At 41.6% G+C, this 72,089-nt stretch overlaps 1 protein-coding gene across 1 annotated transcript; it reads right to left on the minus strand.

Annotated features, from left to right (window-relative positions):
- Positions 1-4,473: 4,473 nt before the first annotated feature.
- On the minus strand, positions 4,474-51,234 carry ralyl (RALY RNA binding protein like; the record flags this gene model as incomplete). Its single annotated transcript, XM_079181490.1, has 7 exons — positions 50,967-51,234; positions 14,891-14,966; positions 13,895-13,942; positions 12,099-12,277; positions 7,725-7,841; positions 5,869-6,038; positions 4,474-4,506 (listed from the first exon to the last, which is right to left on the minus strand). The coding sequence occupies exons 1-7, from the start codon at positions 51,220-51,222 to the stop codon at positions 4,474-4,476; spliced, it is 879 nt and encodes a 292-aa protein (XP_079037616.1). The 5' UTR covers positions 51,223-51,234.
- Between the last annotated feature and the right edge of the window lie 20,855 nt (positions 51,235-72,089).

Here is a 72,089-nt window from a genome sequence, read left to right on the forward strand (position 1 = left end):
TAATTAAGAAATCCAATAACCAAAAAGAAAAACATGTTGGCATTGCACGTTTCATCAAACCACGGATGTCGACATTTCTGAACCAAAATTAAGTTTCATATCAGCCGTTATCACGCTTACAGAAAAGCAACAAGGACAAGCTGTTAAATGATTGGAATGGTTTAGGCAACAGAACTACTTACGTTTAGAAAAAGCATCTTCAAACAACAACTTAACAGAGTAAATCAATAACAACCGACCTTAGTGGAGTGTCTTACGTAACAAACGTTAACTTATGAAAGTCCTGTTTGTTTCCACCACTCCGACTCGCCTTTTGTGGACTTTCACGCTTTTAATACTCGTTATTATACCACGAAACTTCCACTAACACTTGATCTGCCTGAATGCAAAAAGTCCACATTCACAGTATCGCTTGTTTACAGGAATGTCCAATGCCAACATTTCTGACTGGACTGAATTGTGCAAGAAAAGAAACACTGCGGTTGAATTCTTCAAATGCCATTTTTAATGCTTCAAGCACCACAAATCAAATCTATTTGACCTTAATTACACCAGAGTCTCCACGGCCCACATCTCAAAACATGTACGAATAAAATTGTTCAACTAGACACCCAATAGCCTTTGCTTTTATTTTTTTGCATTTTGGGTGAAACAACTCCTTAATTAAAGTAACAACAGCGCTGAATGACATGAACTGATCAACTTTAACATCAATTCAGGACTTCTACCGATAATCGGTAAGTATTTTGTCCAATGACAGGAGGCCTGTCTGCTCTCCGTCTTTAAAAACACGCCTTAATGCTTCTGAGCACAAATTGAAAGAAGAAGAAAACATTTCGGTTTTACAAGCAGCAGAGGAGCAGAGACAATATCGGGTTGCAGTGAGTGCAAGGACACAGGCAGCGGTTAATGACAGCAGAGTGTTTGAGAAGAAGCTGCTTCATTGACAGCTGTGATGAATGTCGCTGGCCCACCAGCATCTCTAGATCCTGCCATTTATGCTGACAGCCTCATCTCCAGCTAATATATATAGCAGGTGTGCCAGCTGATACGCATCATCACCTTAATTGTTGCTGCTGACCGTCAGCTGGCACACCTGGCCCACGTTAGCTGTAGATCCAACCACCTGCCTCCTTCTGAGGCTTTCTACCAAGAAAAAGCTTGAGACTACAAACAGGCCTCTGTCATTGTTTGGAGGAAATTTATTTATTAAATTTTACATATTGGGGGGAATTGGTGACGTGATTCACTTTGCAGCTATATATTTATAGTCGGGTTCATTGAAATCGCTCAGCTGAAGCTGCATTTGAAGTGTTTGCACAATGTAACACATATGAACCAGTAGAAATCATGTACAACATCATCATGTTAGTAAAATGCACCAAAATCATCCAACTCTGGCCAGTTCAGATCTTTCCACAGTCTGTACTTTACTTTATTATTTACATTTAGGGGCATTCTATTAAAAGAGGGTTTTTTCATTTTCTCACCACTTATTTATGGTTGTTTTAAGGCTGCGCAAGCCATTGTGTCATGTTAAATTATTAGCGATCTGAATCACAGATCACATCGATAATATCGAGGCATCTCAACTCAAAAAAACCTTGGCTCGCTCTCTTGCCTACATGAGACGGAATCAATGCAGAATGCAGAGGGCGGTAGCAGTGGAAGGGGAAAGGGCGTTGGCTCCCGAGCAGCAGCGGTCCATGTCGGGATGCACAGGCTGAGCGGGGAGGAGCACATTGAGACGTCAGGGCCCTGCTCCCCGGCAGGAGGCCTGTGCCAGTGTTGGCTCTGGACCACAGGAAGCCCTTTCTGCTTCTGGAACTTGGCAGGAGTTGGAATACATGATGGAACAGTTTGTGTGACAAATGGATAAAGCTGGGTAAAGTTATGCTCGCAGATATTGGCTTCTGAGTCAAATCCGAAAACCACCATTCGTTTTTTTTTTTTTTTTGTGAATATCATTCTGCGGTCGCAGATTGTTCTGACTGTTCCTTTATTCATTTGATTTTTGAACATAAAATTCATAGGAAAAAAAAACGGAGAAATTACACTGCAAACACATTTCATCAAAGCAGCAACGGTGGATCAATGTCATGTTCCCCTCTTCCCACGTAATTTAATTTATAAATCAGAATAAATGCCTTTATTTCATTCCCTTCTGTTTTATTTTTTTCACAAACAGGATTAGCACATGATACTGTCAGCCTCTTGCAATGAAATATAAGTTGCACAGAATACCCATGAGGCCGATGCATTAAAATGGGTCTTGAATACATTTTCTTTAGAGAGCACATCACGTTCGTTTTGTGCTGCACACAGTTGGGGCGTCTAAATGTGATTCAGCATCTCTTGAACGCAACTTACAGTCCTGAATGAGAGTCTTGATCCTTCAGAGATCCTTTTCTGTCTCTTGAAGGTGATGATGAATTCTAATACCACTGACCGGGGGTGTCTGCTGCCTCCTCCTGAAGGGATGAAGGAGAAAACACATTATAGGGCCGCCTGCTCCTCAAACATCGGTGGCTATTTATAATGCTGTAAATCTGATGAGGATTAGGCAGACTTTTAAAGCTTGTCCACTTTGAATGGCCTCAGAAATATCTTGGGAAGTACAGAAATATTTTGTGGTCGCCCCAGAAGCTGCCTCTCTAATCCCTCTGGACACGACTTATTGAGGTTCTTCTCACTGGGATTTTCTATCCTCGCTATAGGCAAGCGAGCAAAACATTCACATATTCTCCGAGTGGGATTTTCAGGTCGTTCGATGTATGTGCTGTAAGGATGAAATGTGGAGAGGAAATGGAAAAACTGAAGTGTAACATCTTAAGATGTGGATAGAACTGGGACACCAAACGTTTGGACAGGCAGATGGGGAAAAAGGAAGCTGTGGACATTTTTGCTTATGTACACAAAAAAAAAAACTTTAGAGCAGCTGGCAGTTCTTTGAAGGTAAAAAGATTTATGGAATAAATTCATCCATAATCCCACTAGAAATGAAAAAGAAGCGGCAACTCAACAGCTTGGATATGAAAAGATCCAAGGCAGCGTGCAAACTTTTAGAAAAAGATAAGCTTACAGGGGCTGTAAATGTAATGTTAATACTTTCAGCTGGTCTTTGGTGTTTACAGGTTATTGATACGTGCTGTCAACCATCTAAATCTTCTTTTTGTTCACTGCAGTTATATAGCATTTCATCTTGAAGGAACAGTTCGACATTTTTGAGAAATACACTTATTGGCTTTCTGTCAGAGACGAGACATAGATTCATCTTGTTCCAAATAAAATCAAAGCTTTAATGTTGTGTTCACACCAACCTGTAGCCATCTGTGGTCACTCAGAGCTCCACGACAGCATGTGATATCTGTAAACTGTGTATAAATGTATGAGTATAAACCATAGACCGTCTATGTTACAAACAATAATGACGGTGTCGTACTTTTTGCCTAGATGACGTTATTTTGAGTGTTGATGGAGCTGCTACAACGTTAGCATACCTAGCACTGATAGATCTGAACCTCATTCAGAAAGAAAGCATTTTAAAAGTTTGTCGTCTTGCTGACAGACCAAACAAAGCTTGAATTCAGACTTTTAATAACAGCAAATCTGTTTATGTTGGGTTCATACCGCTGTAAGAAAACAGCCGAGGTGTGGCTTGATAGCTACAGTGAAGACAGACCTCTGGATGATGTTATGGTACCAGACAGTATCTGGGACTTCCGCATTTATAAAGCAGCAATAGTTGATATTTTCTACCATAGTTAGTGAAACGTTGTTAGTATCTACGTCTTCCCACGACCCCACGGTCAAACTCGCTAATGCGACACGTTCAAATACGCTTTTGGTTTGTTTTTACGCAAATGCGAATGCCAATTTAAACTGCAGGAAGCATGAAACAGGTCTAACAGTATAATGACAAATCTGATATACATTTTTGTCAAAAGACTCAAATCAAAATGGTGGCAAAATGATCACTGCCACTTTCTGGATTTTCCTTTGCTCGCCCAGCAGCAAAAGAAGACATCTTAACCCAACGTTAACATCAACAGCGTGCGACTCATAAACACAGCTGAGCACCGAGGATGTGACTGCATCATTACCCCGCTCTCTGGCAGCAAACTCTTTACCTTAGGCCTCCACATTCATACCCCCTTCCACACAATTCAATTAGATGAATATTGTTTATGGGCAGTTCTGGCCCATTGGAATGCCATCATTGCTCCTTCTGTTGGATTTGGCATTAGACGCACTTCAGTGGAGCTGGTCCTCTAAATGTCATAGAGCTTGTGATTTAGGAGATGACTAACGAATGTTTAGAGATGCTCAAGACACAGCTGGGCGGATAAGGCGTTTAATGAGGACTGGGTGTAAGGCCTTAAATGGAGACTAGCTGCAAGAGCCTCCAGGACCTTTAGCAGTCTTTTTACAATAAGATCACACATGCTGGAATGGATTCATCCTTACCTGATCTCAGTTGTCGATATCCGATACATGGTTCTCTATCTGGAAAGGAGAGAGAGAGAGGGTTGAAATCATGGGTAGGATTCGGCGTTTTTAAAACTGAGCACACAGGTTGTATTTAATCTTTTCCAAAGGTCAGCGCTGATGAACGCTCAACAGGAGCAGCCGTGCCAGCCGCCTTTTGTGGTGCGTTATCACGACCTGTGATCAATGTGACCTTCCGGAAACAAATAAATCACCTCCGCCATGTCTCCGGAAAATAATGTGTTCCATTAGCAGAGGGGCACCGAGCTTTCATCGAGGAACGCACGGCCATGCTCGCCTGTTTAACAGACGGCGTAATGGAGAAAGCATGTTCTAAAGCACGGCCACGCCGCACAACCCAACCCAGATGAGGCCGAGGACGATTACTTTGATCTCGGTGCTTGAACTTGAAAAGCTGTGCGGTGTTGAAATGAAACGGAGCGGCCGCAAGGTTTACTTTTGAAAAAAACATTATGTTATTATTAAAATTATGTTTTAACTGCTGTATAATACGGAGCCTTCAGCGTGCAGATATCTTTTCATGAAGCTAAAACATTATTTAATAAAGTTGAAAGGGCAGACAACACAACGGTGTAAAGACGAGAGTGATTAGCTCTTTTGGTTGAGATGCTTCAGCGGCATTCATATTCAATGTTTTGGGGATTATCAAAGTTAATTGCAGCCTTGGATGAAATATCAAATCATCTCAAAATAAATTGTCACATTTTTTTTAAGGTGACTACCCAAAAGTCCACGTTTTTTTTTTTTAAGCCACAAATATTGGGCAAAAAACAACAACAATCCAGAACAGTATGAATGATTTTAGTGTCGTCACACCAAGCATGGTGGCAAGAATTAGTCTACGAACAAATATTAGATCACATTAATGATAATAGATTACAGTATTCGACTGTTACTTCTCCTGGTTCCATCGTACTATTTAGCAGACGGCTCTTTTTATTTAATGATGTTTCGTAGGTTAGATCATTCTCTATTATACGGGCTGTACCTTCTCAGGGAAACCTTTTACATACTGTTCTACTTCTATTCACAGCAGTCCATGCAGGTCTGGTCTTAAACGCTCGTCTTAGCATATTGAGCCCTCTGCTAATTAATTATAGCCTGTACGTATGTGTGTGTGTGTGTGTGTGAAGAGCCTTGCTTCCACTGTTTGAGCCGGGGTCGACAGGGAGAAACTGTCAGTCCGGGCGCTCTCACCATTCACTCATGTGAAGCTCCCCGCTCCCTCAGATCTGTGGCCATGAATAATTCTCGAAAATTAACTTTCAGAGGGGAAGACTGTCTGCCCACTTGAGATCTCCCAAAGTGCATTGCTCTCTCCCTCCCTGTCAGGCCTGTCAGGCCGTTTTTTTCTCTTACCAGATGGTGGTTTCCCTCCTCGTCGTAGTCGTCCTCGCCCCCGTCGGTCATCTCTCCCGCCTCCACGTCCAGCGCCCCGTCGCCCGCGTCCTCCCCAGAGTTTTCCGCCGTCTCTGACACGGACTCCTCATGCAGGGAGTCACAGTTGTCCTCGTACTTTCTCTGAGCTTCTGAGTGAGGAAGAAGGGCACAGAGAATTGTTTTTCTTTGCTTCACATGGCAGTAAAAAGGTTTGGTTGGCTGTTTACCAAAATCTGTGCAGAAACAAAGCAAAGTGTTGTCCCCACTAGTGAACAGTAGAGTCTGTGCTGCTCCATACGTTCAGCTGGACAGACGTGGTTTAACCTCAACGAGTGACCAAATGACATACACACCGTCAACAACTAATTCATTCTAGTTCTACACATAACAGTACAGACGAGCATAACTGTAAGCCAATGCATCTATTTTTTAACCCAAATAAGTATATGATTGAATAAAGTGTAGACAGAAGGCCTTTCCTCATGTCTTAGTCCCGCCCACAGGAGAAGGAGGCGAGGACGAGACACAAGGAGAGAACTGTCGAGGGAACAGCTTTTTAACCGAAAAAGACATCCTTTGCCTCGGAGCAGTCATTTTTAAAGTAACGTCAATTAAATATGACGTGGGGCACAGCTGCATCAGCTGTATACGTCACGGCTGCAGAAAAAAGATTTCCGTGAATGATGCATGGTGTATCCGGGCTTGTGACTGCTCCGGAGAAGCGAGGAGAGACGTGGAGGTAAACTAAAAACTGTAGTTGCTGGTGCTGAATCGAATCGTATCGACAGCTTATATTAATTTGCTCCAAACAGCCAATGCACCAACTGTATGTTAGCTGTAAGCGAGCTAGCAACTGACACACCAAGCGTGTCTTTAGGAGTGTTTCTGTGAGTTCAGAGCTCAGCAGAAACTCATGTTCTCAACGTTTATCACACATATTATTCTTTTGTAACTGAAACATTTTTGCACATCTGGTTCTCTGTGGGAATTTGTGCCATTTTGAGCTGCCACAGGCACATTTCAATCTTTCCACTTACTTCATATGCAGGAGCCTCAACAGTTGGCTTCACTAGCCGTGTTTTCATTTGTTTGTCAGGTGAATTTAAAGCGAACATCTAAAATGTCGCAAAAAGAAATGCAAATTAGGCGAATAGACTCGGCCAGTTTGGCCAGAAGTTAGCGCTATAAGCTACGCATGGCTCCAAATCACATTCACTTTTCTATCCCGTTTACAGCACATTCAATACTTTACGGAACCAACATTTTTTAAGGGTAAATTACTGTGACAATAATTGCTAAAAGGATCAGTTGACATTTTAAATATGCGTACCTCTCGCTGCTAGTTGTTCGATACAAACAATCTCTTTCCAACCAGAAAACCTTTGATTGGTTTGTTCTAGTTTCTAGAGAAGCTTTATTTCTCTCTTCGAACAAATCCCACAACAGTTTGCCTGGAAGATGACCAATACATGATTTATCTGGTGTTCAACTATCACGGAGTTAAAGAGAAAAAGCGACAGAGTTTGAATAAACCAGAGCAACCGGCTGAAATATTGTAAAATGCACAACATGAAGTCTAAGTGACCTTCACAGAGAACTGCTCTCAGACGGTCCCGCGGTGCAGGTCATCTACAAAGCCCTCCCATATAAACAGAGTCAGCGTGAAGTTGACACCTGTCGGCTGTTATGATGGAGAGCTCCATTGCTCTTATCTCCCACAATGTCACAAAGACTTATGGCCGGCGTGTGCTCTTAATTTCCCTGCCTCAGTGGTGGGTGTCCTTTTCCCCCTTTCTCTCCTCCTCCTAGCTCTGATTCGTCGGTCGGCTTCTTACCGGACTCGGCTCTCTGCTGCTTCTCGATCTTCTCCAGGCGTCCCAGCAAAGAGTCGATCTTCAGCTTGATCTGAGTGAGCTCCCGTTTGATGGTCTGCAGCTGGTCCGTCTTCACCGCTGAGGGACAGAAATACAGACACGGATTCAGAGCCACTTTGAGTTTGTCCTAATTTCATCCGTGCACTCACTCTAATGACGCTGCGTCACACAGTCATCCGTTAATGCTCTTAGTTTTGGATATCGTATCATCACTCTGATTCCCACTTTCCTCGGGGAAGTACATCTCAATCTGGCCAACTGCGAAGTTATGCTGCTGAAAATGTGGACCTGCTGCTTTCAATTTGAAGATTAGTGCACAGCTTACGCCCACCATGCTGTGCAGTGCTGCTCAAGTTTCGCTCAATGATGCCAATATCTGAACAAACTGTATGCCATCTTTCAGTCTGCGTTAGATTGTTTACACTTTAGGATAGCATCTGCTTTATTGGTGCTTATGTTTAATGTCTTTCATCTCGAAGTTAAAGTCCTTAAGATTTTCTTTTTATGTATTTATTTGATAGTATAGTCTCCATTTTTTTCAGCAGCAGCCATTGAATGCATTTACATTGTGTTATTACTTCTCTATATAGAGGATTTCCTTCACTTGCAGGAGGGATTCACAGGAAATGGTGCAGTGTGTAGTCACAGGAATGTACTGTTAGTACCAGTTGGTCTTCTGACTTAAATGAACTCACTACAACTATCTGAGAATATGATCTCTGTTATACCAAATGACATACTTCTTTCCAAGACATTAGTAAACCATTATGGGAACCCATAAAATAAACCATTACCAAACAGCATATTCAAATGTAACACTTGGAGCACAGTAAACGGACTGAAACTCTGAACATTTGACGGAGGAATCCTAAACGATTTAAAGGAGAGTAAAAGCATCTCATTGACTATTTGAAATACCCACATATTTTAGTTTTGCTTTGCAAAAAGGTTGTTTTATTGTAGAAAAGGAAACAACAAGCATGTATTGTAACATTATGCAAAGCAGCGCTTTTTAGACTGAATCTAATTTTGATGCTCGACACTTGTGTTCAGGACACTAAACTGGATTAAAAAACAATCATATCATATGTTTTTATTGCATTTTTTTTAATTCATACACTCACTGCAACGATAACTGATCATTGCCTCACTAACGGTACGGCATGAGAAACAGGAGGCACAGTTTGCCCTCCCACTGCTTCTGTTTACTGCCTTATGAATAATTCCTCTCCTCTTCCTGCGCTGCTGTGGGTCTCGCACTCCGTGTGCGCGCCACAATACATATCTGAGCTTTAGGTAAATGAGGCGTAACTGTATCATGCCAAGAGTTTGAGTTTTACCCTTTATGTGTCATATGCAAATATGGAATAGTGAAAATAAAAATGGATCTGTAGGATGTCACCATTAATTCAATCTGGCCCGTCTCACGGCTGCTGAAACGAGGGTGTGCTCCTTAGCAGCTTGAACCGAGCAGATTAAAGAATTTAGACCATTAAAGTAGTAAGATAATCTCATTCGTAAACCCCTCGGCAGCTGAAACGTGTCATTTTTGGAGCGGACGGAGAAAAAAACACCAGAAGTTGAGGGGAAAACATAAAATTCTCTTTGACACCTATCAGAGTCTGTCGGGGCTGGGAAGAGGACGGATGAGCGCTCGGTAAACAAACCCACGAGTTCCTGTAAAGCTGCAGCCGGAAAATCAGGACGCAGGAGGCATGCAGAGAATCAACACATTGCTTGTCTGCTATCATGTCTACATGCGGCTCTTTAAGTTGGGTTTCTTTGATGTATGTTTACACCCACACCACATCACAATGCAGATTCCCTCCCATGTCCGTATGTATGAGCTGAACCAATGCATCAAACATAAACGGTTAGAGAAAATGTATGATTTAAAAAAAAAAACCAATCCGACATATTAGCTCGCTCTAATCTAGCTTCTTTCACAAGAATTCATGCTGAAAAACAACACAACCCAGGTGAGATCCAATGCATGCACCCTGCACGGTATTTGCCAATATAATACATCTTTAAAACGCAGCAGGATGATTAATGTGTGCGAGAGAGAGAGAGACAGAGAGGGACAAAAGGGAGGCATATAATGCCACGCCGAAGGCAACACATAGTTCATATGTGTGCGTGGAAATCACAAGAATGAGTCTTGTGTTGTTTTGTAAAGCAGCCGTCGACCCCAAAGCTACATGCAAACAGAAAATCAAGCTTTCTGGAAGCGCCAAAAAAAAAGGAGAAACCAGTTGATGCACAATGATATCTCGGTGGCGGGCGACACTGAAGTGTCTCTATCGCCTTCTCAGTATCGCACAAGCCGACATCCACGAATGCACGCACATGTACCCCCACTTCCTTATTCCAACATTATCCGAGCTCGCTCAGGGCAGCTTACTTTGATGATAAGAAAGTGTGGAACAGTTTTTAATTTATCGGCGCCTCCAGGCGTTTTCTCCTTTTGTGCTATCAGTCACATAAGCTGCAGAGAGACAACGTACACATCCTAATCCAGCGCCATCTCATCAACACGCCATCTTTAAATAGCTTGTGTTAAAGGAAAAGGGGGGAAATGTCATTGCTATTCAACAAGCGTTATTAGATTAGATTTAGGGAATGAGTAATGTATCTAATTTTAGGACCTCACGATGAACCGCAACGTTTTTTTATCTTAGGGATAGTGCGGCTCTCTTGAATCACTGGCCTGGGATAATTAATCCGGACAAAGAGTTTTGGGGCTGGTGCTGATACAACACAGGCTCTAAATGAGGAGGATTCTGTGAGGCCGATTTTAAAGACATAATGCAGCGAAACATGATTTTTAAAGCATCTTTATGACATGCATAATATTCAAAAGACATCTGTGCATTATGTATTTGTGTTTCATATCAATATTTGAATAATAGTAGGGGGGTTGTTACATGATTTAAGATTGTACTTTGACAAACTTTAAATCATCTCAAAGGACAAAGACGCCTCATTCCTCGTATCGCTGCAGCAAGACTTTTTAAACAAGATTTCATATAAAACAGAAGAAAAGGTGAGAAAGAGGTCATCATATTGTGAAAACATGTCCAAAAGAGGTTCCTAGTGCCCTTGGTGATGCTTTCAAATGTCTTGAATTTTCCGATCAATTGTCCAAAACCCAAACATAGTTAATTAAGTATAATTTTTTTGTCTGTTTATCAGCTAATTGGTTATTGTTGTAGCTCTAGTTCAGTATCACTTAACACCACTGTGAAACTCTGAAAAGTTGCCTTTTAGAGCGGATCATAATCATGACCTAATTTAAAAGATCTTAAGCAATACAGAATTGAATACATGTGTGTCCCATTCCCAATGCAGCCCGTGACTTTACACAGTACAGCAAAACAAGTCTTTCCTTAATAGACACAAATAAATCACGCTTTCATAAACTGACAATCGACATTGAGCATCAAAGAGGGTTTAATGTGCAGAACACTTCTGTCTATCCATCCTCGTGATCCATGCACGCGACTGCCGTCCCCCCCCCTCCTAAAGTGAATTATTCCTCGTACAGCCCAAGTGGCACCAACCCGCCCACTCTATCTAGGCCAAAGTCAATACAAACTGTGATTTCTCACAGCACTGGCAGGGGCAAATTAGTCTCCCAAACATACAGCAGCACTGCTTAGACAGAGCAGAGAATTCATTGACTCCGTCCAAAAAGAGACGGGCTTTTTTTTCTCCTCCCCATCCCCGTCTCTATAATACCAGCTGCAACTGGGTCCTCCTCACAGATGCTACCAAGCTGCTCGCGCTGATAACACCGGCCTAGACAGGCAACAATGGAATAAACACTGTAGCCAATTACACGAGCTACGGATAGAGTCTAACGTTTAGGTAAACACAGCTGACCACAGCTCCACAGAGATGGGCCACAATCTGACGTTAATTACATTTAGGACGCTATAATGCATCAACGGTTAATCAAAGGAGCGGGATGAGATCCAGATGGATCCTGGGTGACAGGAATAGCACTGTTTGCTGAATGGGTGCCGCACGCAAAAGCTCGGATTATATTTGTGTTCGTGATTTAGTTTTTGCTCTATATTGCGGTGTGGCTTGTTGTGAGCTGCTGGAGTGAATTAAATAGCTTTTTTGTAGTGGTGTGGCGTAAGTAGCACAGCAGAATCATGGATTTGAGATCTGCAATAAGCCATCAGTGTCTTTTTTGTTATTTCTGACAAGGACAGAATGCCATTAGCGTAATTAGAGGGTGCTCTGTTGAAAAAATGAATTAATGTAAAATCTGAATAGCAGCGTGTGAACACAAGACAAGTAAAAAAGCACCTTATTTGTACGTACGTTTGAGCCCGGAGGCGGATGATGTGGGAGGTCTGGAGGATGAAGAGGAGGAAGAGGAGGTTGTTTTGATGGGGAAGGAGGTCTTCCCGCGGCGGGAGGAGGGAGCGAGCACCCTGGAGCGTTTGACTGGGATCACGGCTCTCGGTGGGGGGGCCACTCTGCCGTGGTAGTCAAAAAGCCTCAAGAAAAAAGAAATATATAGAATATTACACTTTACTTCTTACACTTTTATTTGACTGTTTTTCACAAGAGGCCCTGAAGCATTCAGAAAGAGTCCATCGAGAGCTTAACGGTTTATTTCACCAGCACCTCTTTCTAAAGCTTATTATCTCTTCCCAGTATGGTATTTCATGGTAGATTTTTTTTTTTTTATGTATTTCTCTTGGGTTCTTTCCCTCAAACGGCACACATTAAACAAAAGGCAGACATTACAGTTGAAATCTACCACTATCCCTCTTTTTCGGTGCGACTGCATGCAAATAACCCCGTCGCCAAACCTTCTAGAAGTGAAGAGGATGAAAGGAAGAGGGTGCTAAATGTCAAATGAAGGTGTCAGCTTTGACTGTGCTCGGCCACAGTAGTCGTTTGTCACGGCTCTCAACAAGTTTGACATTTAGAAAATGTCTGCACAGATAAGCAGTCAGATCACTGGCGGGATACATGACAGAGAAAACAAGTGTTCCTTCATTCAATTTGCATGCTTGATCTATTCAGCCATTTTGAAGTTGACTATTTGAAGCAGTCTCTGTGGGAAGGTTTAGTGAATTACAGCTTACAAGGGAGACATTTAATAAAGGAAGAGTCAAGAATATAGAGGGAAGACCTACTGACTGCTAAACCCCTCCCCTAAACCGTCATTGTCCAATCAAAGCTAAGCAACCACAACCAGGCACGCCAGGCCTGTCAAGCTTTGGATTTCTCCGCATGATGCATAGGCCTCGTAAAAGCAATATTCAGCATGTCAAAAACATGGAGGGTGGTGCCTTTTCAAAACCTGGAAAAAAATGTAGCAGTGTGTTCCTCTGCCTTGAGTCAACCTGCAATCGTTAGCATGTCTGGCTAACTAGGTCACTACAGTAGAAACCGTTACTACTATGGCCATGGAGCACTTCATCAACTAACTACAGCAGTTTGTGTGAATTCAAGCTCCATTCACAACTGGCATATCCACTGTGAAGCTTGTGAGTTTAGCTTAAAGGTTAGCAGCTCTGTCCTGTTTTTATTGGATTTAAACTTCAGCAACCCCGGCTAAAGGTTCCCTGAGTTAGCGGTTTGTTATGCCAAATACATCAGTTAATTGTTTCTTGTAACGTCAAAAGCGAAACCATTTTTGGAAAAATGATCAAAAAGTATGTAAGCTAAGGAGTCAAACAAGGTTATGTTAAAACGACGTGACAGTCTAACCTTACGTTTTTTTCTTATCATACTTATAATACTGAGAATAGTTCTACTCTGGAAAATAAGAGCAATGCTGTTGTCAACATGGATTACCAACTGGCGAGCACGACAACTTTTGGCCTGGAACAAACTTAAATCAAGTCAGCTGGAAATATCTAAAAGTCAGCAAGGGACAGTGTTCTCACTAGCTAGCCAGCAATACTTTGTTAAAATCTGCTGGCGAAAGTTAGTTGCTGGTTAGATATGCGAAGTCTGCTTTCCTCTATCTCTGTCTAAAAGCAAGAACCTATTGTAAACTTGACAGGCATAGCACCAGTAACGAGGGATCACAGGAGCTAACAATCAGTTGTTTCCTGGTTTAATCTCATATGTGACAACATGACGTAAATGATACATACCTGTTGTAGAAATCATCCCTGTAGTACTCGTAGTCAAATTCATAACCGCTATGAGAGAGACAAACGGAGACACAGAGAGACACATATAAAGAAAGAGATGGGTTTGTATTAAGAGCAGCCATTTTGGATCTGTCAAAAGTAAGCAGATCAAACTCAAGCCGTTTTGACTCGAAGGGACACGCTCTAGTTGTTGCTTAAAAGTCACCGCAGGTTAAGAGCAAGCCTCAGCCACGCTGGCACGCAAAGACCACACAGCAACAAAGACGTTTCAGAGGGGAAATACAGTCGGAGAATGAAAAGGCAAATTGTTTCTTAGACCTTGGAGAAGAAAATCAATGTTAAGTAGGCTGCACGCTCAGTATGACAACTCATTTATAATTCAGGCAGAGAGATAAAATAAAGACGAGAGGAGAAAAGAAGAAGCCGTTTTAAATTGCTGATATTTTCGCAGGAATTCTAATTGAGGTTATTGCATTAGTATTTCAGTTTAGAGTGGTGTAGCGTGCCTCTGCTGTTCCTGCTCCACAATTACCATATCACATCCTGGCTGTTTTCAGCCGTCGCTATACAATGCAAATGAGGGTTAATACTAACACAAAGCACAAACTAATAAATTAGACATGCAATGCAACAAACGAACAACTCAGAAGGAGGTTAATTGGTGTGAATATATACTTTGCTATTTGACGAACTATCAGAGTACACACAAAAGTGTCCCAGTGAATTATCGTGTCTGCCCCACCGTCACATTAGACTGCAGTAAACAAGCACTGCTTTGATCTGTTTGTGACCAGGAGATGTGTACGGGCCAGAAAATCAGGGTCATGCCTAATGAAGCTTATATAACAGCATCTCCGTTGAGCTTCACAAGCCAAAATCCGGTCATGGCTGAGAAATGCGGAGAGCATTACAAACTCAATTAGGAAGTCAAGGTTCAAAAGAAGAAAGGCTGCACCCTTTGCATGTGAAGGTGTGTGTTGGGAGGGCAACTCTTACCTGTAGACAGCTGAGAGCGGCCGCTTGGAGCCGGCTTTGGGCCTGTACGGCTTCGGCTCGCCAGCCATGTTTATGTCTGCAAGAAACACAAACACACGGACAAATCACTTGTCAGTCATTACAGCGGACTTTACATGAATAAAGAATTACTGATGACACTTCATTTATTATTTACAAGCAGTAAATATACATTTAATGGGTTGTAGCACAATATATTGTGCGTGTAAGAACATGAACACGTATTAGTGTTTATTCATGTTTTTGTGAAACACTAACTACTCATGTGAAGCATCTGTATTGATAATATTATGGAAGCAAAGAAAGGCCGTAATCATTTGACTTTTATCTGGTCTGAATAACTAGATGTCATTGACTTGACTTTTGTATTTTTAGATTAAGAAATGACTAAGCTTTTGAATATTGGACAATTCAATTATATATTACTGAACCTAAAAAATACAAAACCACAACAAAGAAACAAACCAAAAATGTGCTATTTGAATACTTTGTTAATTTTATATATATATATATATATTTTAGAGGAATTCATATCACATAAATTAAGTAACACCAAGTAAAAAACTAATTCAATTGTGGTTAAAGTTTCATTTCTTGTTTTTGTATCTATTAATGGATTAGTTATAATTGTATCATACATTAACATATATAAATACATCCCATGTATTCTGCATGACAACCGCGTAAACTCCATGTGCTGATGAAGGCCATGAGATGCGGCTGAAAGCCACAATATAAATCTAGTAAGTGGACATTGAGTTAAGAATTCTTTTGCCCAACTACAATTTTGGAAGTGAAGAATGAACCTTAAAGTTCAAGTTAATTTATGTCTTTATGAGCGCTGAACACATTTATAAGCAGTTAGTACGTTTTATGAAACACTGTTAAGGATTTGTTAATGTGTTTAAGCACATACCATTTCATATAATTACAGCTCTGGTGTATAGGTTATTATGAAGTAGAACAGTTAAAGATGATTCGTAGAAAGAAGGGTTGATATATACTTAAACATGGCCCTTATATCTGCTTACGAGATTATATTGTGTTTTAAACTATAACTTAAATGTTTATTTACTAATAATGCTAAGTAGGGGGGTTGAAGTAAAGTATAATCATTTATATGAATTCATGAATATTCTCATACTGAACATTACCGTACAGCATGAGGGGTATTATTAGTAGGTATTCAATGACTAACAACATGAATGTTGTCTTCGCTGCAGTGAAATCTAATCTAAAAAGCCGAGAGTTGTGTCAATGAAAGAGGAACAGCTTCCTTTCTTCATGATCTTGATGGTACTGAAGTGCAGCTCAAAGCCCCGACTGAGCACAAAGGGAACATAAAAGTACTACTACATAATAAAAGAGTAAAATATATATTTGAGCTCTGCTGGAACTCTGTCCTGTTTCTATTGTGGACGTGAACTTGTCCTGAGACATTTTAAATGTAAAAGCTGCAGCACTGCGGGACACATTCACTAATGTCAATTTTCTGAGGCAAGGCTGGAGAGACCTTGCTGTCGTGCACTGGAAAGATTACAAAAAGAAAATTCCTGTTGCGAGGCAGGAGAGGATCCTTGAACACGTAAAAACAATGAAAAAGAATACCGACCAAAAGTCCAACAAAAGCTGGATGTGGTGGGAGTCTTGATTTATAGCCGGCTGTTCACCCTTTGTGTAAAAAAAAATATATACCATCAGGTGAAAAGTTTTATGACCAGGCCAGTCAGTGATGCTGCATTTTTCAAATCGCTATCTGTGCATTGCCAAGGGTGCTGCAAGGTCCTTGTGTTTCGTGAACTATGTGAGTGGCTTCTGGGAGACGAGCCAGTGGTTTCAAAGCAAGCACCTGGACCAAAGCAAAGCACTGAAAAGGCAGAGAAAAGAAAGAGATGTATGGATGCGGAGACGAGGCTATATCCACGAAGTCAGGCAGAGAATGGTGCAGAAAAATAACACCTTGGAGTGAGTAGAAGTATTAAAAGCAGCAGATGCATTCTTATCCGAGGTGAGAGCTACACGAGCGTTCTCAACAAACAGACAATGCATGGTATCCTGAAGAACAGGGATCGCTTGAAGTGAGAAAAAGATAAAGTGCTTTATGACTAGCAGAATCACAACATGCCTTTTTTTTCATAGACTGTACATAAGGAGTGGACGAAGTCGTGGTGACGTCACCCTTTGGTTTGAGGACTGCCGTTTTGAAGCCTCCACTTCGGAGTCTCGGCCGTCGTTAAGGCTGAATGGAAGTGACCATATTTGGACGGCGGAGGAGTGATGCAGGGATGCCGTATATGGATCCGGTAGCGTTAGCTTTATTGCCTATTTTACTCTTAAATGTTCCATAATTTACTAAATGAACATCATGCTGTATTGGAGAAGACTTGACACTAGAGATCGAGACCATAAACCCATGTTTACAATGTTTACTGAATGTAATAAATCAAGAGAGAAGTAGAGTCATTTTCTCATAGACTTCTATACAATCAGAGAAGTCGCCCCCTGATGGCCAGTAGACAGAATGCAGGTTTTAAAGCACTCACTTTTCAGAACCGGAGGCTGACGCCTGTTTTTATTTCTATAGTGTCTTTGATATGACACAACCTTTTGCAAGCATGCAGTGAGGTACTCAAAAGGGTCATTTTATAGTCTTAGAACAATATACTAGTAAACAAGGTGCCCCAGAGAGACCAAACCCAGCCTCGGCTAGGTCTATTGGCACATAGATCACTGTAAAAGCCACTTTCTGACACATTCGTCATTTTTTTTGCATGCAGCCAAGTTCTCACTATCATTTTGTCCCTTTCAGCAACACACATTTGCTTAAGTAATTTATGCGTCCGCCCTGCCCTTCGCCTCCCTCTCCCTCCAAATAGCAAACAAGTCCCTGGGAGTTGAGCTGCAATGGGGTGAAAATAAGCTCCAGGCAAACTCCTGCCTCCTCCTCCCAGTGGCTGCTCTCAAGAGAAATAGGATTAAACCCTGGTCTGTGTGTATACTGCCTACTTAGACATGCTAAAACGCAGACTTTTTACGCCGAGCTGCATGACTGAATGAGTGTACAAGTGTGTGTATGAATGTGTGTGTGTGTGTGTGTGTGTGTGTGTGTGTGTGTGTGTGTGTGTGTGTGTGTGTACATGATGGGATTGACTGGGATGCCGATTTAGGAGATAATTATGATTTTGCTTATTAACCTGAAGGTTTACTTAGAGTGTAAGACCAACCCTTTAATTAGCCCACATCAATCCAGCTAAATATAATTGGCATTCAAAACCTCAAGCAATCTAAAAATCCCTGATGCCAGATCTTCTTGGCGGGTGACAGAAAGCGTTACTATATGGTTCATGAACAGCTCTTAGTTGAGCCGGATCCTCGCTATTCTGTCCTAAAGCTGACAGACGTTGCAGATACCAGAGGAGAGCTTCAGCCCACTGAGATTCAAGAGTTCAGTCCATTGGAGCAATCGATACCACCACGTTTGTTTTTTTTAGCAAATACCCCCATATTGCAGCAGTATTGTAGGGTTGCCTATTGGTATTCTCACAAAACATTAACACAATGATATTTTTGTTAAAATAATCATCAGTAATGTGGACATAATGACTTAAAGTTCAGAAAATGACATCACTTTCCGGTAATGCAGCCTTTTAAGTCTTATGCGTTATTTCAAAATCCAAAATCTAAGACGATGTCTAGTTTCGTATCACAGTGGATCTCATATCGATATATTGCCCGGCCATAGTATTTTTGATTGTTATTCGAGCAACAGAAAATGATTCTGAACTCTCTTGATATTTGATGAATCGTTGAAGTCAGACAATTCATAAATATGAATTGTTTTTTTTGTTTTTTCCGGATTAGTTTTACAACATTGTAAACTCATTATCTTTGGGTTTTGGACTGTAGGCGAGACATACGAGTATGTCGCCTTTGGGAAATTGTGATGGAAATTCGTTGGAAGTGGAAAACCCTGCAGTATGTGCTCGAGACAGCAGCTGCTAACACAGTCATGTGGCGGTTATGTTTGTCTCACAAAAATACATCTATTAAAAAGATAAATGAATAAAAAAATGAATCCAAACTGCTGGTATTCATTGTTTCAGCACTACTCGTAAGGATGGAACTTTTTATCTCAGATCAAATTATACAGAAATACTGAATACATTTGGCATTGTTGCACATAATAATGGCTACCAGCAGCTTTGGCACAAGCCATTCTCTCATTTTCCTTCCCATTGGTTTGTACCATTAGTTTGTCTGCTTGCTCAATGTGCAGCTCGGTCAGACAGCGATGAGGCGGAGCTGTCTGTGGTGCTGAACGAAGGTTTTTTTTAAGGTCTGTTGCACTGCTGTCTGGGCAGCGAATGAAACAAAAGGGCCTGACCTTGCCGCTGCGTGAGCCTACACATGATGCAATTTGAATTTTGCAGGCGTGAAATTATTTATAGATTTGTTTGAGCTCGACTCCTATCTTGACTTTTCTATCTCTCAGAGAGGTGAGAGAGAGGGGAGGGGTGTCTGTCTGTTTACAGATACTGAAACAAACCCAGAATAAATATTTCAAGGTAACACTGTTACCGGGAACCAGGGAAGGAAAGGTTGTGGAGGTAAATTGCAGTGGAAAGACAGAGGCACCGAGCGTAAGTAATCACTGAGGACAGACCTGTGTTCCTCTGTCGAGAAAACAAGGATCCGTGACTCCCTGAAGCAACCTGCCCATGTGTTTTATTGGGCTCATTTGTTGCCTTACATCTCTGTCTGCCTCAGACTACTCCTGGCTCGTGCTTCCTGTTCTGCCCTCGGCCTCAACCCGATCCTTCAACGTCTCTTTCTTCCGTCTTCATTCCTCCCTCTTCCGTATCCAAACTCCTCGCCATCCGTCACTCTCTCTCTCTCAAGTCCTTTACTTCTTCCTGCGCCTCCGTGTGCACCGAGGAAGCTCATTATGAGATATTTCAGCGTCGAGCATCACCTGTGGGGCCTTTCTCTATTCCGACACCTGTGTCGACAACGAAAGCTTTGCAAGTCTTATTTCTCCCCTCCTTTCATTAGCGAGGGATGAATAACAACCCGAGCAGTGGAAGACGAGGCTTTGAATAAATCAAGGCTGTAAACTCAGCCATATGGCAACATATTGCAGGGGAATCACTGGGATGAGAAAGCACTCCTGTGAAAATCAACAGGACCCAAAAACATAAGGAGAGGGTGAGTCTCGTGAGAACGCGGGGAACAGGAAGGCACCTTATAATCCTGGAAGGAATACGAATGAAGTACTGCAACAGCCACAAAAAACCTGCTGCTCCTGCCGAAGACACAACAAATCTGACTGTAATCTTTCCGTCTCTCTGGCTCTGCGTTTTTACAGCCTACCTTTTTGTCTTCCGCCCATAAAAAGAAGAGGGGAAACCAGCTAATAGCCCAAGGCTTCAGAGGGAAGCTAACAAGCGCGGGTCACCACAAGGTCTCAGAGAAGGAGAGACGGATAGATTGTATCACGTCAGCCAAAGAACCTCTTTGTGTCAGTGTGGGCAGAGTGTTTGGAGGATGGAGAGATTCACGGAAATCTATTTCTCCTGCGAGACGCTGTTCACAATTCAATCACTCGGCCTTTTAGCTCATTTGCACAGGCTTTTCTTTTAAATGTGGCGATAAAGACTATTGTCTAAACACACGGCAAGCCACATCCACCAAAGTAATCAAGATAAAACATTCAAACTGCATTGCTCATGAGTAAACACCGACACAACACCATTTACATCTGGAGAGAAAACGCAAGTCTTACAGCAAATTACACAAACTACACGGCTGAAAACGCACCAAAAGCAGTCATTTGCACGTCAAACTCTGTTGCTTTAATGTCCGATTTTCTCAGCAGTTACAGAAAACCCAGCAACCAAAACCCAGCTGATTTTTATTGGTTTCTGCTGCTGCAAATGACCTGTCTGCACACCTGCTGTGGTGCAGCACAGAAGCTATAATTGACCAAAAAAACAACAATTCATGGGAGTCCATTATCACCTTAAATAAGCCTGGGCCCTCACACAGAGACTGGAAATAAACAGGTGCAAACGTGCCTTTTACTAGCTGCTGTACAGTTGGTTGGTAGATTTTTGGACAATATATCAGACATGTTTGAGTCAATGCCCTTTATACTGCTGCATCAATATGAAAACTTGAGTTGGAAGATATTTTGGTGATCCAGGATTCCAGAAGTCTTGGCCCTATCACCCAGTTCAATGTCAAACTGATGGAAAAAGTTTCCATTCCAGAGCCAAAGGACTAAAGATAATACTGTAAACCAACAGTATCATTAGATTATCCAGAAGTTTCTTTGATCAAAAGCATTGAGGATTTCATTAGTTTGGAACAGAAATGTCAAATGTCAGCTTACTCATGCAGCGATGTCAAAAGGATGAAATAATATTAAACATTATAATTATAATATTTAATTCATAGGTGATTGGCTCACTAACTCACCCATCAAAGAACAAAAGAGCTGATTACCTAAAGCTACGCCGTCGCCCTTTGAGTCGTGCGGCAGACAGCGACCAGGTGATCGACTGCGATGAACTCCCCTTCAGACGCATCAGCGAATGAGAAATGGGTTCCTTTCTTTTCCAAGAACAGCGAGAAATTCCCCACGGAGCACAGCCGACGGCTCTACAACACATTTGTCGCTTTTTCCCTTTGCGAGGAGGCGAGAATGAAAGCAAAGAACATACAAACGGCGACCGTATACTTGATGAGATAAACATTAAAGGGTAGAGAAAGAAAGCGGGACGCAGAGGGAGCTGCCGATCATCTCCTCGTGGAACCAGAAAACTCGGGCGGCAAACTCCCCAATGACTTGAACAAAGTAACTAATCATGCAAATGGCTCCTCGGCACGAGAGAGGAGAGCAAAGATACAAGAAGGAGCTGAATCGAGCGGGTGATGGACGTGCGATCTGCACGTCTCTTCATCGTGACCTCCAGGAGAGGCCCTGGCTGGTGGAGATACACCTTTTTGTTTTTGCTTTTGATAAAACCAATTATTGCAGGCATTAACTGACAACGTAATTGAAAGGTTCCTTCAGAAATCCCAGAGTGAATTATGATTAATTATGCCATTTACAGCGGATCTTCGGGCTCCGTGCTGAATCACACCTTTACTCGGAGACAAAATGTTCTTACTTTCCTGTGCCCGCCAAGCCCTCGATCAAGGTCACGAGGCACTGCGCTCCCTCCACACTCAAATAGCCAATTACTCTTTCTCTCTATTCTCTCACACCGGCAGAGAGGCGGCTTGTTTACGGACACGTCTCAGCAGCAGGAGGCCAACGCTGTGGACGGCTGTTGTCTAATCACATGGAAACACAGAGTGGTGAGGCAATGGCCATCTGCATATCAAAGCTGCTCTCCTTGATCCAACATCTAACGTGGCTCCTCAGGAGAACCTTCAGGTGAAGGTGTGTGTGGCTCTCTACATTCTTTCTGTTTCAATCCAAAACTTTCAGTTCACACATCGAATTCTTTGGTAAATTGCGCCACAATCTTGGAGTTCATTACATGAGCCATTTCATTTAATTGAATACTGTAGATTATGCTGATTTGCACCGCGAGACACAATTTATTGCTTTAATATCTCTGGTTGATTATGTTTTTTTATAAGTGAGCAATGTTGCAAATCAACGAGCAACTATTAACTGCTTTCTGGAGATATTGGATTTTAATTAGATTTTTGGGGTCAACGTGATGAAGTACTTTGATTTGAAAGATGTTTTATTTGCTGGATTTACCTAAAACTGAAATTCTTGTCTGGTTATTTCATCTATTAATCATTTTTTGATACAAAATTACATTAGAACTTAAATATGAGCCACGTGAGGATGTCCTACTGGGCATTCTTCTCTATTTTCTGACATTTTATAGCCAAAAAGATTAATTGAGACAATAGCCAAAAGATCAATAGATGATTACAATGATTGGTAGTTGCAGCTCTATATTACATATACTGTGATGTGGGGATTGTACCAATATTATAACTGCCCTCAACCAAAGAATGTCTTAGTTGACTCACACTCATAAGATTTTGTCGACTAATCGATTTTCTTCTCCACAAAAAAAACATTTTAAATCTTGTCTTCACCGGATGTGCTCATAGGTTGCTTGTAAAAAAGTAATTGAGCAAGAAAAATAAATAATCACTAATCAATTACAAGAAATCTTAGTTGATTGAGACCAAAACCACTGATTAGTTGACTAACCGACTAAAACAGTAAGCCCGAAGCAATATCACCCACCACTGCTCTAACGTGTTATTAAAGGCACAGTGACATGAAACATCATTATTATTACTCAGTTAATTTTGTGCATCATGAGTTGCACTTAGTAAGGTATTACAAGAATAAATACACAATTAAGATTCCCAGCCAATCGTTCCTGCCGCCATGTAAAACAACGTTCAAGGTGAGCGCCAAATATCCGCCTTCAAAACAAAGCTTTGTCTCAGCAGCTAGATTTCATTATGAGCAGAAAATAATAGATAATGTACAAATACACAACAGTGGACAGCTGAACTACATGCAGAGGATATACAGCTTTCATGCCGTAAACTCCACACTGCATGTATTATTTTCTTTATTGAATCTGTAAAAAGAAAATATGACTCACTTAAATATTACATTTATCAAAGACAGCAAACAAGAGATGTCTGAAAAGTTTGAAAATAGTTTGTTTTGTCCGTCCATCCATTTTTTATTTGCAACAATGTAAAACAGAGACGAGCAGCATTTGAGAACCAGTATGTTTTTGCCTGTTCATTCTTTTCTCCTTGCACGCGCCAACTGTCTATTTGTTGAGATAAACATTAAAGGCAGCCCGTCTTCACCAGGACTCCCTAAAAGAAGAGATATTGTATCTCAATGGGGACCTTTCTGGGGAAATAAAGGATGAACGAAAAGAATAAGAAAGCGGGACGCAGAGGGAGCTGCCGATCATCTCGTCATGGAACCAGAAACTCTGGCGACAATCTCCCCAACGTCTTAATTAACTGAACAAAGTAACAAATCATGCAAATTGCTCCTCGGTGGGAGAGAGACAAAAGCAAAGAAACATGAAGGGAGCGGAGGAGCTGAATCACGCAGGTGATGGACGTGCAGAAGGGACAGGTGTCTCAGCTCTAGCGTCACTTTGGACGTCTTTGACACAAACTCCTCGCTGTGTTGTGAAGCCGGACCGGTCCGTGAGAGAGGGAGGTGGTCTGAGATGAAGGAGTTGCCACAGCGTATATTCAGCGCTGTACATCATGAAAAACCCTGTCTGGTGTGGGCATCGTAAAACTCCAGATAGGCCTTTTATCTTGGCTTCTCTGATGTATTTCTAAGGGCTGATAGAGGCCATGCTGCAGGTACAGCCTGACAACTACATCCACAGATTTCCCCAAAGTCTCAGAGTGGATTGAATATGCCATTCACAGTGGATCTTCACAGTTTGTTCACTTTACTCTCAGACAGACAACACATTTAAATATTTAATCTATAACAGACTGCAAGAAATAGAAGCAAAGTGTCACAAATGCCAATCACAGGTTCCCAAAACCCAAAGAATAATATAAAATATAGAAAAGCCTATTCATGGAGAACTCCGGACCAACAATAGTTTGGTATGTTTGGTTAGGTAAATGACCAAATGATTTATCAATTATCAAAACTGTGGTGAGGATTTTTTCAATAATTTGACTAAATTATCAATTTAGTGATGTTTATCAAACTACAAAGTAAGAAACCTTAGTAATTGTCTTTCTTTGTGGCTTTAATGGCACATCTGTGTCGGGCTTCAACCTATGATTATGATTATCAGTCCATTATTTACTAATTATACGTTTGGTTCATAAAATGTCAGAGAAGAGATAATTAACCCTAAAGGTGACGTCTCAAATTGCTGTTTTTGTCAAACCAATAGTTTGAGGTCCAATATTTAGGTAAATATAGAAAAATCAGCAAATGTTACCATTTTAACGGCTTTTTTAAGGTTAAAGACATAAATCGATAATCCAAATAGTTGCAGATTAATTGTCTGTTTCATTTCTACTTCGATATTGTAAGAATTTCCCAGACTCCTCCTCTTCCCTGGCTTGACAAGGATAACCAGCGCTTTTAAAACCCCATCCACACATCTCAGTGAACATCCCATTCTGAAACTGGAGCATCTCTCGCTGTAAACACCGGAGCGTGTTTTTTCCGTCTGCAGCGCCGCCTCGCTGCCTCTCCGAGGCTTCATGGCCCAAAGTCCGAGGGGATCAGCTCATAATCCGGGGCCCCTTCAGGCACCGGCAGAACAGATAAAGGCACGGCATCGGTTTGAGATCACATCCCTCTGTGTGCACTGTAAAAACCCCAGTGAGCTGTCTCGCGCGAGTCAACAATGATGCACTTCAGGAAGCGGACGATTCGGGCGTCTGAACATGTTGGGAAGCTCAGCGGTGGGGAGCGAGGCACGGAAAACCAACACTTGGCAGTCAGTCGCCGTCACACTTAGAAGTGCGTTTCCTCTGAGAAACAATCCCACTGACAATCAGTAGGGGTGGAACTACAGGTCAATGTGAATCGGTATATTGATTCAATGGTCAACGATCTAACCAATCGATATATCGTGCATATCATCATCTTTAATGATGGAACTCAATCGCAGGTCTGTGTCACAATGTCCATTTCCTTTTCTGGTAATTCAAGAAATAAATAGTCTACATAAAATAACACATAATAAAATGGTTTTGAATACAGATTTTCAGAGAAATGTTAGTTAGTATTCCATTGAAAGACGATAAATTATCACATTGAAATACCTCCCCGCCCTACTTGTGAGTTGATATAAATGTACCGGATCGTGTTAAATGGGCAGATTTTGTGATATCAGCATGTATCGTATCGTTTGTCCAAAGAATCAATTTAATATCCGTGATGCAGGTTGTGATTTACAGCCCTAATTATCAGGCCATCGCCATCGCCTTTTCCTTACTACGACCAAAAAGAGAATTACAGACTGAGAGAAATTTGACGGGCATGTTGCTGGCCCACATGCATGAATATGTGATGCACTCTCATGCTCGCCTCTCAGATGCCATGTCCTCCCTGCATCGGGGAGCATGAGACAGGGAGACAGAGTGAGAGGTTACAAGTCCTCCAATTATTTCAGTGTGCTTGCCGTGACACTCGACGGACCTTCATTTCACCACCCTCAAACTGCTACACCGCTGCAGTCGTATCTGTCCAACGAGCACTAGATCCAATATTCATACACGCCATTCACCCAAGCCTGTAGCTCTAAATATTCCGCTTCTTCACGATAAGACAAAACACTAAAAATCAGCCATTTTGCAACATTGTTCCCCTCCCAAAAGCTTATTGCACAGAGGAATACGGATAATAAAGTGTAATTTGCTTCTGAGTGCTGGTGTTTTTCTCTGTGCATCAGCGCTTGTACGTGTGTGTGTGTGTGTGTGTGTGTCACTGAATGCTTGTCTTTATGTCACACTGATCGGCGCTTCTCCTGGCAACAGTCCAAACAGTGGAGCTGCTGGTAGAGAGAGGCGAGGACTCTGGGGAGCGACATCTTGTGACAACTCTGTCAAATAATTTCATCATCGAGCATCGATCGAGGAGTCTCATTAGGTCCTTTCTGACAGATAGAAATCAGATTTTCCAGGACAGAGCGGAGTGTGATGTGGCTTGTTAGGGTCAAAAAACAAACAAACATGGAAGCAAAGCTGGTGCATTTTTGAAAGTGTAGCAACTGCATCTTCGGTGGCAACATGATTTGTATTCCTTCCCATGGACATGCAAACGGGAATTTTGGGGGCAGAAATGGAGCTAAGCTGAAAAGAAGTGTAGTCTGAGAGACACTCACACATACAACCACGACTGCCCTTGACACAAGGCTTAAGATACATGGAGGACATCTGACAGAACACGTAACAGCCTGCCCCCTCCCCCCCCCCCCCCCCCCCCCCCCCCCCTTCCTTCCACCATCAGCAGCACACACAAATACAGCCACAAACGAACATCTGCAGCACAGAGAGACACATTAATTTGTCATGCGCCGCGGCTTTTCAGTCGCGACACAAATTGCAACTGAGACGAGACGAGAAGGCCCCAGATGCAGAAACGACGAGCTGCACGTCTAAAGAGCGCGAGTCCAAAAGGAAGTTTTCTTTGTGTGATCAGTTTTTCATCCGCAAGGATCAGCCTTCACGGACAAAGAGGAAATCGCAAAATGTACACAGACGGATGAAAACACACACACACACACACACACGTGCATGGAGGAAAAAATCCCCGGTGGTGCAGATGGCTGGAACCGCATCTGATCTCCAAAGATTCCTGAGCAGCAAAATCTTAAATATTGATGGACTTCAATTCAAACGCTGGAGCTCATTAGAAGAGGCCGAGAGGTTTTTTCTTCTCCTAATTAAATTAATCACAATCGGCTCAGAGTTCACCTTAGAACAAAGCAGTGATTTACACAGCACATTTATATCAACTCATCCTAAATAGACTATCACTTTCTAAAAGGATTTTTTATTGTGTTATCTATGGAGCACTGTAGGAGAACATAAGAGCAAAAGTTACGACTACATTCACAGTTATACGTCCCTGGCACACGTTCATCGGCACTGACTCTTCCGTGTGATCACCATTTCCTCCCACCTCGTCCGTAAAACCAGCAGTACGTCCACACAGTCCTGCAGCGTGGCCTGTTCGTAGCCTTTGCAGTGCACAGTGCAGTTTTGCATTTCCTCTGCTGAGGAGAAGACAAATCAAGGCTTCGACCCGCAAACCAGCTCCCCGAAACCTGAATCACACTCTGCAGCCAGGTTCACCTGACTGTGTAGTGTGTGTGTGTGTGTGTGTGTGTGTGTGTGTGTGTGTGTGTGTGTGTGTGTGTGTGTGTGTGTGCCTACAGCCATTTAACTGACTGGTAATTAGTGGACTACAATACCCATATGCTTTAAATGTCAGAGCATGCACAACAGGCTGTGTGATGCCATCCCTGTTACACAGTTGGCTGCAACAATTACTTTCATTATCAATTAATCTCCTGATTATTTTCTTTGTTGATGAATCACATCACCATTTGGTCCATCAAACATCAGAAGATATTGAGTCATAATTGCCTTAAGACCAAGGTGACATCCTAAAATTCTTTGTTTTGTCTGACTCACGATCCATAACCTGAAGATCAGTCCGTTTACAATCACACGGCACAAACGGATGACGACATGCTGCCGGAAAAAGAACTAAAACACACAAAACAATTTGTCAATACATCTTTTATTAACTATTCATTTAGTGACTGATTCTTAACCCACTCGTGATGTTTTCAGGACCATCAGTGCTCCATCACTGCTCTATGGGTTCAGACTTCATACTGTACCACTCCCCATACGAGTGAAGCCATTAATGGAGACCAAACTATGAATCCACTACAGAAGAACGTGTGTGTGCGCGTGTGTGTGTGTCTTAAGCACCAGAAGGACAAGTTTCACATAAAACAGCACTTTGGAGCAGAATTTACATTTTTTAATTATGAGTTGACTTAAGTAAACCTACAATGATTTATTTAAGAATCATAATTATTAATAGCGACCTTACAACCTTGATGAGTCGACACATCTCATGATAATGTATGCCAACTTGAGCAGCATGAATATATTACAGCAGAGCAGCTGCGAGGATGGCTTTCCAAACTAAAATCTCAATGGAAACACTAATTAGCCAGCAGGTCACTTCCCTTCCTGTTGGTAACCATGTAAATATTTAAAAATATATATTATAATATTACATATAGACAACAACATCCACGCAGCCCGAGAGATAGCGGTGCTTTTAATTTGAACTTTAACTGAATTCTGCGTCTGCGTCTCAGCGCAACTTAAATGGCCCGCAGGCAGTTTAGACACTGATGCATCTTGAAATACATCACTCACGGCTCAATATTTGCAACTTGCATCGCGCGACGTCAGCACAAACACAAAAATGAAAACCCCCTCGCGCGTATCGCCGAAATGATGGTGCGTAAACTTACATCGGTGGTTCCGACGCTTCCCCTTGTACATGGTCATGGTGTGATACGGGTCCAGCTTTGCGCTCGTTTGGGTCTTCTTGCAGGTGCTACGTTCACTGACACACACACACACACACACGGCGTCGGGACTCCTGCGTGCTGCGATACTTTCTGACCAGAAATAAATTAGCCCTTCAGAAGAGGGGGGATTGGAGGCGCTGCTTGTGGGAGGACCGTACCATTGCTCAGAGACGGCAGAGGCGGGGGTTTGCGAGACTACAGTGCATCTCAAACGCACGCACACGCACACACACTAACATACGCACACACACACACACACACACACACACACACACACACACACACACACACACACACACACACATTCAGTCACCTCATACTTTAAATTTAAATTTAAATTCTGCTCCAAAGTGCTGTTTTATGTGAAACTTGTCCTGCTGGTGCTTAAGACACACACGCACATGCACATGGAGTGCCAATCGCATGTCAACAAAAATCTGAAAATGAGGGGAATTAGCCATGACTTTACTGTAGAGCAACACTCTCTCGATGGGTATTGATCACATCTTCCCTCAATTTACATTAATTTAGAAAAATCTGTTAGAGTCACCAAATATGTCAATTATTCTTCTAAGGATTAATGTATTTGTTATTTACACCAGATTTAGTCATAAATCAAACTTTTTTGAGCTGATCTGAGTCAAACAGAATTTTACATCTATTTTTTATTTGTATCTATTTCTCTCATACACACGTATACTTATATATCATATATATATATACACACACACCTCTATATTATATGTTTATGACTATTAAAAAGCTTGTGAAATTAGGTACTAGATACTTACTCAGAATGTGAAAACAAGACTGGATAAGAAAAGTCTATAGCCACGATAGAGGCTGTACTAAGCAAAGTTAGCTTTGAGCTAAATGCTAAGTATAGCAACATGCTCACAACAATGGTATGAAGTTTACTCTGTTCATTTCAGTTTATCGTGTTAGCATGCTAACGTTTGCTAATTAGCACTTATAGCACAAAACCTGAGGCTGATGGAAATCTCATTAGTTTTGCAAGTATTTGGTCCAGAGACTTTGACCCGATGGCGGCGCTATATGAGGTCGGAGGATCACCAAAGTTATTACAATTCATCATGAGGGGAACATGAAGGTCTGAACTGAATTTAATCTCAATCCATCCAAAAGTTGTTTGGCTGACCGACGTTGCCATCTGTATTTCTAGAATGGCCAAAAATGCTAAATGAATTGGCACTTTGTCATCCAAGTTCATTTCTGGTACTTAGTATTCTTCAAAAGTGCTTCAAATGTATTCTGACTTTATGCTGGGAATAATTCAAGTACCCACACTTTACTTCACATTTTATTTAAATCTAACATTTTAAAAACGGACCAAAGTGTTCATTCTGGTTCATTCTATGACGCAGTGATAGATGCTTTTTGTAATAAGACAAGAATGAGGTGGCCACTCCACTGTCTGATTATTAACTTACCCCATATGTGCACACACTGACACTGACACAGAAATAATACTCCACCACCTCCGGTCACACTTGAGAAAAAGGTGCACCTCATCTTACTTGCAAAGGGGACTGTGTTGCTACGGAGACGGGGATAAGGAAGCGGCCTGGTTGTTGATTTTGTGCGATCCATTTCTCGATATTACATTATTGTTGTGTGGGTTGAATACCAACACTTTTTTAGGGCCTGAGATGAATTGTGCAGTGGAAACAACTCTGAAAGCCAAATGCATGAAAGTAGTCAATATTCAATCAATATTGCTCTCCTCTGAAGCTGCTCACAAGCTCCAGAATGACAAACACTCTTCTTTGTGCTATATTTTGACACACAAAAACTGAAATCCTGTGAATTCAGTGAAAATCAACTTGATTGCTGGTTCAAGCACTGGGCTGTAGGTCAACGTCGTTAGTTGTGGGAAGTTTTTCTTCTCATTTCAAATATATTTCTTTGGATGAGGAAACAAAAAACAAGGTGTGAACAATCATCAGCAACCAGCAACGAGAGAAAAAACATCTTTATTTAAAGGAATACAGGGACATCTGGTGTCCATGATGGATTAATACAACACACAGCCTCAAGAACGCAATAGCAAGCATGAAGCCAGCCTGGTAGAAAACGAGCACATTTGAATCCTTCATAATCAAAACTCTTCATTTTAATTTTGTGAGTTCTTTCTCTCACAATTGAGACATGAAACAATATTTAGTTTCATCTATATCCATTTTTTACGAGCATCAGACAGAATAAATCTGAGGTAAACTAAACTGCTCATTAGAATTCTTTTACATTTTCAACTTTTTCACAATAATAAAATATACTTCATTATTATTATTGTTAGCATTTTCTCATAGACATCTATACAATCAAACATCTGATGGCCATCAGAAAGATTGAAGGTTTAAGGCTCTTCCTCATTCGCCACCTTTATACTCTCACTTTGGTTCCATGTATTGAATCATCTAAATCCCCAATATTATGTGGGAGAGAGGAGAAAAACTGGAATATGCACATCTTCCCTAAGGACCACAGAGCTGTCATTTCCCCACAGTGACTCTCCATCACTGCTCGGAATATAATAACATCTCTCCTAAGCAGCCATTGTAGCTTTTCTTGATATTCTGCACCACCGGGGCAGTTAAATACACTTAGACTGATTTTACTGAACAACCCGGGTGCAGAATTTCCCATATCATCGGTAAGAAATGAAGAACTGTGAAGTGTTTACGTGGTCACGGTAATTTCCTGAATAAAAATATACCCTGTTTGTAACCGAAAGAGTCTTTAAAGCACGAAGCACATCATTAACTTTAAAAGATCTGAAGAGCTTCCCACAAGAAGAACATGCATCAACCTGATCTTAAGTACTCAGACACTCTCTGCTGGCATTTGAAACACACTTCCCGTTAACGAATGACCCTCACTTATAGCCAAGATGGAGGGATGCTGCGGATGTCCAGGGGGAAGATTTTCGACATGATGGATGTAAATCTGCTCAAGCCATCACATCTCGTTGGCCAATGACTTATAGCCTCTCTTAGCTAATTAGACAGGCACTGCTTTTGGCGCTGAGTAATTGCAAACGTATCAACTGCTGCAACTGCTTAACAGTCTGTGACAGCAAAGCGCCTCTCTTTGCGGATACTGAGCTCACGGAGCCCGAACGACTCATTTTGTTTGGATTCGGTCCAATGTGACAGACCTGTGTCAAGGTGTCAGAAAAATACACAGACAAACCTAATCTATCAGTCTCCAAGGCTTGTTATCTGGAGTGAAACTGCACATTCTGTTCATTTAAATTCTCTGCATTTCCAATTCCCACTCACCCACATAATCTCTGATACGCCCTATAAACTAGCGCCACATTGTTCGTAATTGTTTCATGACTTAATCACTTTCTTTCTCCAGGTTCATGCTACTCAAAGGGGCATTGTGTTAAAAAATAACAGGCGTCCTATTCGACACACACACACACACATTGCTTCAGTTGACGAGCACATCGCCCTGATGCAAAAGCTGCATGAAACCTCTCAACAGGTTTTCAACAGCAGCTTCCCTGCTGTTCAATTCCAAACTTGGGAAGAAAAATTGCACACTCTAGTGGAGAACAATCAGCATGACAGCTTCCAATAGAGAGATTTAAGGGGAACGTCTACACTACAAATATAAGTTATTTCTATACTGACAGATTAGTTTCAGGATTTTCTTTAAAAGCTGAACACCAGAGAGACAGATGTAGTGATGGTGTGCGACAGCAGCCCTGGTGATTTTATATTCATGGGGGCATTTTCCATTTCAGCTGATTAAACCCCTATATGTAGATAAAAGTCCCTTGGATACTGTGTTTTTGAGTAATCAGTGTCAGTGGGGAAACTCAAGAAGTCCATCACCTAATAATTTGCTCTGATTTGTAGTATAAAAGGATACTTTTCTGTGTTTTCACATTATGCATGCATTGTCTGAATACACAGGAACAGAACAATTTGTGGATTTAGCTTTATTCCAAAATTGCCTGGCTTTTGTTATTGGACTGTAAAATGCTGATCATTCATCCGTTTCATTCCTATTGAGGATCACATGGGAGCTGACATCCACCCCAGCATGCCTTGGGCAAAAGACTGAGAACCACCTGGCAGGCAGTCTGTTACAGAGCATAAAATACAGATAGAAAAAGTAGAAAAGTGCTCTCAGCGGAGTGCAGATCTTTGCCAGGTGTATCTGCAATGGCCACTGATGTAACGCTTGATTGAACGAATATAAACCAGGTTTGCACTAAGTATCAACTGCATTTTTCACTCTCATGTAACAGATAAGCCCTCATTTTAATCCATGCAGCTGTCTCCATGCAGCCAAACTGCAGTTCGCTTTGTGTAACCCTTCATGTTGGCTGTTTAACACTCTGCACAGAAACTGTCAGGCCTAGCGTGTGTTTAGTTCTATTAGCTGTTAGCTCCGTTAGCCAAACACACCGCAGGACTCTGCTGCCCACCGGCTGTTGACAGCTAACTAGCTCTCCTCCTACCAACATGAGAAGAAGCATACATACATACATGCAATTGTCTTAACCCGGCGTGCAAATCGGGACTAATAATGCTTGGTACATAATCCGTAACAAGCTTAAATGAGCGCGACAAATATTAGGCTGGTGGGTCCAGAAGTATGCGAGATAAGCCGCGGACGCACAGACAGCCACATAGATGCACCCGCACATGACAGAATACATAATCTCCTTGCAGAGACAATAACAAACTAACAAACACATTAACACCTATAGTTAGAGTCTCTCTTTTGGAGAAACTGACAGAAGGAAAAGTACACAAGAAAAACATGCTAACTCGACAACCAGGTGATGGTGAGGAGGTGAAGGTGATCAATAACATTGATCAGTATCTCCAAAATACAGCAGAATGTACTTCAAATAAATCCAGTTGGTTACCAAATGTATGTTTGGATGATAACATTTCCAGTGACATGTAAAGTAAAGATGATTTTAATGAATATTTGTGTAAAGGTATAAGTCATGTTTCTGAAATTATGGAAATCATATTTTATTTGATAGATAAGAGGAATCCTCAACAAGCAAATGAATACACATGGTAAGACTTTATTTTAATTCTTTTTTTCACTAATTTGAGGGATCATTTCCTAAGGCTGGGCAGAAATAAATACTATTTTTCCCATCCCTATTGTTCCAGCCTATCCAGCCGACATCCTCTTGAGTAAGACCTCATTTAGTTTGTATTTAGGCCCTAATCTGCATTATCCCTCCCTCCTCCTCCTTACTTCTTTTCCCTCATTTCCCCTCTCCTCTCCCTCGCTCTGTTTCGTCTCTTTCTCTATCCATCTGTCAGGGTCAGTGGAGTGCAAACAATCACATTTAGAACTATTCAAATGTTGAACTTGTCACAATTGCTATTCATACAGGCATTAAAGGCTGCCAAATCTAATTCAGCTCAGTGCCGAATCAGTGCCTCGGTGATTTGGAGAAACCTGATTCATACACAACAATGTCTCCTGGAAGTAATGGAGTCACAAAGGAGTGAGCCATTCCCCTCTAGAAGAAAAGAGGTGCATTTTTACTGCATTTTTTATTCTACTTCTGAGATCAACAAGGCTGGGATTTTTTTGATTTTCGTTGGAAAGTGACACTCGTAAAGAATTATGCTCCAAGGATGACAAATGGCAGTTTTGGTTTGAGGTGACACACTTTATGACACAAAGTGCACATCAGACTAAATGTTGGCGGTGTTGTTAACGGATCTGCTCTCACTACTAAACTTAAATATAACTTATTATTATCTTATATCACAGACATGTTTAACAAAATCTAACAAGGAAAGTTCAAATCAGAAACACTTCAAATTTTCTTGGCTACAAATATTCGTACGAGGAAACATAAGCCACAGACTTTAACTTTGTCTTTTTCCCACCACAAACTTTACATATCACTGATATAGATATGTACTTAGGCCCCATCTGTGTGTGAGGATGATTGTACTTGCTACATAATGAGGTCCAAACCAAGAACCACAGAGTGAGGACATTTGTCCTCACTTCTTCAAAGGCCCGCTTGAGGGTTAAGAAGTGGTTTTAAGTTTCAGTTTAATATTAGGTCGAGGCTAGGAATAGGGTTAGGCATTAAGTTGTTATGGTTGAGGTTAGGGTAGTGGATAGGGACTGCATTATCTGAGGGTCCTCACAAAGATAGAAGTACAGGGATGTGTGTGTGACTGCATAACACAAAACACAGCTGGATGAGCAGATTGTTTTCATATCCATAATACATGCGTCAAAAGCATACCAGTCTACTAAAATACCAGGATTTTCTTCTTCCAATTAACACTTAAAAACACTAACAACAGGCAGATTTACAGTTGAATATTTCTGTCATGGGGGGCACAGAGTTTACCATCACACACTGAACCATGCAGTATACCGGAATAACTTAGAAACAAGAATTCCAACACTGTAATACAACAAAATGAAACTTAAAAGTGTTATCTTTTTATAATCTACATTATTAACTCTTTTGGCCACATCAGCATCACACCTACTGTATGTTATGTACAAGCATCTCCTCTTGTCTCCTGAAGGGGTCGCTGTTGTACAAATGCATTCCAAGGATGTGATAGATTATAATGAGACAACATATAGGTCACCAGTTGAGATAAAAAAATCTGCTACGGTTCCTCTATTTATCTATCAGTTTTTAAAATATATTACGCAAACATTTGTATAGTAGAAATTAATCTGTTGAAAAACACACAGAACTGACCCACATTTCCTAAAAGACAATACCAAAGACATGGGGTTTGGTTTTATGGGCTTTCACGGTTTATTAATTTATAAGTTGAAGTGCAGTGTAAGCCAGAACAATCGTGTGCAGATGATAATGTGGAGGAGGATTTGGGGCATTTCTGCATGCACTGTGAACCTATAGTAACTGGCAATTACTGGATATCAACACATTAAATTCTAAGTCCAAGCAATGCTGTATTAAACAAACATTGAGAGTTTTGAATTATTAATGGTGAATTGTATTGCTTATGCATACAACATTTCATTCGTAAGAGAAAGAACATGTTTTTTTCTGACACAGTCAGAAGCCTCAAACAGCCGCAACATGATTGTCTTTTCTCAGAAGTCCTCACTAAAACATGGTCCTCAAAGAATTAAGGCATGTACAAGAGCACACACACACACACACACACACACACACACACACACACACACACACACACACATGTAACGTATGACTGCAGCACTTTGTTAAACTATAAAATAATTTCTTCATCTCAGACACATGCATAAAAAAACATCTCTATATATACACATCTGCTCACGCATATTTATTTAAAACAAACACACTTTATGTGCACTAAATCTGATCAACTTTATCAACGTAATGATATGTTATGCCCCTCTGCTTCCAGGCCTTCAATATGACCCAATTCAAATCCAATGGCATCAAAATACAGACTTGTCCACGTTTCTTAGAAGGTCACACACATTTCCTCTCAACAGCAAAAAAGGCAATTTAACAAATTTAAAACAATTAGAGAGGCATTCATATAATAAAATTGTAATTTAGGGAGAAGCAGCGTCAGTGCACATACATCTGGGAGGCATGGCTGCAACTTACTCTATTGGTTGTGACGGTCACAAGTGGTAATAACTGCTGTGAACCACAGTGTGGTGCTCAGTGACCATACAGTGAAAAAGAACGGTTTCTCACACACACACACACACACACACACACACACACACACACACACACACACACACACACACACAGCTGACTCCATGATCTTCATTTACTCCAAGTATGGGGAGACGAGACTGACACTGTCGTGACCCATCATCTCAAACCAAATGAACACTTGATGAATTTCCCCTTTTGTTATAACAAGCGCTCGTCTCTGCCGAGGCTCAAATTCCATCTGACAGGACGGCTCCCACAACTCAAAGTAATGAAGGCAGCCCATCTTCCCCTGTTAGATGAGGTGCATAAATACAGACACAGCTCATTAATAATTCTGTCACACAGGTAGGCATACGGGGGAGAAAAAAAAAGGTGACACACTTTTAAAGCTCAAGCACTCCGAGTCCCAGAAGGACCCCTGAGGTATGTTCACATGGTGTACCCTGAAAACTAAGATGCTTCAGACCTTGGCCGCCCACAAGGATCCAGCTATTCTTCATCCATCTTTCATATATTACACTTAAAGTTTTGGTCATATACCACTTTGTATTTACCAACAAATGTTCCTCCTTTTATAAAACAATTAGTCGTTCACCACTTCTTACGTCTTCGCCATGGCTACAGGCTAATAGGGATGTGTGAACAAGCCATAAGGAGTTGTCAAGGTCAGGCATGCACTTCAAGCCAGCTGCTATCTATTGAAGACAACCCCTCCCTGTGCGTATAAAGCTGCCGCTTGTCAATTATTCCTTGGAGACACGGAGCAGACAGCTGCACGTTATGCTTCCTGTCCCTTTAACAGCCGCGGTAGACGCTTGGTCGTGCTGACGGCTCGGTGCAGCGTGCACCTTTCCATCCGGCATCTCTTATCCGGAGGGAATTTCAGCGAGCGAGCGGGCAGTTCAGTGTTTTTAATCAAATCCTCACAGAATATGCAAAAAAAAAAAGTGTCTTGAAGATTTTGCATAAAGAGGTCAATTCAGGTAGAAGTCATTATGCCGTACTGATTTCCTTAATTAAATCCATACCGGTTCACAAAGGAGGAGACAGATAAAAGGAGAAGAAGCTGAGTTTGAGAAAATAGTTTTGAGATAAGTGAGGTTGTGCGACAACGGCTGTAAAAAAATATCAGGACAATGTACCAGATGTTTGGTTTAATCGCTGTACATTCAATTAGACTTATGTTTGCATGGGTCTTTTGTCTGTGTCCTCTCAGTGGCGGAATAATCCTCGTAGCAGCTCCTGCCCACCCCGAAATAGCACAGTAGCTGGAGGTCTAAGAAGGCCAAGTGGCCAGTTTTGTCATGCACCGGCGATCTAAACAGTGCTCCGAGTACCTCGGGATGGTTATGGCCCGACTGTAAACTGTGTCTGGATGGTGTCAGAGAGGTTACTCCTGTGCTGCAGCTAATGCAGAGTGTTGACTGCAATAAACTTGAGGTAGTTAACCGCCATAACGCTCAGCGTGACCTTTTACCGGACAGCGGAGCCCGAGGATGAGTCCGGTCCTCCAGCTGGGAGACGGCGCTCCACAGCTAACGACGGGGATGCGATGACTCGCACGGCCCTCAGATTTGTGGCGTAATTGGCAAATAGGCCTCGTGAGTAAGAGGACGCCGGAACGAGGAAGGGCGGAGGCAAAGTAGCGTGAGAAAGAGCGAGGAGACGGAGGGAGGATGACTGCAGAGACGAATAAGGAAAATGTGAGAGGAAAAGGAAACACTTGAGAGCATGAGATCGCTCCGGGCGAGGTTATGGGCTGTTGTTAATGTTATTTTGTTTATACTGTCCGTCTTCATTCGGGTGGGGGCGACGGGGGGGGGGAGAGCTCCCCTGTGAGTCTGTCACAGTGATTCCTAATTCGCACATTAAGCGTAGGGGGGGGGGGGGGGGGGGGGGTTAGAGTCAGAGGGTCTACGCTGCACAGCCCTGTGAGCAGGGGTCCTCAGAAACCCTCCGGGGTGGCAGTAATTATCACCGCATGTGTAATCACAAGTCACACAGCATCTCTCACACAATACGTCACCTTTTATCACCCGGATTCCTCTTTTGTCATTCCGCCCGAGGAGCAGGATCGACAATTACGGGGTGAATTAAGAAACAGACATGACTGACTGGATCAATTGTTGTGGGAGTGTTAAAAGGGCAGGTTTTCCATTCTTGGGGTCTGTGTTAAGAACGTCTTGTCTGTTTAGCTGGAGCTCCGTGGAAAGGTCGCACTGCAGTGGTCTCTGTCATAGCAAGACTGCACACCTGACACACACACACATACAGGGCTTTCTTACTGAAGTATTATCTCCCAGCATGCACAAGTAGAGCATCTGTAGGAACCCTAATCCGACACAAAAGCCTCCTTACTCTTGATACAAATTGCTGGGCTGTGGGAGTTGCGACAGAAAACAACTGTTCAGATCATATCATTGTTATTAAGTCACAGATCGAAGCAGGAGATAGAAAAATGGAGCAAATATATCTCTGTGAGATGCCCCGATCTGGTGTTTATTTGCTACCAATGCTGAATGCCGATGGTCAATGAGTCTCATATATTTGTTTGTACTGTTTTGTTATAGCTGCTGGTATACAAGGCTCCAGACTATTTCTTTTCACAACATTCAGAATTTTTGTTGGTCTACAATGACTTTCGGCTGATTGAAGTGATTTTTTCGGGATGTTTATCATTTCACCCGTAGCCTACGGATCATGGATCACGTTCTCATTCCAACTCGTCACACACTGACGCTTCGGTCTTCACACTACGGCGTCACACTCGCGGAGCATTTTCTCTGAGCGTCCAATAAAAGCGCGGATGAGTTGAAATTGTAGTTACTTGAAAACCGTGCGCTTCTGTTACAGACACCGAGGGGCTCCACGGTTGGGATCAACTACAGTCTGCTACACTACTGGGACGTGTGAAGCCTTATTGTCATATCATAAACATGCGTATCTAGTAAACAATGATCCGTTCATTCAAAGCCGTCCCGTCTGCACCAGCATGCCCTAAATGTGAACCTAAGCTCTCTGTAGTAAACAGGCCTATCTGATTATGCACGGGGAACAATTATCCAACTCCGTTCTTCTTCAGTGGGCAAGGCAGCAAGGGGAAGTGGGCCAAAGCCACTTCCCCTTGCTGCCTGGGCCTCTCTCTCTCTCTCTTTTCCTAGACGGATGTAATGTTAATGAACAGATCTCAGCCAGGATGCTTGTTAGGCTTCAAGATAATCCTATTTCTCGCTGCCCCCACTGTTCACCTCAGACTGGGCCTCCATCAGTTTATTTACTAACTGAGAAGAAGGGACAGCACCTCCTCGACCCGACAAAGGAACGTTGTGTAGCCTTGGAGTCTGAGGTGGCTGGTCGGTCAGATGGAAGAGATGAAGACAGGGATGGAGATGGATGTGCCCTTTACTTCCTGACTCATGTCGGCATGAATGTTATATTACAGGTCTCGTCACTGGTACAGAGGTAAGGAAAGCAATCACCTTACATTAAAAACGGATTAATTGACTTGTAGTGTTTCCTCTAAATGAATGTGTTTTGTATATTGGATTTAACTTCTCACACACCCCACAGCTGAATATAATGACCTTATAAAAATATGTAGAAAAGTAATGAAGTAATAACCGCTCTCTCACACATACTGCACTTGCACCTTTGCTGAAGGTGACAACATACATATAAATGACCATAAAGCATTGAAATATGGCACGAGGATCTCCATTAACCACCTCAGGGTTTAAGTAGAGTTACCCTTTCCAAAAATGGCTTGTCTGCAGTTTTTAACGTGATGCGAGACTCTGTCGCTCGGCTTTCAAGAACACCGACAGTGTTGTTTGTTCCAAGAAGACTTTGATTGTCTTCCTCATTAGCGGCCTTTCATCTGTGCCAGATCACAAAAGATTTCCCGTTTCTGTTTAATTTATGCAAAAAGAAAGCACCATCTCAATTGAAATACACAAATCTAATTAAAATCAACGCAGTTACATGAGCTACCATGTCATCTGCGTACATGTATCACAGAGAACATCATTCATCATTAATTAGTTGAAAAAACAAGTCGGTTTTCTGAGAATCGGTGGCCACATTGTTGTTGTATGCACGTATTTTACAGCCACAACAATCTCAGCTGCTGTGAGCTTTGTATGAACACTTGTCAATCATTTTTTTAAGAGAGAAGGTTTGATTCTTTGTTTGTTGTTTACTTTTGTGGATTATGCAATCAACTGGACATCCACTCGACATCCACAGAGTGGATACTACAGTTTTGCTTGTGCTGAGGAAGCAGGTTTCTTTGTTTTGCTCAAGGGCACTTTGACACCAGCACACTGCCCTGCACCATGGTTGTGATTTCTTTATATGATGCAATATCAACTGGCCTGTTGCTCTGTGGCAGAGGGGAAGAAACTTTGATTCAACTAATTTCGCTCATATTAATACCGACACTGTATTGCTGTATATAAAAACACTGTGACGCAATACAAATGTTTGTCTCTAAACAAAATGTACGGTGAAGCCATTCCGGTGTGTTTTAGAGTTTCAATGATTTTCAGGATAATATTGTGAATAGCAATTGTTTTGGCCAAGATGATAGTCACATGACATTTTCACATGGTGCCATGCCGACTCCACATGCCCAGGTTTCTGCACTGCTCCGTCTCTGATTCACAGCTCAGTGCTTCTCTGCCTTCTGAACCCAGGTTTCTAATCAGAGAATTAGCTTCAGCTTCCCCTGCCAAAATCCACACGGTAATCCATCTCACTTTGTCCACACTGTGGCTCATGACCCACTAAAGCATTTGTCAGTATGCTTGAAAGAGAGCGGGGGATAGAGAGAGAGAGAGAGAGAGACAATAAGAGATCCTGGTCGGGGAAATGTGCTTTCCTGGTTTCCTGGGTGGCTTTATTAAAGCCTATTAGTTGCACAATGACACTCTTTAAATTTCTCCAGTATTGTTTCCACAAAAAGAAACACGTTCTTATACCCGATACATTGCGGCTCAGATAAATCCTCGGCTGTGCTGTACCGTCGATGTTATTGTACGACTGTGAGCCTGCACACTGCTCCTGTGCCTGCTGTTATGGATGCCTTTGTCGAGTGCTGGGTCAGGCCAACTGTGCATTCCACGTCCGGCTCGGTCTCTCAGAGCGTGATTAATGAGGGAGGAGACGGACAACCAGGGTGCATTCTAATCACCATCAAGGACAAGGAGAGATATGGAAAGGAGGGTATAAAGGGAATAAGAGAGCAAGGAGACAGATCATGTATTGATAAGGTTTGTGTGGAGCGTCGGGGTTGAAATCCTTCTCTGAGAGAGACACAAACCTGAATTCTCGAGCATTTCCCATCTGCAAGCACACATAGAACCCCCACATACGAGCACACACACACACATACACACACACACACACACACACACACACTCAGACACACTGAATACTCTCACAGCCTCAGCAGCAAACACGGGGACATGAAAGACACAGAGGGGGCCTTATGGGGTTAGCTTTGGCAAGGCTCAGTCCGATGGATCTGGGAGAATTGGCCCATCCAGTTGCATACTGCAATACCCATAAGGCCTCTCACTCATGACTGTTCATGCCTCTAAACCTGGCTCTCTAAATAAAGTTACTGAGCTGTGCAGTTATTGTAGACATAGTTGGAATTATCTATGCAAATTTCAAAGCGAACGCGAGCCTGTGAATACTAATGGTGAATGAGAGAGGGAGAATTACAGCAGCCAGGTGGAGAAAATGCAAGAGGATTGGTTTGGATAGACATTAAAGAAAATAAATCCCCCTCGGGTATTCACTTATAACGTTAAGCCTCTGATATTCATAGCAGCATTGAAGGAGTTGCATGTATTTTGTGAGAAAGTGTTGCAATTTACTTAAAGGGTACCTTCATTTTTTTTTCAAACTTTGATCCTTTTTTCTCGTGCTTAAGTGACTTATGGAGACAACAAATCCTCTGCACCTTTAATTCTTGCAGGCCGACAACAAATTCTCACTCAGAGCAATAGTCGGACATTTTGAGGAACGTTGTTAAACAATTTCTAGCTGAAAAGAGAAGATTGATATTGTCAAAGTCTTGTGGAACAATCTGTTCGACTGTATTTGATCAATTATGAGGCATTTCAGATCACACCACTGTCAACGTTTTTCCCCACATATGTCGTACAATTGTCAACTTCCAAATGGGACAACCCAAAATCCTACAGTACAAAAAGAATTTAAGAGAATAAGAAACATTTATGCCATCAAAGTCCATTGTAGGAGTGACTGGGAATATTCCCAAATTACATCGCAGCAACTGTATTTGGCCACTTATCAACAAGAATACAACATATGCCATATGAGCACAAACACTACCTTTACATACTACACAGCTATCTCTGCTCAGTGTTCCCCTTCTTCCCAATATACCTCCATGTCTGTGTACTGTGCTCCTTGCTATGCATCATGTTTGCCCAAAACGACGATTGATGGCAGTGCCACTGCTTTTGTAATCCGCTTAGGGTGGATTTTGCATCTAAATCACTTTATTATTTATGTGCCTAACTCATGCCAATGCCCTTTGGAGGCGGTATGATTGGTAATCCATCACACATTATCCTTCACTGTGGACATTAATATTGTAATGGGATGGACCTTCAGCATGACACTTCCAGGTGGAAGGGAAAGCCGATCTCTCGGGGGTCAGGCTGCTCAGAACAGGAGTCAACAGAGGGAAGATTATCTGGTGTGGTTGCTTTCAGACAGACTCTCCAGAGATGTTGTTAGTTGGCCCTCGCTCTGCTATTAACCTCTCCTCTCTTCTCCACAGAAGCTTGTATCTTCATACATGGCCTGTCTTCCAAAATTGTCACTCTTTCATTGTCCTTTTCCATCTGGGCTTCAATCGCCGCCTGCCAATCACACGCATCTGCTGCCTACAGGCAGACACAGACGAGCATGCGGTGCCACAAACACCTCTGTAGATGATAAAAACTAGAAAGGAGAGATCTTCATCTCGCCACATAAAGGGCAAGAGTGATATACATGGCAAAGTATTGATGCAAACAATGCTACAATTCTAACTCTTTATAGAATCTCAGACAACTTTCAAACGCACAAGTTAGATTTGATTTAGCTGCATAGCATATGTGTCGTGTACTGTGTTGTATACATGTAGATCTGGAGACTCAGCAGTGCAGTGGTCAGGTTTAGTGCATGCTGGGACAGCTCAGGGCAAAAACAATCTGTCACTCTTTGACTCTTTTCCCAATGAGCCCACCGGAGAGCAGGGCCATGGAGATACAGCAGACAGATCTCAGTGGGTGAAGGAGGAAAACTGCTCGGATGCATTTGAGTTTCATGGATGCCAGCAATCATCATGTCACTGTGTTCCTCGGTCAGCTTTTAGCCGGAGGGAAGAGAACACACAACAACAACAACGTGTGAGAGGTAGAGATGTTCGGGAGGTCGTCCACTGATCGAAAGACCGGCGGTTCAATCCCCGGCTCCCCCAGTCAGCTTGTCGAAGTGTCGTTGGGCAAGATACTGAACCCCAAATTGCACCCAAAGGCTGTGCCATCTGTATGCGTGTGTGTGTGTGTGTGTGTGTGAACTAGCATTTAGATAAGACGCTGATGGACAGGTTGGGATCTTGAATGGCAGCCTCTGCCTTCAGTGTATTAATGTGTGTATGTGAATGTTAACATGTAGTGTAAAGCGCTTTGAGTAGTTAAAAGACTAGAAAGGACAGAGCAGCTGATTGCTGTGATACTTATTGTGAGCTTCATCAACGTGAGGTTTAATCAGTCAGAATAACTGAGAACTATGTGTGAACTAATATTGGCTAATGACAACACATCTCCAGGAAAATCCCTGAAAACTAAATTAAAGACAATTTCATAGCCAATAGCTCTGGAGAGAGGTTTCACATGTAATCTAATGTAACCTAATCTATCCTAATTTCGGAATCGTGGTGCTGCGGAGGCTGTGGTCAGTGTATTTATGCTGCATTGCTGCTTGCTTGTATATTCTGTTTAACATTGTTGAACCTCCTCTTTACGTTGCGCTACATGTAGTTAAACTTGTGAATTTGTCCTGCTCAATCCGCTCCTCCATAGAAGTTACATTTTGCCATTTCTTAGTGGTTTGTTACCGGTTAAATGTTGGCGGAAGTGCTCCCCTAGTGACCCTGTTAATAAGCAACCATGACAACACATTAGTCCTTCTCTTCGGATGGGGAGTGACACAGAGTGCAAAGGAATTAGTCGTCAAAGCGGTGGAACAATCCGATTGCTTGATTTCAGCTACCCGTTTTCCAAAGATTTGTCTACTTAATCTTATTAATTGCGACAGCGTCTGGCTTTGAGTGTTTCAGCACCATGCAGGAAGATGGAGGTGTTCATGTGGAGTGCTTTTAGAGGAATTTCTTCTTGCTCGTAACTCTGACTTGCGTAGAGACACTGCCATCCGGAATAGCATTGCTATTTAGTAATGATTGCTGTGCTCACAATCCTCGATGTGAACCGCTATCCATAGATAGGGTAATGGAGCATCCACTTTTTTTCACTGTGCGGAGGGGGGGGAGGAAGACGCTGCCAGCTGTGCTATAATAGAATTTTTGCATTTGTTCATCAGCTGTTTTTCATCCATACTCTGTGACAGTCTTATCTTCTGTGGCGGCGGCAGGCTATGACCCTTGACGCTTGTGTCATTGAGTGCAGAGATTAGTCATCACCGGTGCGTCGCAGCAGCTGAGGTGGATCTGTGCAGTCGTAGCATGATGTGATTATTCCACTGACCTCTTCTGCAGTGACCACTGCCAGCAGAAAACCAAGCTTTTCAAATGCACCTCTGCCTCCACAACAACATGCTCTGCTTCTCTTTATGTGGTTCAGTGGGTGATCTCAGCAGGCTGTAACACACACCTAACACATCTGACTGCAGTTCCTCCACTAAGAATATTTACTCACCTACAGATGTGATCTCTGAGTTTGATCTTGCAGACAACAACCCTTCAATGAAACAGGAAGACAGATCCTATGTGGAGGTCATTCCTCCACTACAAATCATTATGTGGCTGATTCATCCCTTCGCCATGCCAATATAAAAAGCATCAGCTCGAGAGGTTGAGACCGAGGGTGTCCTTAATTGTCAATTAAGAATGTATCTCGCAGTCATACTCTTGCCGCATGACTTGTAGATCGAGTAATAACAACGATGGCATGGGTTGCATTGCTGCGAGGTCAGTTGGAAAGACGATGCTTTCAATTATGTCTGCTTTCTCAACCAAAACCGAGCAATCACGCGTGAAGGGAGTCAAATAATTTGCAGAAAAGTAAGAAATAACTCAGTGACACTGTCAATATGGATACGGTAGAGTGCTCAGTGATGGTTTCGGCTCTGATTGGCGATGGTCCTGGTTGCGAGTTAGTTTAAATAACTGATGAGTTTTTTTGCTAAGCACAACATTCATACTGCCAAATATGAAACTAATGAAAGAAGCAAAAACATGTTAACCACCATTTATCAGGCAAACAGAGCTCTTTGTTTCTTGCTGTTGTCTTTTCCATCCTTCATCCATTGTTGCAGTGAATCACGTCTTAGCATCGCATTTGTTAGGTGTGGAAAGGTTAGATTACATACCTGTCCAAACAGGCAGGCCTTCATAAAACAGCCGTCATCATTACAATGACAGCAAATGAAGGATAGGTCTCTCAGCAGCCAGATGGATTTTCAGAGAGGCTGGGACAGTCAAGTCAGCTTATTGTTTTGATGTTTAGGTTGATAAATGCAGTCTAGAAAGAAAAGGTAGACCGATAACCTGTCCTGTTGATGCAGAGGAGACACAACAACCTCTAAATACTATGACTTTTATCAACATTCTATACGTTGATTTTTTTATGACTTTTATCAACATTCTATACTATACATTTTTTTACTTTGATCGACATCCTATACTATGACTTCCTTGTCTTCCTCTGCAGTATGGACCAGGTGATGATTGCCAACTCTCCCACTGAAAACCAGTCCCCATCCGGTCCGGGAACTCCCATCGTGGCCTCAGACTGGTCAGCAAGTTATGAACTAAACCGGTTCATTGTTGGTCCTGAATCCAGCGCTCCTGAGGCTCCTCCACCTCGACAATGTGACAGTGAGAACCTATTGTGATCTTTTATTTACCAAACAGTTATTTAATGTTTAAACCAGACTGTGTATAAGAAGTAGTCGTCATGATGTCTCATTGGTTTGTGGATGTTTTCAAGCCTCTCTTTTTTGCAACCAGTGAACAGGAAGTGACCATATCTGGACTGACGTAGAGATGCCGTATACATCGCTGTTAGAGACCCGTCAATCAACGTGTAGCCCCGCCCCTAAAGCATACCCTGCTTTATGGTCTAATTGACTCTAAATGGATAATCATTTGCTAAATGAACATCATGCTGTATTGAAGAAGACTTGAAACTAGAAAGTGCATTTCCTGCAGAAAATGTGTTGGAAACAGCAACAGCAGTAATCCCAGAATTCCATTTGGAGTGTGGGAAGAGACTCAGCGATGATTTATCTGTGTTTACATTTGAGATTATGGCCATAGTTATTGCCTTACAGTGGGTAAGCCATGGACAGCTGAGAAAAGTAAAACCAGCAAAAAACCTCCACAACAACCAAGCCTACAACTTCAAAACACATTTGCCACATTGTCGCAGGATCCTAAATCTCCATCTGATGACCTGGATAAGCAGCTATCTTCTCAAAGCAGGGTAAGAACTGAGAGTAAATGTGAGAGAAAAAGGCCGCAGGGAAAGCTAATGACTGGGCCTGAGACTCTGATTGTTGGTGACTATGCTGTAAAAGATGTCAGAACGATGTGCAGCAAGAATACCAAAATACTCTGCTTTCCGAAAGATATGGTCTCTAACATGAGAGACCAAATCCTGGACATCGTGGCTGACCATCCCACGGTGAAAAACATCATTGTGCATACAGGAAGCTGTGATATTGTGAAGCAACAGTCTGAAGTTCTGAAGCGAGACTTTATTGATCTTCCACCAGTCGATGAAAGAACCAGGAGATGAAAGATTCAGCAGGCTGTTTGCACTGAACAAATGGCTTTCAGCTGCATGTACTGACCATTCAGTACATTCTATCAACAATGTCTACCTTTTCTGAGAGCACAGAGATCTTTTTAAGGCACATGGAGTGTGCCTGAACAAGTCAGGGGTAAAACTGTTTACCTCTAACCTATTTTTCTTTCTGCGTCACTGGTCTGTTCCCACTGCCAAGGACAAGAGAGACAAGAGTCTAAACAAGAGATAACCACACAGCATCGCCGTAGAGTCCTTACGGGAAGGATGCCCCGCCTAACGAGAGCCAAGAGGAGGAGTCTCCAACCTCACCATCAGAGACCGCCTCTGATCACCCACTCCCCCCCCCCCCCCCCCCCCCTCCGAGAGGAGGAGTCTTTACCTCCCTCACCAGCACCTACTTCCACCCCCCAAGACTCCATCCAGGTCCCCCTCCTCTCTACTCACACTCTCCCCATCCTCCCCCCACCTGGAGTTCACTGGCCACATGAAAGAGCTGGTCATTTCTGGAACCAACCTCACTTCCCGCCACACTTCCATTTTCTCTCCTATAATAACGTCCAGCCCCACCTCCCCGACTGGCTCTAAATCCTCAGCCAGTTTTAACACAATCGGCGAAGTTAGAGCGCCCTGCCCCTCCCCCACGGCTCCACAACCATAAAGGCAATAACTGATATCTTCTGGGTCCAGGCTACAAGGCTAATGACACCAATGATTCTCTCCAGGAAAACTCTGGGCCCTGTATGCAGCTAGCCTTCTCAATTCCTGTCCTGAAAGTTTACAGAAAAAGAAAGGTGAGGCTGCGAAGAAACAATAGTGAATCTGCAAACGTAACATGTATTCCTCGTCAGCCTGTCCAAATTAATTGGGCAAATTAAGCTTCAAACACATTAAACTTAGCTTTATTAAATGGCAGGTCTCTGTCAGGAAAAACATTTTGAAACAATGATTTTATTGTTAGGCACAAACTGGACTATTTGTTTTTAACTGAAACTTGGTTTGACCAAGTTTCATGAGTGAAACAAGAGCGCATAAGAAAGGAGGTGGAGTTGCTATTTTATTTAATGATTCTCTTCAATGCAAGCAGATGTTCATTTTTTTCCTGCACATTAGGTAGAGCCAACGTTCATTAACACAGGAGTTAGCCGTTTGGGGAATATTAATTTCACTGAACTAGTTACCTCGGTTGTGTTCATTATCTTGCAGAAAATGTTCTTCTTTAACTTGCAATCCTAACCCCACAAATCCACCCTGAGGACACAGTTTAATGGAGAGGCAGAGTGTATGAGTGGTTAGAATGATCATCTTCAAGCCAGTGGACACCAAGACTTTATCTTCATGCCCAAACCACAGCTGAAGCGAGACTCTGGCCTCCCTAAGATCGAACTGACACCGTTAATTAAGTGACACGCAAGCTAGTTCTGTCAAAGAAGGTCCGTTGGTGTTTCGTTGTGGGGAGTTAGTAAGTCGATAGATGCCAAATATCAACCGTGTATGTGTTTAACATTCACATAATCCAGCCCAGTTCTTCAGGTCACTTTCACACCTAACCTGTTTGGCCTGGTGTAACCGAACCCTGGAGCGTTTCAGCAGATAGTCTGTCAATCGAACCCTGGTCTGGACTAACAACTGTACCTAAAGTCCTTGAAAAGGGGATTTGTGATTTGAGCATTATTTCAAAAGCTAAATTACTAGTAAATCAATTTGCTGATTGTGAAGTCTGTTTAGGAAGCAATCACAGTTTTTTTATAGTATATGGCTACGCTTGGAAAGAAAAGCCAACACAGAAATGGGAGAGAAGTTTTGCCGTCCAGTCTCGTGGAATGTATATGGAGGCAAAAACAAGACCATTAATACATGGAGACAAATAAGTAGAAGTTTGGACTGTCAGGTGTGTAGTAATTCCTACATTCATCAATCAACTATTATTAATTCACTAATTCCATAGGAAGTTAGTTCTCGAGGTAAAATCCAGACCCCCCAAAAAAATGGAAAGCAGGAGTTTCGCAACCACATCGGAGATCAATGACATTCCCATAGGAATGAATGGACTTCAGTTGACTTGCATATGTATACAGAGCTATGTGGAAACGAGGGGTTACTCGTCACCCACGTCCCCGGTTGAAACGCCAAACGTGCCACACCTCCACCCAAGGGTCCCCTTGTGGGTTCCGAATCTAAATTCCCGGGGGGGGGAGTTTTTATCATCACTCTGCTAGATGAGCTTGGTGTACCACTGTGTGGAGTTACAAAGTCATAGCCTAGATGCCAACTACCAACTCTGTTCATATTCCACATTCACATAATAATCCATTCCAGTTACACTCTTTACTTCCATCATGCTCTGCTCCCTTTGATCGTCTCCTGCTGATATTTTTAACTGTGTTACATACTGACAGCCAGTGTTGCACTCTTTGCACTCTGAACCTCGGATTCCCGAGTTAAAACACCAAACACGTTTCAAATACTTAAATCAGAAAGGTCTGTTGCCTGCAGTCTTATCCAGTCATGGTTATTTTAAAATCATGTAAAGCAGTAGTGTCTAGGAATGAGCTGTATCTTCACAATTTATCCCCAGGCTTCACAAAGATGGGTTTAACAAGATAATGCCCAAGACAACATTCTTCATAGACAAACCTAATACTGATTGAGCAAAACTAATGTGAATAAAAGACATTTCACAGCCAACTTCCACAAAAGCAACCCATTACAAAGCGTATGGACAATAGAAAAATCGAGACTTGCACAGAATGTTGCATCCCTTGCCACTTAACTGCTGCTCTAAGGTGTGTGTCTCAAGAACTTTGACATACTTTTTGCAAGCTGCTGCCTGGTAAATGTTAAAAATCAAAACTGTGCTTACATTCACTGGTGGATCATTTAACGGATTCAGCAGGGATTTTCTCCAGAACAGCGTGACAACAAACACAGACACTTCACCATTTAGGAGCCCAGGGAGACTCGAAACTAAAAGTCTGAGAGATGCCCGAGGCATTTTGTGTTCCCAAGAGATACAATCCATTCCTCTAGCAAAGAACAGGCTTTAATGAAACATTCTGTAATTCAAGGGGAAAGTTTTTCGCGAAGTGACGTAGAGACTGTATCTTGCTGGCCCTTCATGAGTTCATTTGCAATGCAAGTAAATGCAGAAAACTCTCACTAAAGAGTGAAAAAGAGAAAAGACTCACCAAGAGGCTGTCCAGCGATGATACGGGCATATTCTCCTGCCACAGCTGCTCGGGCGTTCCTCTCTTGCAAATACTGTACGAAGGCGTAACCTTTGTGCACAGAGCAACCCACTATCTTGCCGTACTTGGCGAAGATGACCTCTATGTCGGTCTTCTTGACGATGGTTGTGTTGAGGTTGCCGATAAAGACTCTGGAGTTTAGGGAGCGTGGGTCATTCTTGTTGGTCACGTTGCTGGTCTGGAGTTTACCAGTCATTCTCCTCCAGTTGCCCTCCTGGGACACAGACAGAAGTGGGGAGGGGAGGACATAGCTTTAGAGGTTTGGGGCAGGCTAACTCCAGCTAATACTGCTAAACACTATAAAACCCCATGGTTTATTATCATTCAATAAGACATTATGAAGTAAATAATTATATTGTAAGATATATGAATGAACTACTAAACTCATAAATGCTTACAATTATTTAAGGAACCCTAAAACGTGTAATTTTATCATTTCCATGTCCCCAGCCTCCCACCAGGCCCACCAACCACCGGCTAGCTAACTCCTGCTGGTTCGAGAAACCACAGAGAAACAGGGTATGTTTTTGCTCATCATGGTTGTGTGCCTTTGATAAACATCTTTCAAATCACAACATTACCAAGAATTAACTACCTAACTGCTGCTATTAACATCGGCTCTTTACTTTGAACTCACCTTAAGCTAGTTAGCTAGTTAGCCGGGGAGGTACTGTAGGTAGCTTGTGCAGAAAGCAACAACTACCCCTTTACCACATGTAGCATTTTAGCTCCGGTTAACTACAGCGCCAGCGATGTCAAAGTAGTGAGCCAACTAGCTTCTGCTGTAAATAAACACAATACACATAAAAACATTTTTTATTAATTTTACAAGGCTTCTCAAGCTACCTAGGCTACTGAGCTAGCTAACTAGCTGAGCTGGTTTAGGAGCCAGGGTAAACTTGGTAATTCAGAGATACTTCAACAGTGTTATGATTTCAAAGATGTTTCACTGAGAAATCACTCAACTCTGAAAAGCAAAGACATAGTCTTTATATGTATTTTTTGCTATTAATTCAGAATTTATTGGCTTAATTCTAGGTTTCATTTTAGTCTATCCATTCAGATTATTATTTACTTCACAATGTCTTATTTATGTATTTAATACTGAACACTTTGGGGCTTCATAAAACACAAGGTCAGTACTTTAATTAGTTGGAATCTAAATCTATTTCTTTTAAACAGACACTTTTTTTTTGTTGATGAAGGCTTTTGTTAATGAAGGGTTACCTTATCTCATTTATGAACAAGGTCATCGGCCAGTCATCTGCTTACCTAAGCGACATTTTGTTCATGCTTGAAATGCTACCACTGGATGGCTGAGTGGGAGAACTAGAATGAACAACAATATGTGAATGCCGCAGCAGCTTCCTCTGCTTTGTGACAAACCAAATACAGTAGCTGTCAGTGGGAAAGCTTTGCTATCTCAATACCCATATTGTTGCATCCCTAATGCTTTGTGTGCCCTTTCACTGATCACAGAATGCGGCAGCTGTAATTCATGTTACAGTTTTATTCAGACTTTTTTTGTGCTGTCAAGTTATCGACGCACATTACCCTCGGCTTTTGTAGGCCTCCATTACAATTATTTTGAAGTGACCCTTTTCTCCACCTGAATGTTAGTTTTTATGAAAGATGATTGGCTGCATAAACCAGAAATGTATAACTCCAAAGGAAAGGATGCACTGTTGAACAATATATATATATATATTCTGTATTTAATGCCAACATAAAGAAGATGGATATGTGAATAGATCCTACATACTTCCTATTGATCTTCTTTCTTTATGCAAACACATTTACTCTTTATAGCAGTAGAAATCCAGGGTTTCATAACAGTTTATATTACCAAATGGATTACACTTTGTGCATTGAATGATGTGAAATATTGTGAAGAAAACACTGAATATTCAATATTTGCCTCCTCCGAGTCTCTGTCCCTGACACACCGTGATAACAACTATTCAGCTTTGAGAGGAAGAACCTGAATAATGGATCCAATCCTCAGTAAATGGGATTAGTTACCAAGGTAACACTGATGTTGTTGGAATACTGCATGGGCCCACACTGCACACGTTTTGTCACAGGCAGTCTTTTCTTTTCCATTTATCCAACTTCATTTTCCATTGCAAGAGGCTGTAGAACCTCAGAGCTGAGCCTCTCTGTCTTGACACTGTGTGGCCCCTTATCTTCACGATTACACAATGTAGTTTTATTGTGAAGTGCTACACTATAATTGGTTTATTCAGCTAATTATAGCAGGGATTATGTTGAAAATGATGAATCTCAAACTGGAGTGATGGCTACATTCCACCGCAATGTCGCTCTCTTTGTACCGACAGTAGATGATGAGGAAACTGACCAGTCATCCAGGAAATGCGAGAGAAGCCATGTGATTCGCAGAGAGAGATTTTTCTGTCAGGAATCCATTACACCTGAGACTAAGATCATGCTAGACATTCGGCTGCCCATTCATGGATAAACACATCATTATTTCACTTGGCTGCACATGTTTTTAGCATTACATCACGTACAGTATATGTTTCTACGCCTGACTAACCCACATCCACTACGAGTGTGAGACATTCCGCTGTATACAGTGCTGTATTGGCGCGTGTTTGTTTCTGCGCGTGGGTGTGTGTGGGAATAAAACTGCTGTTTGCCAGCTCTCAAGTGGCCTTGGCATTTATCAGCGGCGGACACTGGAAATTAATCTGGCGCTGGCACACACACATACATGTGCTAACTTAAATGAGCTCCACAATGGCCACCTAACGGTAGTTTAAGCCCACGGTCTGACACCCATCCCATATTGATGTCCGTGGACAGGTCAGGGAACATGACAAATCAGTGGAGAGGCGTTAGATTGCCTCTCTCCTCAGATAAATCAGGAGTGGGTAGCGGTCACAGAGCCCTTCTACCACTCCTTACCGTTATATTTCATGTTGTCTTCTCTGTTGTTTTCTTTAGAGCAGGACACTAATTTATTCCATCAGTGGTTTTCCTGCTGACCTTGCCATTTAGTTTATTTACAGCCTCCATTAAGCTTCTCATCCTATGAGGTGATAGCATCATGAGAAGAAACATGGGGAAGCTACACAGGAAGTGAGAGAGTAAGAGTGTAATTGGCAAACTAATTGTTCCGAAGAAAGTTTGTTATAAAAAAGAAAGTACAAAGAAGAGCCCGGAAATGCCGTCTACAAACGGCTTTTAGAGGAAAAATGATGACCTGGTGTTCAAAGTCCCGCTCTTTAAAAATGATTACAGCTTCTACAGCACTGCCTTTTTGTCAGTAAAGAGCAGGAGACAGTTAAGTCTTCATTTTCGCTTTCATGCCAATGTGGTCCTGTCAGAATAGGTGTCACATTTTTTCAAAGGTGGACGTTTCCTTTTGGATGAAATACTTTGCTCTTGTTGCATTACAGAAAATCATGCCTTGGCTTTAATACGGTATGAATATCGAAAAAATGCAGGGTATTCGGAGCAGAAAAACCGTCGACAGCGCTGCTGTGTTGGGAAAGTGGTTGAATGAAAGACAGGATTTAGTCGAGAAGAAGCCATGTTGTGGATTTGTATTTTACTCTGCAGTGCGCATTGGTAGACAGGCTCTTAAAAAGTTGTTGTTTGGTTCCGGCCACCTGCCTGATTTATAGACATTTTTTTCATGGAGGGAGGGATCTCATTGAATTGATTCCTTCTGTAATTTCCTACCACTCCAGCACTGTACATTTCTCTTCGCCATGCCTCAGACACTCTGCTCTGATTGTTGCCAAGGCAGCTCGACGGACTGAGGAGAGGCTGGAGAAGCTGCTCAGTGAGACAGAACAGAGAAAGGTAGCCTGATACACCTTTTCCAATAGTGCTGCTGCCATGTACTGCAGAGGTGGAATAATTGCTTTATGGACTCCTTCCATTTTTATCTTGTCTTAAAACGTGTCTCTCTGCCGGTGAAAGCAATGGCAACAACCGAAAAAATAAATTCCCTCACTTTGTAAATCAATGCTGCTATTTGTATTGTAGGCTGCAGAGCATTTCTGTGGTGCAACCAGCCATACATTTGAGCACTTTTTTGTGAAAGAGGGCGAAGCTGTTCTGCCCCTAAAGACAAACTGCAGTCACAGCTTTTTGTCTGATTTGAAGGGAAAATAAATTTGATTTAATATGAACCACATTGTAGACAATTAAATGCCATATCCACGATTCTACCTGCACCTTGAAAAACGAGTTTGGTCTACAAGATAAATCTAATTTTGCTCCACATTTTCAATCAGCTGCCCTTTGGCTTTATGAGTCAAGGTATAAAGTGTTGAACTGGAATTCAACACAGTAAGTAGACAGCTACAGCAAAGAGGGTCTATAAAAGGAAGCGAAACAACTATAATTCTACCTGCCAAGAGTGCTTGAAGCGCTGTAAAAGCATAAATGACTTACACTGATTGGGATATTTACACAGCATCACTATTTGAGGGATTCTATTTTTCAGAGCAAAACAGAAAAAAAACAATCTCTTGTGTTAAGGGTTTTTATTTGTCCAAGCCTAGAATAATGTGAGGTGACATCAAGAGTTGTGTGCTTTTGTATAGTACCATCAACCTTAGAACCCAAGCTGAAGCGTCTTGAATAGTCCTCTTCCATGCTCGTTTTAGAAGAATATACAGTGGGTACAAAACAGTGAGACAACAGTGGACAGCTTTTATTATTCCTCGTATTGATTGTTTAACTTGTTTTGTATTGGTACCTTTTATCCATTTATGCCATTTTCTCTTTTGGATAATGAAGTTCAATTTGTGTTAATGGAGGAGCTTGAAGTGACTCATTTCCAGCTGCAGCAGGCAGTTTTTTTTTCAGCATAAAAGCTCAGAAAAACACACTGCATGCTACCTGCCCAGTACCAAATGGCAGACTGACAAAGCTACCAAACTAAGTAACATATTGGAGCATTTGAAAGCTAAAGAAACTACAGCGAAAGAGATCAAATAAGAGTTAAAAGGAGAGTGAACATTGGACTGACATTAGCCAGGTGGTCAGAAACAACGCCAAACTAAATGCTAGCGTTTCTGCTAACCATGAAAGTAGGTCACTGTTTTCTAACACATATCAACTTTGTAACGTGATAATATGTCAGAGTTGTTTTTACAGCATGTCATATATATATATACATGGCAATGCAAGTTATATAATAATATTTAAGGCTAAGAGCTTGGTAGCATCAGGGCAAACTAGCACGAACACTTTTGCTGATGTCATGACACTGCTCGTCTAGTAGGCCTCAGTATGTACCATGGACACATTTTTAATTAGCAAGCTTTAATATTTTTGTAAACCGGTGGGAGCGTATTCCAAAAGGTTAAAAATATGAATGTTTGATGTCTTTTTGTTCTCACGAATCACAAGCTTTAGTCACTCACTTTTCCTCTAGCTCGTATTTAATGGGGCTGTACTTTGGTAAAGGGCCAGTATGTAGATTAAGTGACATCTAGTAGTGTGGTTGCATATCGCAAACAACTGAATACCTCTCCATGACTCATGTTGATGTGATTATACACTTAAGAAAACATCGTTGTGAAAATTATATTCAATTTCTGCTAATACACTTCTGCGCAATGGGTCTTTAATTGAGCGTTCGTTAAGGGAATAAGAATTGAGGGATGTGTTCTCCTTGTTTCTTAGACACTACCTTTTAATAACGTAATATACTACATTTAAAAACAGAAAAGGTGTTTTTCATATTCTTGAGAATACTCTTTAACGTGAGTGCTTTAATGTGCGCTTATGGTCTAGAGAGAGAGTCTATACCGTATGTACCTTATACATTTTATCAGTCTTTCTCAGCCTCCTCTTACACCTGCAGCAAACCTCATTTCACTACAAATAGTGACTACACGCTTTGCAGCCCTAACCTCTTTTTTTTTTTCTTCTTTCCAAACTCTGTTTCAGAAAATAAATTAACCATCAGAAAGCCCGGAGCAAAGAGACAATTAGCTACGATGCAAATGGAGCCAGTTGGCCCTCATTCACCTGCAGTGGGGAAATGGGTAAAATGAGGTGGGAGGAAACCCGTGTGCGCCGGGGCACGGCAGACATGGGATGATAAACGAGGGGAATTTGTATTTTTTGTCCAGGGGGAGTCGGCTGTTTGTGATGGACAGGGGAACACTTCAAGTGCAATGACAAGATTTCATTTCTTCCAATGGCAGTATACAGCTGCGCAGAGTTGAAACTAATCCGGTCAAACACAGCGAGCTGTTGGGCGCAGACTAGATCAATCTCTCTTAATCCAATTTGATGGGTTAGTATGTCAGCGGGGTGTTTTATGACGTTGTTTTTAAAGTTTCCTCTCCACTATAGAACGTAACTCCGCGGGATGTTTAAAGGCTTTCTCTACTCTGTGCAGTGAAATATCCCCATCGTCACAAAACGAGCAATCAGACAAATAGCATCTGTTTTTGATTCATCAAACATAATCAGGGTAGAGGACCATTGCAATCCTTTGATTTAGTACAAGACACAACAAATGAATCACACTCAAGGTCAGGTGGCACTGTGTTTAACCATTCTACTGTTGGCTACTATAGCGATGCCTCATGTTGAATGCACTTATCAGATGCTCTGAATGCAACTGATTATCTCTGAGGTGTGGTGGAGTGTAAATGAAGGATCACAAAATAGAAATGGGAAAGTCCCGGCGCAAAGTGAAGCACACTCTCCTGGGAATAAACAGAAAATTAACCTTAAAAACTTTCCAGCTCTGCACTTACACATTTCCACGCTAACTCCATTTCCTCTCAAACTCAATTTTCTTCAACTTTCATGCCTATTGCATTCATTTTAACGCTCCATTTTTAAAACTAATACTTGGCTTTACGGCAGTTAATTCTTTCATGATGGGCTGCAGGCTGATATATGATTATGTTCATCTACTGTATCACTATTATGTACAGACTGATACCAGCAGTAACTTGTTATATATTATATGAGAGTAACTATAACTATGACTGCAGTAACTGTAAAAAAAAAACTTGCAAATTATGTTGGCAGACTCTATAGAGTCGGTCGATTATTCTCTTTGGGTTTATTACTATTAGACCTCTTCCTCCACATACAAGTAGTCATGTGATCTGGTGTTAATATGAGAATGTTGATTATATTCACTTCAAATCAAAGATTATTGAAATGATAGCAAACAGAACATACTTGCATACAGTAGAAACGCCACACAAGCATTTCATTTCATTAAACAGGACAAAACAATTGGACATATGGGACACTGCTGTCCTGACTTTTGCCACTTGCTTACTACGACTATTCTGCAAATGAATATCGTATCTGGTGCAATTACATTATAGCTAATAATGACCCGCAAAGTGCATTGAAATCCACAACTAATCAGAAACTAACGACAAATGTAAAATGGCCTAACTGACACCAATGTGTTACAATGTGCTAAAACGTAGTAGAGGTATGCTTTGATTTGGTGGGTCTAATGTATTTGTCCGTTGACCGTTCTGCTCTCCTCATTAAATCTGGATGTGTCATCATTAGCGCTCCGAGTTGCAGCTGCAGCTGGGACAAATTTTTAATGGGGGCAAATTAGCATTTATTAACATCTACTCTGCAGGAGAAGTAAAACAAAGCCCCAACTCTTCATTAGGAGTATCAATCTACACTTTAAAAAGTGTGCTGAAATACACAAACTGCAGCCCTGGCTTCAGTTTCTAAAACTGTCACGTAGCCAAACAGCGTGTTTTGTCAGAGTAAGGGACATTGCATTTAATCTTGTTCTCCGCTCACACAATTAACAGTTCGCAGAAGGATATCTCTTATTTATGGGCGCCCCTGTGCGCCGGGCTGTGCTCAATAGGCTGTATTGTAATAGGATGACAGGCAATTTTTTTGGCTTCAAAGGCTTGGCAACAGCTCAGTGGAATTTAAATGACCTTAAAATCCACAGCTTTCGTTTATGGAGTTATTATGCAGGAGAGTGGGAATATTATCTGTAGGGTGTCATCAAAATAAGCACATTTTTCAGTCTGTGCACTTTGCTCCTATTGTGGACAATGCGTATGAATGGTGTGTGTTCTGTTTTTGATTCCGTGAGGTTATAGGGACGATATATTTGGCATTGCCTCTTCTCTGGTGGTGTTGCACAGAGGGGCTGGTCGGCCATCTGTAGCCTTGCCATGACCTGTGTGTCAGCAGAGGCCTCGCCCAGCAGCAGCTGCCCTTGCCTGTAGCACCGCCTGTCGTTTGAAACCGTTTCACGAGAAGACGCTTGCTCATCTCCCTCCTCGGGTTTGTGTAAAAGGAATATCTGCTGGTGGTGAAGTGCAGCTGCCCCGATCACGCGCTCACACCTCTAGCAACACCATCAATCAAGCCTCCGGAAATTCATTAATTTCATATTGTGGAAAACAGCCAGAGAGAGTCAGCCTACACATGCAGAGTTGGCCAAGGAATGTTGGCTATGGCTGTTCTTTACGTGGCCATCAGGCTTCAATGAGCAGGTTTTTCCTGCTTTGCTGTTTTTCGAATGTCAGTTTCATTTCATAATCATTTTGCCTGCCAAGTGCAAAATGAATGCAGAGTTTATTCTAGTCATTCATTGCCAGGAATAAACATCTCAGAAGTATTGGTATTCAGGGCCGTGGGTAAGTCATTTCACACGATTAAGAGTTTTTCAATCCACTTGTTGGTCAAACAGGGCAACCTAAAATATGTAGATATAACATGGGAAAGTATCCACATAGTTTCCTGTGAACTCCCAAAGAGGAAGATGCTTATCACAGAAAACAGCTTTGACAGTGGAGCGTGAAGGGACCTACGTATGCCGGAGACATCGGTTTGAAACACCCCTCAGATGGACTTTGATGATACAAATCTCCATCATGTTATGTTGATGCCTGTGACTGCGCCCTCCTCTTATTGCCAGACTAAATGTTCAAAAAGGTAGCACAAACTTTGTGTAACGCATTGACAAGAAAAAAACAAAAAGACATGCATCGCAAAACTTCAAAGAATCCCCAACACTTCAAAAGCTTCTTCATGGTTCGGTGACTAATCTTCAAAGTCATGCCAAGGATTGAGCCGATAGTGCCGCTGTGTATAGCAGGTACAAACATCCTTGTCAGCGCCACTGAGGTGTGAGGTGTAGAGAAAGGGAGAGGAGATAAAACCGAAAGCTAATTGAGACAAAGTCTGTCCCTCGCCTGTGTGAAACACAAAGCCCCTGGCTGAAGACACTTGGTAATTACAACTGCCAGAGAACCAATCAGTCAAATGAGCGCGGCATTAGAGGTTGCAGCCGAGCATTAAAGTAAATTGGGGAATCAATGGTGATCCGGGAGGTTTATTCCAGTCAGTTTTCTGTAGATCTATCTTTCCTCTTTCTCACAGTAATCTCAAGGGAACAATGTAATGCCTTGAGAGGAATACTTGCTACAAACGTAATAACTTCTCTTTCTGCAACTGTTCAGTCAGTGGATGTATCCTTTGACCACGAGACGATGAAATAACTCACCACTAAATTACTTTAGCAGTTATTGGGACTTTTAACAGCTGTGCGCTTTGTCCCAGCTGGAGTGGTACAGCAAATAAAATCTCCTCTGTGACTGTCTGTGTTTATAGTGAGTGATAAATCAATGGTGAGTTACTGGTTGATGCAAATACTGTACATATATATTCCTTTAAATTTCTGTTGTGGGCAATTTCACCAAGAAATAAGTAAAGACATTCTGTAACATTTAGTGTGGTTGATTTTGATAAACAGTTTTTCCAAATTCATTCAGGTTAAGATATTCAAGCTGTTGAAGATGTAGTGTGTAGAATCTAGCGATGAGGTTGCAGAGTGCAACCAACTCAAACTTCACCCGTGTGCCAAGCGTGTGGGAGGAACTGTGAATGGCCCTCTCTGGAGCCAGTATTTGGTTTGTCCATCCAGGGCTACTGTAGAAACATATAGCGCACTCCGTGAAGAGGTCCTGGTCCCTATGTAGACTCATTCTAAAGGTATCGAAAACACGATTACTATTTTTTGTTGATTAGGAAAACATACTTATTAATATACACCCCCTTATTGTTACACACTGGCCCTTTAATTCACATTAAAAAAGAGTTTCTCAGCTGTAGAGAGAGGCAGGACTTCTATGAAAGACCTGCACCGCTCGTGAATTTTGTCCAATAGAAAATTCAAAATACAGGAGAAATGGTGAATGTGACAAAGTCTGTTGAACGACTAAATAACAAGTGGTGTTGTCGACATTGTGCGCATGATGCAACTTTTGTCTTCCAGTTCCTGCATGTAGTTTCCTGAATCCCATTCATTAGCGACAGACTCCACTAGTCACAATGTAAACCACTGTATAGGGATGTCATTACTCAATGCAAATACATTTAATGCTGATTGCCATACATACATACATACATACAGAATAAAAAAGGGGCTTCATATAAAAGAAAATCTTTAGGGTTATACATTATACAACAATATCATCAACGGTTTGTATGATATCCAAAAAAGTAATTCCTCATTATTCCTGCTTTCTCCTACAAATGTCCAGCAACAGGTGTCAATTTCAGCTCGTAACATGCATACAGGCTTTTAAATACTAACGTCAGGCTTCACAGGAAACAACTTGGTTAGGTTTAGCCAACAAAACTACAATTAAGTTTAAGAAAAAAATATCGTAGTTTGATTAAAAATGACTACGGAAGTTATGCGACAAATAAATCAATGTTTACTTTTGGTTTTAGACGGGACACGAACGGAGGACTCCCCTGTCGCCCATGTCTTCTCAGCATCCACTGCGACCTCCTCGTTACGTGGACTTTGACGCTCTTTACACTTCCTGGTCCATGACTACATGTTTCACACACCAGTTGTATGAATTAGTGCCCTTTTCGTAGGTACGAACAGCGTAAGAACAGCATGCATACAATCATACCCAAGCACAGGCAGACAGAGATAATAAATATGAGCCACTACATGTTGATAATAAGTCCAGAAGGTCAAACACAGTGCATTGTGTGCATGGCTGTGTAACTATTTAGTAAGAATAATGAATGCACTTGTTTTACCCTCTCTTTAGTTTTATAGATCTGAGAAATATACAGGTGTGTCCAAAATCAATTACTTTCTTGCAAGCACGAAGGAATTCAAGACAAAAGCAGAGCCTGCTCGGTATTCAATTCAATTGATTTCCCTCCATTTAAAATGTGCATATCAAAGCAGCCTTGTGTAGTGAAGGGCATGGTTTCCAAAAATCAAAGGAGACTTAGCAGGCACTGCATTTAAGGTTCTGAATCTCAATAACCCACGAGTCCCAGTGGAGCCGCAACACTTGCTACTTGAGAATATGACACTTCTCACATTCTCACCAACGCATGGTGCGACTTTAAATCCAAAGCAAGTACTGGAATTGTCATACCGACGGGAAGAAATAAATACCGTCTGTTTTACAGAGGGAAATTGAATGTTCAACAGCTTTATTTAATTGCTTGGCTGCATGTGTGGTCTCCATTAAAAATGGCTCCCAACCTCTCTCTCTGTCTATAGACACTTCATCACGCCCCCTCACTTCATTTCCCTTTAATTGCACAGCGTTTGTAGTTGAACAGGAAAGTGCAATTAAAACAATCTCAATATTTGCTGACAGCCACAGTCTTTACAGAGTTCACTTGTCTAAATAGTTCAGAAACAAGAACAACTACAGAGACAATAGGATACGCATGATGACGGGGCTGATACCTCACTTTCTTTCTGTGCCTGCAAACACAACTGAATTCTGCCTTTTTCTAAACTAGACAAACCACAGCTCACTTACTCGCAGCAGTAATTGCGAGGCACAGTTGCAGATTTTTAAAGCGTTTGGTAGCTGGAGCCCATGGGAACCCTTAAGGGCCCCCGTGAGCAATGAAGCCGTCATCGTGCTTCATGAGGTGTAGCAGTATTTTCTTCTTCTGCTGCTGCTTGCCCTGGCATATTTCCATTTATCAGGTCTACTGACGTGCAGAGTGAGAGCTGCAGAGTTCAGTAAAACGGATCAGAGTGTTAATGTTTGTCAAAAAGAAGCACACCTATTGAATGCACGCACACAAACATGCAAACACACTCAAACATGGACGCACTGGTGACAAGGACATGTGCACAGACACACAGGTGTCGAAACACGAACACAAGCCGACATGCAGGCGCTTGTACAGAAACACCACGGACAAAAAAAAAGCGACGGAGAACACGACGGACCGATCACAATCCTTGAAGTATAAGTTTCGACAGTTTGACAGCACGCACTCTTTTATGTAGCAGAAGAGGCTTATGGAGTCTGTCTGCTGCCCTCGACTCTTCCTCTCCTCTCGGAGTAATAAAACGCACGCACCATATGGTTTTATGCATAACAAGCTCGAGAAACTTCACTTGCATGAGACAAAACAAAACGCGATATAAAAATAGACATTAGAAGAGTACCAGCTCGGTGGCGGGGTTCAGAAAGCCCCATTATCATATGCATTTGAAGGGTTCCTTTTCAAAATAAGACATCAATCATTTGGAGAAAAGAAAAACATGACACCTGCTCTCTTTGAATGATTTCTGTCAGAGGTTACTAAAAGAGCTTTTACACATATTTGAGAATTTATTTTTATCCGAGCAAAGACTTTTAGAGGAAATAACAAAATATTAAAATAGAGAGTTCAAGCTTAAAATGACTGAAACCGTTATCCTGGATGACATGTAAGTCTTGAAGCCAGAACACATGAGGACGTACGAGCTATGGATGAACGCTCACATCCACATGAGAGCAAACTCAAACCATTCAAATGGCTAAAGTTCTTTCGAGGGGAGCGTTGCCTTGAGGGTGACGTGGGCACCTTTTTTAAATGGTAAAACCATTGGGGCCGTTTTTCCAGACAACCGGCATCTGTTGGCGTCACAACTATTTCTCATTCCCAAAAATGAAATCCATCTCCATGTCCCACGCTCTGAATGAAGAGTACTTATAATGACTCTTCCCGTAAATAATAAAACAAATCTTATCCACGAGGATTAGGGGCTCTATATCTGTCAAATACTAAAATAACTTGAGGTGAAGTGAACTGCTAAACCTTTGATCCTCCCCTCCCTGTCCCCCTCTCATGCCTTATCACATCATCCATTTCCTCACTTGTTTGTTGCTGTGAGTGACACCTCATACTCAGCCTTATACAATATCTGTCAGATTGCATTATTAATGCCGATAGAGTTCCGGATGAATCGTCATGTGAATAAACCGCCGCGGTGGCAGAGGAGGGCGGAGGAGGGGTGCAGAGAGGTCACACAATGATCAAAGCAATGTGAGAAATAAGATGACAGACGGGGCGTTTTTTTTGCCCTCGCAACACAAACCCCAGGGAGTTTTAAATACATAGATAAACAGCTTTTTCATGGAAGAGTGAATCCTGTTAATTTGTTGTGCTGGTGAAGTAATAGCGAGTATTACACAATAATAAGCTTCCCTTGTGGATTCTCTCCTTTTTTTTCTCAGCATTTAACAATCCTGTAATCACATAAAATGTATCACATGTTGTTATTTGCCTGCTTGCAAAGTTATGGATTTACTTTAATATAAAAAAAACTATAAACAGTGTCATGTGATAATCAGTGCGCACCGATTCCCTGCTTTGCCTTGCAGAGTTGAAGAGGATTAAGTCTGGGTTCCCTTCATAGCTAACCCAATAATATGTATGACAGAGCTGCAGGCGGCTTAGTGTTTACTGCCTCACATCTCTGAGGAGCTCGGACGCACCGCATAGACATGCCGGATGTTTTTCTCTCCATCACCTCTGCTTCTTCTCACTCTTAATCACTACCGATACCTTTACTGCACTGCGTCCCTCCGTCAGCCTCTGCATCGGTGTAGCTATACCAACAGTCTCATATAGCGTGTAATCAAGATACAGTGCAGTGCCTTCGCTAACACACACATTGTGGTCCCCAGTGAAGAGTGTGTTCAGTGGCAAGACTGCTGCATTACAAGCTTATTGTTGATGTCCTATCTCCAAAATGTCAACTGTTACACGAGCTAAGAAAAACAGCCATGTTTCAACAACATGTAATATTTTTGAATCCTTTGAAAAGAAATAAAGTCCAGATGCACTGGTGACACTGGTCACACTTTATCATTTATTTTGTTGACAATATAAACTTTATATGGAAATGTTCCTGGAAACTCTGCGCCCTCTTTGGCCCTCTCTATGTTGTCCATGTCTATAAAGTAGTATAAATATATTTATAATCCATTACAATCTGCTTATAGCACTGTGTAATTAGTCATAAACACTAATTTATAATGTTCATAATGCGGCATTTTATAATGACATAAGGTCAAGTATCATAATACTTCATAATCGCTGGTCACTCAATGACATTTGTTGCTGGGATCATAGTGCATTATAATTGTTGTAATACCTTATATTCATTTTATATTTATACATATTAGAGTCACTGTTAAAATGCAATATAATGTGATTATTCTAGAAGCAGATACAATACATTACAAGCTGGTTTAAAGTCACTATACATGGTCATTGTTTGCGTTAAGTAAAGGAACACAAATCGTATTAAATCTACGCACAAATCATTATGAACACATATGTTTATAATACATTACAGACATGGGCATCATAAAAAGTGATACCAACATGGTTTTATCAGTTTGATACGTCATAACTTTTCCTAATTCTATGTGACATGATTATGAAATAACGTTTAATAAGGAAATTTGCAATACTCGGGTCTCAAGAGACACAGTTGTAACACATGTTATAGTGTACTTCGTATGTTCTATATCTGTACAGTAATCTGTGGTTTTTATGCAGCACTGGTAGGGAAACCCTTTGGTTTACATGTGGATCACAAATGTATCATTTAACAACAAAGATAAAATAGCCCGATCAAGTAAACAGCACCGGAGAATTTCTCTTTTTACAAGGAATGCATTTTAGCTCGTATTCTAAAAATGGTGATGGTGATGATGATGATGATGATGATGATGATGATGATGATGATGATGATGATGATGATTGGATAACTTCTTCCTTCCATAGGCTCCACAGAAGCAGTGTTGTATAATATCAAACCACCAACCCTATGAGCAGACAAATAAATTTAATATAGGTAGTAAATAATGTTATAACACTGCAGCACATTTCCCCTTGGCTTTGATGAAGTGTTTGGTTGTTGTCTGTCTTCCAAGTTAGTCATCAGAAGTCCTTGGCTACATGACATACATTTCCAAGTCTATCACTCACGACAGCAGCACGGTGGTTATTTCTAAAGACAGTGACGGCACACACAAACAGAAGCAGAGAGATTTTCCCTCTCCTTTGACACACTTTGTAAAATTCTGATGTATACCAAATGCATACATCAAGTCTGACTGTCAAAAGAGATTCCAATCCTGCTTACCAGAGAGAGTGGCAACTTTTTGTGAGGACAACAGAAATGGAGAGAATATGATTGGTTCTTGGGAAAATGCAGTTAAAACTTGAAGGCACATACTAAGATCGTCCAAAACAAGTGAAAGATACATAAAAAGGTGTATATTGTTGTCAATGTGACTTTTTGACATCGCTAACAGTCATCAATTTTGGCATGGATGCAAAACTCAGCTAATATCATTTCTATCTATTCAAACGACTTTGTGTTTGGTATGAAACAACAGAATCCAACGCAGCAACGAGCGAAGTGTTTTCACTGAATCCATTCGGTAACGGTGCAGCTTGGTTATGAACATTTTAATGACAAATGCGACCAGCACCAGCTCCATTATTCAGTATGCAGAAGACATGTAATGACTTTCTCCTCCTTCTAATGACTCACCCGGGAGCTTATTGATGAAAGTGTATTTGTGTGTAATAGACGGGAGATGAAAGAGAATATGATGGAAAGTGAAATTGAATGTCACTTTTGGAACAACATGAACATCATAACAGAAAAGTATTTTATTTTCAAATGAATAGTTTAGTTAACCCACTTTGGTTGAGACATGTGTTTGCCTGTGTCATTTTTCTCACACTGAAGAAATCTTGATATGGTGTCCACATCAACAGCGATGATACTTAAGGCCTTAGCTTTCCGTTTGATAAATACAGTCACACAAATTCCCAATGGCAATCATTCTGTACCCAAATCACGTCAGTGAGAGGAAGATAAAGCAGTTGAATGTCCAGAAATGGTTTCCCCTTCAATCATCTCATTCCACACTGTGTGACAGGATCCTATATATTCTTTATCTGCTTGTTCCAGCTCTCCGTTGGAACTATATGATATTTACACTGATTGACGACTTTAAACCCAAGATGCAGTTTTTATGGTTGCACAGCTCCATCAAATGGTTTAGTGCATCATTTTTTAAACTTTACACTCTTTGGAAACTTTAGGATCTCCACTGGAGTTTAAAATAAAGTCCTGTTTGTTGCTTAACAGCATGGGTTAGTACTAACACCATGTTCAGACAGAAAGGCGAGGCAAATCTTGGAGGCATGCACTTGCACACAAAGTCAATGGAAACATGAAACGCTAAGACATGACCATGGAAGTAAAAAATGTTTCAACTGAATACGACCTCACACAAACAGAGCATCCCTGTCCCCTGAAAATTACAACCCCGTTGAACTTAACTGTTCTCTCAATGACCGGTATGTTTTGTGGGAAGTGTATGTTCTCCCAGATCATGGTCGCAGTTTTAAACACGTGGTAAACATTGTAACTGTTGCGGTTTGGTTGTATGGGATGGTCATTTTTTGGAGACCATGCTGCACAGAAACACACACAGCTAGCTTACAGCTAACGTCTGTACAGTTGTTACATTGGCTGTTTGGTGCAAATAAACTGCACACATGGTCCAGCTGTTAACAAGTGATGCAAGGCCTTCAAATTTTAACGTTAACATGCAAATATGCTCACAATGACAATGCTAACATGCTAGTGTTAAGCACGCTATAGTGTTTACAATCTTAGGTTATTGCGTTAGCATGCTAACATTTTCTAATTAGTCATTGATTCCAACTGCCATTGACATGTTAGCTGCAAGCGTGGCTAAAAATACAAATACAGTATAAACTGTATATTTCACAACCTAAATACTCAACTACTTTAAAAGGTTATCTTTTGGTCAATCTGGGTCCAATTCTGATACCACAATCTTCTAAAATAAATTTCTTTCATTTAATTAGTTTACAAAGACCTACAGAGTTTCCTACGAATGGAAACTGAACCTCAGAATTGCTGATGAAGGACATGTAAATAGTCAAACAAGCACATTTCTCCACAACTACATCTTCAAGGCTCACACGGGTTTTGGGTAACTAAACTTTAGAGACAAATTCACAGTATGTTTTATTCCCAATTAGTGCAATAAAGTGCATACAAAAAGAAAACCAGGGGGCTTTTCATTTGGAGGAACTAGACCGTAAAAACAGCCTGTTATTCATCACTAAAGGAGAGGCTTATAGTCCAATAAGCTTGTGTGGAGTCATCTCGGTCATCCAGGTAGTAAGACATCAGAACAAACTGAAGCAATACACTGCATTTGTGGAGTAGATAACATTGTTCTTGTAAATGGCTTCATCAGACGTCAGCTGGGAAATCCTGTGTATTAATAAGCCATGACTCCTGCCGGATGAGGACGTGGTGGAGGACACCTGCTCACATGCGGGACCCTTCAGCATGTGATGTCACGTTTCCAGTACGTGTCCCAATTCCTCGCACTAAGAGAGTGGCCGAGTTGGAAAAATGCCATGGTATTGATTTTATGGCAGTTGTTAGAGTTGTAAGTGGCAGACTATTGTTGCAGCACCCAATTAGCCTTCAGCCTGACATACGGCACAGTATATGGCTTCTTTAGCACTTCTTTTCTCTCAAATGTTTTCATTGTAACCCTTGAAAGTGTGTTTGTTGTTATTTAAAATGGGACCACTGACTCTGGGTCTGGTAGATTTCACTGCGATGCAGTGAAGCGATTGTATAAATATGCATGATGGAAAATGTTGCTTTGCTATTGTTAAGTTAAGCAGCCCTTCATTGTCAGTGCGATTTTGCTTTTGTGATACGTTCAGATGTATTTTAGGTCCGTTGTTTTTTTTATGTCGACCTTGTTTGTCACCCAGGCAGTTAACTGCTTTATTTGTGTGCTTCAGTTCTTGGTTTTTAGCTTTTTTTGTTAATGGTATCTCATAGTGGAAGGTTTGGATTACACACAGTTTGCTCTCAAACAGGATGAACAAAAAGGCTTTGAGGTATTTTTAGTTTTTAGTACATACTGCAGCTGCCCTTACAAATAATGTACTGTTGCATTGCCGCATGTGTTCAATTGGGACATACTACTTATTCTTCATAACCTTTAACTTGATCAGAGAATTGTGGCTCAGAATAGCTCGAAAAACATTATTGCAAAATGGCTGTAGTGGGACATCCTGGTATTTTTGGCAAACTGCATCTGACATACTATGTATCGGGGCCATACTGAATAGTATGGTAGTATGTACTGGAACGCAGCTGTGTGTGTGTATGTGCGTGTGAGAGAGAGCCTTCGAAACACCTCAATATCAAGATTCCTCTTCTCTTCAAACCAACATGTAATCATCTTAAAGTGTTGCAGAAACTCATTTAAGTAGACATGATAGTCAAGTCTGAGAACATGATAAGGAACACAGGCAGACGAAGAACCAGGTTACTCTGTATTCATCACATCATGTGTATGTTAAAACCAGGAAAACACACCTTTTAAAAGCTGTATCATAGAAGTACAATGAGCAAATTCTCAGACCAAATGTAGTTTCCTATACCAACACTGAATATGTAGCTCAGATGTAGCTGTGAAAACCAGTAATCACATTTTTTTTTAAAGTAACAATACGAGACGTGGCTTGTGGCAGCAGTACTTAGGCTGTCTTGAAGCTGTGGTCATGGCTTATTATTGGACTATGTGATTTGGTCCCGAGTTTGAAAGGTGGGCAGTTTCTGAGAATATTGAAAAACAATCTGGAATCTGGAAATTAAAGTACTTTACTCCCCTTACAAGGACATTAAATGGATAGGAAAAAAATGGTCATTGCAAACATTTCAACTCAAACTTCTGTTAAATTGGCACTATTCCAGGCGTTCTCCAGTGAGAAACAAGGTTGCTGAAACTGAACATTTTAGCTATTTCAAAAAGTAATGTTAATGGTTTTAATTGAAAATGGATGAGCACCTGCCTGGGGATGTTTTGTGAAGACGCCACTATTATGCTGTACAGTGTATCAGGAAAAAAAATGGAGAGAATCTTAATGTTCAGCTGAATTTACAACCGAGCGTCCAAAGGGGGTATGTTCATCAAAACCCAACTGTGTCTCCAGATGCTACATTCTTTATCTCTCTGCCGGTAATCAATATGAGTGCTGAAGTCTGCTGGTTTGTGCCGCTGGGTCATGTTTATTATGCAGTGTATATAGTAGAGACAAACCTCTCGTTGCTGGTGTAAAGAACTCTCTTCAAACAATACAGAGCAAACAGAAAGTAATGCTGCTGCCGCCGCCATTCTGCATTTCAATGTTTTGGTAAGCACTGCCATTGTCCACTATATGGTAATGTTAGAGCGACACACACATCATAATGCTATGAAAGTAGAAAAACAGTTATGTTGACAACACAGAAAGTAAAATTGAACTGCAATCATTTTCAATGGTTTTCTGTGGATGCAATATGGATTTCAGTGTTGTCATTTTCCACAACTTGATTGTAAAAACATATATTTGTGTCTGAAACATTGTGGCCCAGGCTTCTTTAATAACTGTTGCACTCTCTCTTTTTTGGTTCAGGCACAATCTTTTATTCAGAAGCTAGAACATTAAGTTAAGGAAAGTGCCGTCACGTTTTACTTCAGAGTCGTCTTCGAAAGTTAAAATAAACTGAACTGAATTAAAAAGAGTTGTTTGGTTTTAAAAGAATACTCTGACTTTTTGTGCTTATTCACTCTTGAGAGTTACATAAGGGAGAGACACCACTGTCATGTCTGTGCATTAACCATGGAGCAGTCAGGAGTCGATTAGCTTAGCATAGCATTACAACTGGAAGCAGGGGGAAACAGTTAGCCTGGATCTGTCCAAATATCAATGTCTTCTCGCACCACTAATTAAAAAGTTGTGACTCATTTGTTTAACCTGCATTTGTCACCGAAATGTAAAAGCAACATGTTGTAGTTTTATGTTACTTGTTGTCTCAGTGAGGTTGCTAGCCAATGGTCAGAAATAGGTTAGGACCCAAATGCTGGCAGAGCAGGCAGACTGGAAAGGTACTGGGATTACGTACATGCACAGTTGTGCTGCAAGCTGGCTCATTCTAATCCAATGATCTGTTTCATGGGGTGAACTAGATGTAAGCCAGTGTTGATTTCATTAAAAGTATGACTAAATATGTTCATCAATGCCATTTTTTCCATGACTAAAGCTACATTCAAATGGATTCAGGTCGACAGTATAAACGGAAAACCGGATATCCCAGTGGACGAGAGCAGGTTGGTAAAATTAGGTTGAGACTGGCAGAGTATACTGGCAACAGTAACAGGGGGTTGCCGTCCAAAATTTAAATCCTTTAATTTTTGACCGTCCTCCGAGACAGAATTTACAACCAGATGTTACATAGCTCCCTCTCACATGTTGTTTAAGTTAGCAACTCGGACAGTCTGGCAGAGTACCAGTGGAAAGGAGGTGGTATATGTCTGATCAGGGCAAATGAGAAGCAGGTGAGGAGGAAGTGGGCGAAGAAGGTCAGGTGTGTGGTGGGCTAATGAGGGCAAGTGGGAACAGGTGAGGAGGTGCACAGGGAAAGTTAGGTCAGCTGAGAGCGACTGGAGGGAGATAAGTTACCGCAGTGCAAGTGGAAAGGTCTGAGGGCATCTTGTGGACAGGGAGAGAATAGCAAAGAAGGGATTAGTGAGCTTTAGAGGTGCTGGTCGGTAGGTGTATTTTCTAATTTGGATTGAATTATGTTTCCCCCTGCTTCCAGTCTTCATGCTAAGCTAAGCTAATCATCTTCCAGCTCTAGCCCAATAG

This window comes from Pholis gunnellus, assembly GCF_910591455.1.
Source record: "Pholis gunnellus genome assembly, chromosome: 20".
In the NCBI taxonomy this organism is placed as follows: Eukaryota; Metazoa; Chordata; class Actinopteri; order Perciformes; family Pholidae; genus Pholis; species Pholis gunnellus.